At 41.6% G+C, this 53,507-nt stretch overlaps 4 protein-coding genes and 1 long non-coding RNA gene across 6 annotated transcripts; 4 read left to right on the top strand and 1 right to left on the bottom strand.

Moving 5' to 3' along the window:
- Nucleotides 1-2,655: 2,655 nt before the first annotated feature.
- On the top strand, nucleotides 2,656-14,497 carry grap2a (GRB2 related adaptor protein 2a). 2 transcript variants are annotated; one of them, XM_078284921.1, is made up of 8 exons: nucleotides 2,656-2,921; nucleotides 8,816-8,956; nucleotides 9,070-9,161; nucleotides 9,276-9,395; nucleotides 10,294-10,483; nucleotides 11,980-12,078; nucleotides 12,661-12,777; nucleotides 13,655-14,497. In XM_078284921.1, exons 2-8 carry the CDS (start codon nucleotides 8,879-8,881, stop codon nucleotides 13,832-13,834), a joined length of 876 nt encoding a protein of 291 aa, XP_078141047.1. In that variant the 5' UTR covers nucleotides 2,656-2,921; nucleotides 8,816-8,878; the 3' UTR covers nucleotides 13,835-14,497. The 2 variants fall into 2 exon arrangements, with proteins under 2 accessions (XP_078141047.1, XP_071752228.2); XM_071896127.2 differs by having other exon boundaries at nucleotides 8,812-8,956.
- Nucleotides 14,498-15,993: 1,496 nt separating this feature from the next.
- Nucleotides 15,994-27,149, top strand: fam83fa (family with sequence similarity 83 member Fa). The gene is made up of 5 exons (XM_071896135.2): nucleotides 15,994-16,511; nucleotides 21,111-21,278; nucleotides 22,406-22,527; nucleotides 24,719-25,497; nucleotides 25,624-27,149. Exons 1-5 carry the CDS (start codon nucleotides 16,038-16,040, stop codon nucleotides 25,671-25,673), a joined length of 1,593 nt encoding a protein of 530 aa, XP_071752236.2. The 5' UTR covers nucleotides 15,994-16,037; the 3' UTR covers nucleotides 25,674-27,149.
- A 91-nt stretch (nucleotides 27,150-27,240) lies between these two features.
- On the bottom strand, nucleotides 27,241-36,081 carry cyth4a (cytohesin 4a). Its single transcript, XM_071896115.2, has 13 exons — nucleotides 35,952-36,081; nucleotides 34,991-35,073; nucleotides 34,640-34,704; nucleotides 33,679-33,745; nucleotides 31,012-31,130; nucleotides 30,838-30,918; nucleotides 30,546-30,658; nucleotides 30,100-30,248; nucleotides 29,835-29,946; nucleotides 29,608-29,684; nucleotides 29,425-29,493; nucleotides 29,022-29,170; nucleotides 27,241-28,283 (listed from the first exon to the last, which is right to left on the bottom strand). Exons 1-13 carry the CDS (start codon nucleotides 35,989-35,991, stop codon nucleotides 28,205-28,207), a joined length of 1,203 nt encoding a protein of 400 aa, XP_071752216.1. The 5' UTR covers nucleotides 35,992-36,081; the 3' UTR covers nucleotides 27,241-28,204.
- LOC144539483 (uncharacterized) lies at nucleotides 33,469-53,226 on the top strand. Its single transcript, XR_013504983.1, has 2 exons — nucleotides 33,469-33,525; nucleotides 52,570-53,226. It is a non-coding gene; the product is annotated as an uncharacterized LOC144539483 (long non-coding RNA).
- rac2 (Rac family small GTPase 2) lies at nucleotides 37,584-52,166 on the top strand. Its single transcript, XM_071896119.2, has 6 exons — nucleotides 37,584-37,778; nucleotides 43,189-43,260; nucleotides 44,425-44,542; nucleotides 44,659-44,721; nucleotides 50,480-50,639; nucleotides 51,955-52,166. The coding sequence occupies exons 1-6, from the start codon at nucleotides 37,744-37,746 to the stop codon at nucleotides 52,083-52,085; spliced, it is 579 nt and encodes a 192-aa protein (XP_071752220.1). The 5' UTR covers nucleotides 37,584-37,743; the 3' UTR covers nucleotides 52,086-52,166.
- Nucleotides 53,227-53,507: the final 281 nt, after the last annotated feature.

The following is a 53,507-nucleotide window of genomic DNA, read 5'->3' as shown; positions in this document are numbered from 1 at the left end:
TGAATTTGATCATATAAAAGCCATGTTATAATTTAGTTGTTTAGTAGTTTAGCTGTATGTTCTATGCATTGCCTCTATGCGCTGCCTCGTAGCTCCTGACTAGATCCTTGCTTGTGTTGTATTAAAATCTCATGTGTACTCGTTTGGATAAAAGCGTCTGCCAAATGGGAAACTGTAATTGTAATTGTTCACAGTGTGTTTGTAGCTTTACATCTACAGTGTGGGGTCAAAATAAAGAAAAACAGCAGCTCAAACACTTCCCTAACAGTGATGATGTTATGGTGCTCGTGCAGCAGAGCGCTCGTCTCCTGGGCCGACAGCCGCTGCCGTGACGACGCCACACAGTCCAGCTGCTTTATGATGGAGGGAAGTGTCATTTCAGAGCAGCCTAAATGTTCATAGAGGAAGTTTTGGCATACGACTAACACCAGTTCCACCCATGGGTGACCACAGGTAAATAAAGAGGTGGGTAAACTTTGACCTCCAGTCAATGATCATTATAAACAACCACGGAAATGAACATTCATCAATTAGACTTTTCAAAAGCAAGTTCTTTTTCATTAGAGACCCCATCCTCTTATAACTTACATCAGTTTAATGTTACTTACTATGATATTTACTATGAATTTAGGTCATGAAGATTTCTGTCAGCCTGGACAGGAGGATAAACTCTTTTTCTGCAGATAAAAACAGTGGATGAACTAATTTTGCATCCTTAGTAACCTGTTGTGTCTTGTTGGGTATCAGCCAGCTCCCATGAAAAAAGAGATGGATCACAGCGTGAAGCTGATCAATCACAGTGATTGTGTTTGTAGTGAGCCCAGTTTGATCGGCCCTCTTGGGAATTATTAGACTGATTGCATGTTAGGAAACAGCAGAGACACAAGGCTTCACTGTGACACATCTCACCTTGTATTGCAAACAAACTGACATGTAGGAGTAGATTAGAGGTTTTAGATGGATGTTTTGTGCTGAAATTCATTCATTTGACTTGATTTTCATGCCAAAAAAAATTGCAAACATAAGTATTCAGTGTTTGTCTCAGGATTTTATTCTCGACAGGGAGGAAAAGCCTCTGAAACATTTTAAACATTTGAACATCTGAAGCATTTAGACCATGGGACACTAAAACTCTCCATTAAAACCCAGGATAATAATAACAATAATAATAATAATAATAATAATAATAATAATCATAATAATAATCATAATCATAATCATAATCATAATCATACATATTAGTGCAAAACTCTGTGGAATCACATCAAAATGTCTCATTATTAATTCAGGTTAAGGTCTTCCCATAGACAACCAGTGTAATATTGATCAATTCTACAATGAAATGCAATCAATATCAATCAATATATCGGTCTAAGCGTAGTGGATCATTTGTGTTTTCGCTGACACAACATATGTTTCATCCTTTCATTTTAATTGTTTCATAGACATAAAAGTGACATAGAAGAAGAAGAAGAAGAAGAAGACATATTTCTTCTTTGTGTTGCCTGTGTGTGGCGCGTGCAGAGCGGCACGTGCACGAGGGTTTGATAAGTGATATCTGACCTTACATGCCTCTCTTCCGCTGATAAGACTTTCACAGTGAGCGGGTCAGAAGAGAATGTGCGAGAAAAGGGACGAGGAAGCTCAGCTGCGTCAAGTCAGACAGAGTTACACAGGATGAGACAGGAAGCTGGCGATTTTGTCTTCAAAATAAAGACACACAATTTATCACTACCAGTAAAATTAAAATAATTAAGTATTGGGGTGTACAGCAGCACAACAAAACTCCCACATAAATCCCCAGTAGAATCATTATATTAAATAATTTATATTAATTGGAATGAAACTGAAGGAGGAAAATAGATGCAACAATGCTATTAAAGTACATGGTATAAAAGTACTAAAAGGCATTTCAGTGTTTTCTGGCTGACTTGTCACTATGGAGCTCCTATTCTATATCAGCGTGTTGAGAACAAAATCAAGTAGAAAAGAATGAATGAAAGGTGGGCCATGTAAAAAGTGAGTTGCAGCATTATGGGGGTGTGCGAAGTAACAGCAGAACATGCTGAGATGAAGAAAAAGTGGATGTAAATGTGTACAATATGGAAATATACCAACAAATATGTGCAGTTTGAAATAAGAGAAAAATTCAAGATATATGAAATGTATAACAAATGAGAAAGAATATGAGAATATGAAGACAACAAATCTGTGAATTTATATTTAGAAAGAAAAAAAAATTAGCTTACCAAATATATTCAATTTACATGCAGATAACATGTATTGAGTACGCAGATTTGGATATGTGCATTACTAGCTGATGACTATCAAATATTCCTAGTGGAGGTAGGCCTACCATAATATGAAGCCTAGAAAAGAAGTGACTTTATTTTTATAAGGCTTTGAATAGGCTCTCATTCTGAGAAAAGGAGTATGCATACATACATTTGTATTTTCATTTAGTACAGATTCCTCCTTTTAAATACAGTCTTTACTTTCACTTTGTCACTAATTTAAAAACGCTGCAGCACATTTGACGATGAGGGTTTTATTTTGAAAATAAGGCCCGGAAGTGGTATATTTTTATGCTCGCTGACTTGACACTCGTAGTTTGAACAGAGGCGGTCTGGCGAAGCCGCATCACAGAGCAGAGGAGCGGCGTCCACAGCAGATCTGTGTGTTTTGCAAGAGGAACACGGAGCTCATCTTCCTCTGCAGGGTTTCAGGGACTTTCAGAAATTAATAATCCGCCGAGGGACAATCCTTTTTTTTCACTACGTCACCGCCAGGACTGTTATTTATTGTTGTAAACTTGTATGACTTACAAATATGCCGTTCACGCTCTGGAGGGAGAAGAGGCCAGCCTTAGAATAAACTTCCCAGAAATTACACTCAGCTCCGGTACTTGGAAAGGAGGCAAGGTAAGCTTAAGGAAGTCGTTTTATTAAATCTCAGGAAACTTCATTTAAGGTCTTTTTTTTTTACTCTCTTGCAAGTGCAACTCACTTCTCTTTCCCTTTCTCTCTATTTGTCACGCCTCTATCGTCCACATCCATATGAAATCACTGAAGTTCAACTCTTTATTACTTCTATTCATGTCGTTTTCACTGTATGAATTACTGCTGCCTTTTTTGAGAGAAATCTCTGCTGTATCTGCAGTAGCCAGCACCACATTAAAGAGATAATTAGGCATTTTGAATTGTTTATAACTGGTCATATGCCTACTGTCCACGCTGTGCATGTACTGCAGCCCCCAACTATTCTTGAACACAGACAAAGACAGGTGTACACATCTAATTTCTGGTCTAATTGACCAGATCCTCTTGTTTCGAAATAGCTAGTTTGTTCCTCAGTGCTGCCAGTTACACATTTTAACCCTGGCAGAGGGGAAGTGCTTTCAAAGGCTATTGTTGGAGTGAGGATCCACCAAGGTAATAACTCAATAAACCAGTCAGAAGTGAGTTAATTCAAGCAACGAAATACATCAATGCGAGTAGTATTGGAAAGATGTTTTGTGTTTAGGTTTTTTGAGAAGAGTCTCAAGCAGTCTGTAGAGTCTCCGAGTTGGAAATATATCATAACTTAGCAAAACTCTATTCTATTTTTTTCATAATTTTTAGGATCAGCTTGTTTTCTTAGCGTTTTCCCCCCGAGACCTCCTTGTGTGTCTGTCACCAGAGAGGTCAGGCATGAGGGTCAGAGGTCAGCGCCCTGATCCTCCTCTGATGCCAAAGCTGTGAGCGACCCGCATTCAGTCCCTGGGTGTGAAATATCTTCCCCAGCACCTCACCGTCTGTATCCGTATGTGTGAATAAGACGGTAACAGCCTTGGCTAACTGGTCGATGCTGAGAGGGAGGCAGGACAGGGCGGATGGTTTCGAGAGCCTGTCCCGTAAACCACAAGGTCCCAGGTTTGATCCTTTACCTGCTCCCTTACCTGCAGGTTGCTCTGGATAACAGCGTCAGCAAAACACCTGAAATCTAAATGCTGTGAGAGAAGGGGACTGCCCGCGCTCCGATGGGTGACCTGGTTTTATTTGCATCTCTGTTGACATGCTTTGCCTTGCTTTCTCTGCCGTTTCACCTGACCTGCAACTGTGGCGATGAGCTGTACCTGCAGTGGTTTTGTGTCTTCTTCAGCAAAAACCTCTAAGCTGCAAAAGGGTCAAAAGCCGCTGATGCAACCGCTGAAGTAGATTTTACACAGGCAATGACAGAGTCCAGTGTCCAGGCAGAGGTTTGATTCACAGTTTGGGCGGTTCGTTGCAGAAAAGAAGTCAAACGTGCAAAAGTTTCATCTGCCTGCCTCTGCTCTAATCTGGTAAAAAAAAAATGGAAATCTGCACACCAGACCAGTTGGTTGTGCGGGTGCAAAAGGAGAAAAAAAAAACCTGTAGATAAGGCAATGAAACCCCATGCAACACTGTTTGCTTGCAGTGTTGCATGGGGTTTCATTCCCTTATCTACAGTTTAAGTAAAAAGGCCCCTCCCTGGTATTAAAACACCTGCCTGCCTACAAAGTGCTTCAAAGTGCTTCAGTTGAACCGTTCAACTGAAACACTTTAAAGACTGTAAAAGTATGAGACTGTGTAATATCTGTGCAAATGTTGTGTTTTTTTTTGTTTTTGCCAGTAGTTTAGTAAAGCAGCCAGCCTTTGATTTTGTGACTGAGGATCCCCCTTGTAATTCTTTGATATTTTCGGGGTTAGCCTCAGTGATAATTATCCGTTATCACTGGTATATGAGAAGAAAAAGAAAATATATTCCAAACGAATCAAATACCCCCAAAAAGACACGACCTCTCACGTCCCCTCTCACCGGTGTGCAGTGATCCTCCAGCCAGGAAGGCTCATGGGATATCGGCCTGAGAGAGAGTGAGAGAGAGAGAGAGAGAGAGAGAGAGAGAGAGAGAGAGAGAGAGAGAGCCTGCACAACATTATTTTCTCCCAGGTTCATCTTCTTGTATGGCATCCAAATGCTCTCTGGCTCATTTTCAGCGCTCTTCTTCAGCTGTTTTACACTCACCGCCGTCCTACAGCATCACAAAAAAAGGAATTTCTGTCTGAAGGTGTTTATCTTGGCGTGTTCAACAACACACTCGGTCTGAGAGCAGAAAGCTGTGGAGGTTTTATGGTATTACTTTGGCCAATGCCTTTGAATTCATGCCAGCATTTTCCAATCTCTCAATCTCTCTCTTTGTAGGCCTAAATAACGCGTGCTGGCTCGACACATCTGTGTAGACTGTTGATGCTTAAGGTCCTCTGTCAGTGTAATTTTGCAGTGCAAAAAACATCCATATTAACAAGTCATTTAGTCTCATATTCAGCCTTCAAATCTTATTTTTGTAGACTCAGTGAGGTGAGATAACTCCACTTGTTTCCAATGCAGCTTGTTTCAAAACTTTTGAAACAAGTTGATTTGCATTGGAAACAAGTGAAATTATCTAATGCCAATAGCAGATGTTTTCATGTATTTTAAGAGAATGCCAATTTTACAACTCAATAACAGACTAAATGACTTGTTAAGATGGCGATATGTTGCCAGGGAGTTATTGCATTGATTTGCATGCTGCATGCCGGTTTACTGCCTGATACGCTGTTTATTATCGGGGGACTTGAATTGCTCCGCTCAGATGCGCCTGAGTGCAAACTTTACACAGCTGAATGCAAACTGTATACAACTGAAGTGCTCAGCTGGTGGACTGGACAGCCTGGCTGATGGAATGTGTGATGGCGTCACTTCCCGCTGCTGACCTCCTGCATGCTTCTCCAAAGGGTCCTCTTGTTGTTGTTATCATGCGGAAGCTGACATGAGACCTTTTTCCACCAATAAGTAACTATATTATGTTGACTTTAGAGAGAGAGATGGCCTAGATGTCCCCGATTTAGGAAGGTGAAGAGAAAAAAAAACCCTAATGTGCATGAATGAAAGGACTTTGTATGTTAAGCGAGAACTTTGTACATGTAATTGAATTAGATTTCCCTTATTTGTGCATCCAGGAACATAATCAGAGGTCTTTGAGTTACTGCGTTATCGTTTTCCACATCCATATCTGCCATGAATGAGACTGGCTCTCATAGGCAGAGGGAATACAGCGGGCATTTCACTGCAGCAGCTTCAGCTCCACTACAGTACATCAGGATCAGGAAGGAGATAACACTGTTGTAGTGCAGCAGATTAAATGAAGCTTTATGAGATAATTAGAGTATGGGTTTTTCATGATCCTCACCACATCCCCCCTTTATCACAAACAGAGCAAACGGTTTATTCAAGTCTGTGGGAAAATAACCGACTGAAATATCAAAAATAATTGCTATCATGGGATTGGAACCCTGACAGGAGGAGAGGCAGCTCATGTTCTCGAAATTCGACCAGTGTTTCAGAGGTTTCGCTTTGCTCTTTTAATTGGAGAATTGCATTTTCCCTAATGATGTGTTGACCTCCACATACACCCCCCCACCTCCCCTCTCACACACACACACACACACACACGCACACACACACGCACACATCCCGCTCCTCATGTCAGTTTGTGTATCTGTACGTAAACAGTAACAAATAGGGAAGTCGCTTGTGTGACTCTACCTATTTTAAAATGATTTTCCAGTTCCTTTATTTCATTCATATCTGGAGTGTGTAACCTGCAGGCTGAGTTTGACAAGTAATTCACTCCAACTCAACTCCCAGTTTGCTGCTACAGATGGGCCAGAAACCACTATCATGACCAACACCAGCCAGAAATAACATGTTGCTATAATGAAAGCAAACATGAATCTATAATGGAAGCCAAATACAAACCATAGTCTATTTGTTTGTTTTGTAGTTTTGTGCAAGTGCAGTGTGATTTTGGCTCACAGAAAAGAGTTTTTCAAAACACGATATTGATTTGAAACCAAGAAAAGAAAAGTTTAATGGACTCTATTAGAAGTGTATTGCTGATGCACTGATGTAACACTTCTCAGATTCGCTGCAAACAAGATGGTTAAATCTGAATTTTGGTGTTTTCAAACTCAACATCCACACAGTATTCCTCCTAAAATTCGAATTCCTAATGTAAATTGTTTGAATTTTATTGTTATATTACTGTATATTACTGTATAACTGTATGCAAATGGAGTAAAGTTCTCATCAGGCTAAAACGGATTTGGAGTGGATTAATGCACACTGCTGGCATACTGTGTATACTGTGTTTGCATGCCAGGTGTGAATTTAGCTCATCATACCGTATGCTGTTACATCTCTCTTGTTTCTTTCCTGCCTTTCCATTGTGTTCACCTGAAAACCGAATCAAATGCTGAAGGATTAAAACTATTGTGTAAAAAAGAAAGAATAGTTGTTTTAAAATGAACTGTATATCGTGAAGAATGCCGCTTTTGTCTCTGTTCTGCCCCATGTGCAGATGTACTGTTGTTAACTCATGTTCAGATATAAATAATTCAAGCAGCTCATTGGCATCATGGAGAACAAACTGTATTTACCCCGAGGTGGAGAGTTTGTCAGTTGAATTCCCGTTTTGGGCAGAACTTGGCACTCGCTGTCACGAAATTATTGTTTGGGCAAGGCAAGTTTATTTATAAAGCACATTTCGTACACAAAGGCAATTCACAGTGCTTTATACAAGATATATAAGACAAAGATATATAAGATAAATAAAAAAAGAGATAATAAAGTGGATATGAAGAGAGAATAAAGCATTAAATTGCATAAAAAGAGAATAAAGATCAAGTTGCATAGGCAGTGCAGAACAAAAAAATGTTTTAAGCCTAGTTTTAAAAGTCTAAACGCTGCCTCACCATGCTTTCGTTTTAACTCTGGGAATAGTTATCAGACCGGTCCCAGATGACCTGAGGGGTTTAGAGGTTTCATCATATGGTAAGAGCAAGTCAGAGGTGCATTGCGGTCTAGACCATTGAGCGATTTGTAGACGACCAACAGTAATTTGAAATCAATTCTTCGACAAACTGGGAACAAGTGCAGAGCGCTGAGAACTGGTGCAATATGTGCAACTTTCTTAGTTTTAGTCAGAACTCCAGCAGCAGAGATCTGAATGAGCTGTTTTTTTGGGGTAAAACCCGACAAAAGACCATTACAGTTGCCCAACCTACTAGAGATAAAGGCGTGGATGAGCTTTTCTCAGTCTCGTTTGGGCATGAATCCTCTAATTCTTGCTATATATTAGGGTAAGGCAATCTTAAACAGTGGGTCTCAATCTTCCAAACTTTTTTTTTTTTTTACCCAGTTTGCAGGTTTAAATGCATAGAGTGTTATTTTTTTCTATTTTCCCGTAACTGGCTATTTCACTTTATTGACTATTCTAAGAAGCGTAGAAGCTGCACACACGCACCTTTCACAAGTTAAAGGTGTTTCTCACAAAGATTAGAAACACGATAATACATCTAGAAATGTATTTCTTATCTGTAAATCATCTTGCGCGACCCCTCCCAATCCCCCCCCCCCCCAAGTTGATAAACCGCTGCTCTAAAAGACTGGCGCTATCTTTGGAGGATGTATCTGTATTCTGCAGTGCACCAGCAGATAAAGAGTAATACCATGATGACACCTCAGAGGGAGAAGCGCCTCCGATGTTATAGATTCGATTTCACACGCCTTTTGAAGTTAGTTCGTGTACTTGCTGCTGCTTGATCTGTTAACATCAGAAAACACTTTTGATTCCCTGCAGCTCCATCACTTTCTTTTTGACAGCGTTGATGAAGCCTGTAGATTTCGACCCTTTACTGAACAGCCGACGTTTACGTTTTTTTTTACACTTGACCCCCTTCAACCCTCTTCTTCCCCTTTCTCTCTCCTTAGAAAGACTCGGCGCGGACCCTCTGGCGATCCCCTTTTCTCCGTCCACTAAACCTTTCAGTCTGTCGCAATGGAGGCCAGAGGAAAGTACGACTTCAGTGCAACGGCGGAGGACGAGCTCAGCTTCAGAAAGGGAGATATACTTAAGGTGAGTGCGTGTTCATCGACGTTGAACTGTATCAGTGAGGCTTGAAAGTGTTTTGTCACCCCTGTCTCTTGACTCCATGTTGTTGATGGGTTTTTTCCCCCCTCTCTTATTAGATTTTAGGCTCACAAGATGAGTGGTATAAGGCAGAGATGCACGGACAGGAAGGATACGTACCGCAGAACTACATCGAAATGCAAATTCCAAGGTGAAAACCAGTTGCGTTAACCCACGAGAAATGACGTAACCCTCGTGTCTGCCTGTGGAGGAAGGCTGGCGTCGGAGATGCATGAGTGTTATTATGGTCTGTCTGTGTCTCCAGGTGGTTCCAGGAGAACGCCAGTCGAAGCTCTGCAGAGGAACTCCTGAGGACCAAAGACGTGGGAGGCTTTCTGATCCGAGGGTCCCAGAGCTCCCCGGGAGACTTCTCCATCTCTGTCAAGTGTGTGTGTGTGTGTGTGCGTGTGTGTGTGTGTGTTTAGGGTTCCCACAGGTCTTGAAAATCCTTGAAAGCTTGAGGATTTGAGGATTTGAGGAAAAACTAAATAAGGCCTTGTACGTTATTGAAGATCAAGATCATGAGTAAAAACGTCGGTCTCTTTTGACCAATTACCCCAAAACATGCCAATTTTGAGTCCTTGAATTTCACCAAACAATTAAAAGTCAGTGAAAATTCCCTGAATTTGTGAGTGTGGAAACCCTGTGTGTATAGTGTGTATAGTGCGCAGTCAATGCTGTAAATTACTGGTATAACTGATTTTATAGAGGCGTTGCAGTTGTTTCACATATCTAGTAACCAGGCCGGCCACATCATGAGGTCCATTGAAGAATTGGCCGTGTAGAAATAATGACTAAATATATAACAACCAGGCTAGAAAAAGACAGACGAGAAAGAGATAGTTGTGGTGTGGCTACAAGTCTGTTCAGCACCACCCTAGTCTCTCTACTCCAAAACACTGTGAGTTGTAGTTTCAGAAGAGTCGGCTCAGTTAACCTGAACAAACAGCTGTTGTTTGGTTAGCTAGTCAAAAACAGGACAGAAATTAACCGTGTCTGTTCCGGTTTGGTGAGACGGCCAAGTTGGACGTTCACCTATTCTCAGCTGTTGTTGCTCAAGAGTTGAGGGCCTCCAATATGGCCACCAGCGGGGGACTTGATTCACCTGAAAGCCCTCTACAGGTTAACCTTGCCGCTGTAGTTTTGTACATTGACCAGCAGAGGACAATCCAGCTCAGGAAATCTAAAACTCTGGGATGAAGGGAGGTGAAAACATCATATTCACAGTTACAGCTAATAAAACACTTTTCTTTTTCCACACGCTTCACTCAATCTCCTCTCAGACACGAGTGTGACGTACAGCACTTCAAAGTGATGAAGGACACCAAAGGCCAATACTTCCTGTGGTCGGAGAAGTTCCCTTCCCTAAACAAGCTGGTGGACTTCTACAAGACCACCTCCATCTCGAAGCAAAGGGAGATCTTCCTCGACGACGGCAGCCTGGACGCCAAAAGCCCCTCCACAGCCCCACCGGTACATTTCACTTCTCTTTTCACCTGTTGCTTGAATAAGGGAAGGCTAGATAGGCTCAAACATTGTATCAGGTGTTATGAAGATGATTGGAATTCCCTCAAAACACTGAAACCGACTTATTTCAGCTTGTTTCAAAGTAAGATTAAGATGAGATTAACTTGCACTTTATTGATCCCCCCCCAGGGGAAATTCGGAATGCATCGAATGCATCAAAGTCAACCAACCACAAGTAATATTCCAGTGTTATATATTATTCATAAATTGCAACATTTCATGGCTCTCTATCCAAGCTGCTAAAGGTTTTTGAATGCAATGAGAACATTTTCTTGGCTCAGATTATAATCGATTAATTTGAAATTAAACCAATGTCTTTTGGAAGTTTATTTTAAACTCTCAACTAGTCCTGGCATAGTTTGATCTTTCTCTGTAAATTCAAATTTGTTAAATCCAGACAACTACTTAAAGACATGTCTACAAAATCCAATTTGAGTTAATTGTTATATTTGACACTTTAGGCATTTAGGCGGTGCTTTTATAGAGAGCAACTTGCATTGAGTGCAATAGTAGAATAAGCTTCAACTGCTAGATCAACACTAGGAATGAAATGAAAATAAGAGCTAAGGAGAGAGATATAAGGGATTTTTTGATGAGAGCAAATCAGAGTGTGTAGACGAGGAAGATGTTGGAGAGGAGATATGATGCGATGAGGAAATAAGCATCGGAAAAGGACATTAGTTCAGTTTAAAAGGCCATAGTCTAGGCTCAATCCAAGTATAAAATCCTATACTATAAAATCACTGAAGATGTTAAATCCAGTCTAATAATAATAAATAAATAAATACATTTCATTATTTGTGCAAGACTGTTGGAATATCCTTGTTGATTTATACCGTCAGAAGCATATATTCACAAACTGCACAAGGCCCTTTTGAAATGCATTTACAAGTTTTATATTTGGAATGAGCTGCATCATGACACCACTAAATAATAATTCAGCAATCTAAATATTTCACAGTTATCATCACTAAGAGCCACAGATATCACATTTCTATACTTACTATATATTACATACTACTATAGATTACTGGATGATAGTTCCTGATGTGCCTGGTTTGATGTTATAGTAACTAGTGATAATACTACTACTACTACTGCTACTACTACTATTACTACTACTACTCCTATTACTACTAGTACTACTGCTACCGGACTTGGAACATATTCCTTCAGGCATTCTGATAAGTATGCAGGTGTAAACCATGTAGTGCCTTAAAAACAAGTAAAAGAACCTTAAAATCAATTCTTAAAGAGAGAAAAGCCAGTATAAGGTGGCCAGTACAGGTGTGCTATGATAACTCTTTTTTTTGTCTTGGTTAAGCACTCTTTGCAGCAGCATTTTGCACAAGCCGAACTCTGTCTATCGTCTTTTTAGGCAGACCAGTAAGTAGTGCACTGCAATAATCAATAAGCAATAATCGTCATGGTTTTCTCCCCAGCTGAAGCGAGGCAGTCTGCCTGAACAACGCAGCTATACCAACGCTGCCGCAGCCGTAGCCGCGCCGCGCAGAGCGTCAGACCAGCCGCACAGCCAGCTGGTACATCTACTCTACTGTATCTTTATTATGACTCATATAATGTGAGGATGTCAGTCGCTCATTCAAAGCAGTACTGTATGACTTTCATCTGATGTCAGCGTGCAGCGGCTCTGTATCAGCCGCTCACAGCCTTGAATGAGACATAAACTCAGGGTTCCCACAGGCCTGGAAAATCCTTGAAAGTTGGTGGATTTGAGAAAAAAAATAAACGAAATAAGGCCTTGAAAGTTTTGGAAAATGAATGGATGGCCTTGAAAGTACTTGATTTGTTTTTAAAATGTAATATAGCACCCAAATTCATCAATATGCCTTAAGTCTCTGGTCTCTCCATCCTTGGATTAGCACTTCACATGATTCACAGATTGAATTATTTTTTAAAATGAAGGATTTCACCAGGATTTCTTGACTTGACAAGATCAGGAGTAAAAAAAAACAATGCTTCTGTAATGTCTAATTTTGACCGAAGTCATGTCTTACTCCAATTTTGAGTCTTTAAATATCACCAAACACAAAATTGAATTGATTGTAATGTGCGAGTGAGTGTGGGGACCCTGAGCTGGAAGTGTTCATTTCTTCCTGCAGACGAAGAGAGCGGGTCTGGAGGAGCGAGCCCACACTATCGGACACACAGGAAGAAGCAGCCCGGTTAGCTCCGCCCCTGTTCCCCGTCGGACATCAGACACCATGCCGCTCCCTCAGGTGGGCCGGCTGAACTTTTCCTCTCTACACAGCCTGAAAAAGTGCAGACTGTTCTTGAAATTTGGCTGAAATGGCGTGTGACTTCTGTGTGTGTGTGTTTGTGTCCCAAATTACCAAAGCAGAGGTGGGAGCAAGTCAACTTTGCTCGAGGCACAAGTCAGTCTCAAGTCCCAAGTCTAAATGTAGATTACTAGGTCAGGTCCAAATCAGGTCCATGTCATTAATGTCAAGTCTCAAGTCTAAATGTAGAACAAGTCAAGTCAGAACAAATCAAGAGTCCATTATCAATTTAATATCTTAAAGAAAACTAAATATCTAGGACTTTTCAATGCAATATGGTTTTAATAGGATAAAAACTTGGAAAGAGCATCATGAGTTTGATTTCTATAATCAGTTTCAACTTCAATAAATTCAATCATTCCATACAAATTCAGAAAACAGAATTTAAATTCAGTTGTCCGGTGGGACAAATCTCATCATTTTCAATCTGAGGCATTTACACAAACACAAGATCTCAAGTCAAGACTTTAGAAACCTTTTCAAGTCATCAAAGTACAAGTCAGAGTCAAGTCCCAAGTCACCAGAACCCAAGTCAAGTCTCAAGTCTTCTCTTCATGCATCAAGTCAAGTCTCAAGCACTTAAAACTCTGACTCAAGTCTGACTCGAGTCCAAGTGCTGCAAGAATGTATTGAAAACCAAAGAGAGAGTATTGCACCCACACTCCTAAAGAAAGTCAAATTCTTCACAAGATTGTAATCCTGTAATAACGTGTTTATTGTGCAAAAAAGAAAGTGCAAAATGCAGTGCGGTGATTTTCGGCCTCCTATCAGGCCTCCATCATCAGCGCATGATTCCCCCCTTGCTCCTGTCCCACAGAGAGCGGCGGCCGTGCAGGTGAAGGCGCTGTACGACTTCACGGCAGAGGAGGACGACGAGCTGGGCTTCTGCGCCGGCGAAGTCATCGAGGTGCTGGATCGCTCAGACGTGTCGTGGTGGAAAGGGAGGCTGCGGGGCAAGACCGGCCTGTTCCCTGCCAACTACACGTCACCGCTGTGAGAAACCCCCTCCGGGCGGCGCGCTGACAACACCCACACCGATTTTTTTAGACTCGCTCACCAGGTGCGTATACAGGCCATGAGCGTGCGTTTCTGAGCAGCTCGAGCGGGATGAACACGAAAGATAAGAGCAATTAGTGACTCATCTTCTGTGACGCACCATAACTTCATCAAGACACTGGCACCCAATGGACTGCGAGACAATTAGTGTTTTAGTTTAACGTTCACATTTGTGTTGTGATTCAGCGTGGTGTTTTTGTTCACGTTTTATAGAATATTTAGTACTTTTTGTGTCCAGGAGCGGAGAAAACACCAACAGGAATCTCCTCTGACCTGGTGCATGTTTACCCAGCACACAAAAACTATCTAATAACAGCAAAATGGTACGGTTGACTGTTTTATATTTTGTATTATTTGGTGTCTGTCACTAGGTATTTATTTGCAAAAACGCTCCTTTGCCATTCTGCTGCAATCACTGATTGATGAATTGATTGTAATTCAGTACAGTAGCCTACAGCCTACTTTTTTCTGCTCTTGGTTTCTCAGTCATGCTGTAATTTGTATTCACAGTTTTGTGTGATAACTTTAATAGATTTCTCATTAAATTTCCATGCTTCACATAGACATGTAACTTTCTCGCATTACTTTCACATGGAAATAAAATTATTTTCGTCAGTGATTTCATGGTGAATATGTACAGTATGTTATATGCTACAATACTAAGTCTGAATGAGGTGGGCCTTCTGGGGAAATGCAACCTAACAAAAAACAATAATATTCCTATAATATTTCCTATAGGGGCTCATTGTGTCTGTGGTAATCAATAATGAGATTATAGTGATCATATTGTAGCCTACTTGGTATTTTTTATCTCCTATGGTGTCACTCCAATATTCTTATATAGATATTTTATAGCTTTGCTGTGATATTTGTAGGCCTATAGTATCCTTCTGAAATAGCTATAGTTATTATAGGATTACTAATTATTTTTCCCAAGTTCAAGCACGACCTCTCACCACTGATGTTGTCAAGTTGCGTCAAGCGAGCCAGAGATAACCAGAATAAGACCGGAAGTACGGCGAGTTGGCCTTCAAAATAAAAGCCTCATAGAGTCTGCTCTTGATGACTTGGCATTAATGGAAAAGTTATGGCCTTCTGCTGCAGATGTCTTACATTAATATATCTAAGGTTTATTTAGACCAAAGACCAGCTCCTTGGCATACCTGCCAACACTCCCAATTTTCGCGGGAGTCTCCCTATTTTTAACCCTTTCTCCCGCTGTGCTCCCGATTGGTAATTTCTCCCGTTAATCTCTCGATTTCATAGTGATACAAATCAAATGGGTGTTTCTCAGTTTCTGTGTGGGATATGTGTCATGGTACCTGGCAACCCAACCCAGAGGCAGAGGTGAGCAGGCGCAAACGACCCTGCCTGACGTGCGTCACTCGTCACTGCGCTCGCTCAAGCCCTCCGCTCCGCTCAGTTTGCTGCTGAAAGTGGATGAAACGGGTCCCAAGAAGAAGAAATACGCTTCCAAATTTCAGTCCACTTGGTGCGAGACCTTCCCCTTTCTAACCGCTAGCCACATCAGCAAACTTGTAGATGTACTAGCTATTTACTAGCTATTTTGTATAAACCAAGTAACATAATCTAGAAATATCGACACTGACTGAATGCTTGCTTATCTGGTATAGAAACAGATTTTTTCTTAGTTACTGTAAAATGGAAATGGAAACTACCATGGTAAACAAACAAATGACTTTGGTAGGGTCCTATTTGATATTTTAAGTGCTTTTTTTTTTACATTTCATACTGCATTTCATTCTGTTATTTCTAGATTGGATTACATAGGCTATTAATCTCTGTGAGAGGTCACAATGTACAATAAATGTACAAAACGCACCAGGAAATAGTTGTTAGCAAGACAGTGTGAACACGGCCAGTTTTGGCTACTCCAAAAACAATAGACTTCCAATCCAATGACAATAGGGCCTACGGATTTTATTTTGAAAGTGGTGACCGGAAGTTGTGTGTGTAGATTCTGTCTGGCTTGATTTGTTACATTCACTCCCAGCAGCCGTTAGCCCCGCCCCCAGCCTCCTTCTGGGAGGCTGAACGTCACCTGCGCACCTACCGTACCTGCACACAGGTAAAGGTGTTTCGGAGCAGCGGGGTTCGGGCTCACCGGAGGAAACCTAGCTGCTATGGCCGACTCTCAGCTCATGTGCATGGACGACGAGCACGTCAACGAGAAGATCCCGGAGTCCAGACCGGAGTTTTACTACAGCGAGGAGCAGCGCGCGGCCCTGGAGCAGCTGCTGAGGAACGGCGACGGCGCCTTCAAGATGCGGCTCCGGGAGGACAACGTTAAGGACTTTCTGTCCGCCCGGGAAATTAAATGGATACGGAAAACTTTTAACGAGTACGACACGGATAGCGACTCCGAGTCCGGCGAGCACGAGAAGTCCAAGGAGTCCAGCAGCGCGGACTCCGGGGTCCACTCCACCTACTGGCCCCAGATGTCCGACACCGAGGTCCCGTCTCTGGACATCGGCTGGCCGGGCAGCAGCGGCTTCTACAAGGGGGTGACCCGGGTGTCGGTGTACACCCATCCACCCAAGGAGAGCGGCCCGCACATCAAGCAGGTGGTGAGGAGACTCATACAGGAATCACACAAGGTAAGATACTTCTTTAATGTGAAGAGAGGTGATGTATTGTAGCCTAGATAAAACTAGAGGGGAAACTATGACCTGTCGGTGCATCATAAGGCAGTAATAACCACCAGTATGAGCAAAAAGCAAGTATACTACTTTACTAGACCTATAGTTATATATAGGCCTAATATCTAAAATAATAAATAATATCTAAAAAAAAAATAAATAAATAAAAACGGAAAAGAAAGAAAGAAAGAAAAAAACGGAATATCCTCATATCAAACTCGAGAGGAAACCAAGCAATGGTTCCTCACATAAAGTCATTCTAACTCTAAGTAGTCTGTATTTTTGTAAAGACAAGAACGCTGAGAGACCATCATAAGGCAATAACAACGGCCAATTTGAACAAAAAGCAATTTTCGTTTTTATGCTTTACTCCCTATACAAAACCCCATCCTCAAACAACTCACATCAGTTTAATAGCCTACTATATACTATGAAATAGTGTCAGAAAGGCGGTGAACCTGGTGGGTAACCTGAGTTTAGGTGGGTTTTCCCTCAACTGCATCCATGGAAAAGACTAATTTCTAAGACAAGTTTGGTCTAGTGTTCAGTCCTACATCCTACTTTAGTTAGATAAATTCTGCTGGGACGGTTTTGAACATGAAGTTTACAGGTTGCCCTTATAAAGAGAAGTTTATTACACCGATAAACGCAAATAATATGCAATAAAACTTATCTCTGGCACTTCATCGACAGCGACCTACTTGTCTAGGCTTTCTAATTGTTCTAGAAAGTTCAAAGTGATTGGCTACCGGTTATCACGTGACTGTCTACCAATGAGAGACAGAGACCCCCAGGCTAAATGCAATTATTGTCTCTCTCTCCATGATGTGGATCTGAGGTTTTAAAGCCACAGTATTAGTTCATAAGTGGCCCAGTTTCATTTGAATCAGTTATGGATACTAAAAGAGAAACAAACACTTTATGAACTGCTAATGACTTAATTCCCTCATTCTAACCAAATTATCTTATTCAAGTAGGCTAGAAGTGTTTTGCTGACATTTTAATTTAACGGGAGTAGAAGTCCAATGACGGGTGTAAAAATCTACTTGGGTAAAAGTAAAACATAACTCATTTAAAATGTACTCAAAGTAAAAGTTACTGAGTTTATTGAAAATAACATGTTATATACTGTATGATGTATGTGACAAAATAAACTGCATAAACAAGTGAATAAGTGAATTAGCGCAAAAAATATTGTGTGATCGATTATAATAAATGCCCATCCTACTTATTCAATTACATTGCTACATTGAGGATCATTTAATGTTGTAGTTAGTTAAAGCTGCTATGTGTAACATTTTAACGTCAATAAATCGTTATCATATTAATTTTGAGACGTTAGTATAATTACTGTAAACAAACCAGACCATCGCCGAGAAGATTGTCGGCCTCTACCAGCCTTTACTCTGCATTTTACATTTATTGCGATACACCAGGTCGGATTTGGCGGGAAATCTGCTGGATTGCTTTATGGCACGAAACAGGAAGAAGGCGCTGTTCTTCCAGAGCAAACTGAGCTAAAGCTTTCAGAGTTTTTAGCAGATGCAGATGGTGGAAGGAGTGAAAGGCCGATGGAAAATCACTTCACGCATGTTTATCCTTAAGTAAATTAATTTATCCTTCAGTAAAGCCAAAGAAAACAAACGCACCCCTAGTGACGCCGGGGAGGGGGAGGGGGAGGGGGGAGAAGTAGCAACATCCTCTTTGTGCCAGGGAGTAATTTAGAGAAACATTAGCTCTAACAATGCCACTGGTGTGAGATAGAAGCTACCAATCGTCTAAACCATGGTCTCATTTGTTTACGGTAATTATGCCAAGGTGTCACAATTAATGATGTAGCCTATTAATGTTACCTCTATTTGCTTGCAATGCAAAATTGTCCAGTTTGTGATGTAATGTTTATGGTAAGGGTTATTATCCGTAAGTGATTTAAAATGTAGACTACAATACCTCTGTCAAAGCATACCTTAAGTAAAAGTAAAATTGAAATTTTGAAAAATATTGTATTTGAAAAATACTCAAAAAAGTTGAAGTACACAAAAAAGCTACACAGTTACAGTAAATGTAAATAATTGTAATTCGTTACTTCCACCCTTAATTATAATCCTTCATAAAGTTGTTTTGTATGAAGTTAAAGAGTAAATAAGGATGGAATTGACTTTATTACTATTGTTATTATTATTTTCTTTATCATTATTATTGTTATAACCTTCCTTTATAATTTCTTTATTCTTTTCATTTACTTTCTTTAACACCTAAATAAGTAGAGAATTACATATCGCCCTCACAGAGCATTACAGAAAGACGTGGAAACAGGGAAAGGGTTAACTAAGCCGACGCCATCAATAATCACGTTACAAAGTCTGCATGAATGACAGAGTCATATGCGAGTTTTAACAAGCTAAAGTCACATGCGGCGGAGGCAGAAACAGCCACGCAGCCGCGGCTTTAAATGTCAGTTTCACATCAGGACTTGCAGCAGAAGGATAAAGACTTGTTCAGCCTCGCCGCTCATTAACCCCCCCCCCCCCCCCCTCCGCTCTGCAGGCCGGGTTAGGGTTAGTACAGTACAAGCCTCCTGTTTCTCGCCCACTCAGGCTCCCACTGCACTCTCTGGTTGGTTGACCTCCCAGGTATGCAGTCTTCAGCTAAAAAGCCGGATGCTCAGCTGTGATTGGTTTGACGCATAGCACCAGAGGGGAAAGAGATAGGGTTCGTCCTAACTGGCACAAGAACACTGTCTCTCTTTTTGAGGTGTGGAGGATAGTAACCCAATCCAGACCAGATAGTGTGACTGTGTGGGACCGGTCAGGCCAGGAATCGGAAGAACTCCGACTTTTGAAAGTAGCCGCAAATAGTTTGACACAGAAGTTAATCCTCTTTAATTTCTGTTTACAGTAGTCTGCTCAGTGCTTTGACAGCGTAATTAGCTGATCGCTTGCTCAGATTGCTCCTTTAGAGCTGAAGCAAATCATCGACTCCACAAAGCCTGTAAAGAGTTGAGAGATCACTCTTCTAACACACACACACGCACACACACACATAGTAATTGTGCAAGTAGAAAATTACTCTATAGCAAATCTCTAACCAAGAGAAACCACCAAGCTTCCTACTGCATGTTTGAATGAGCTGTGAGTTGGTTTTCAGGCCTCTACATGAGAGGGGGGCTAGTATGTTTTTGCTAAAGTGGGCCATCTTTTTTCCTAAAATGAAAATTCTGAGGGGTGAGGTAATATCACTTGTTTCCAATTTAGTCTCACTTGTTTTAGGAATTTTCTAAAAATCATCGTCAATATCAAAACAACATAGAACAACAACATAAAACAAGGTAGAATAAGGCAGATTACTCCACTAGTATCAGGAAAATGACAGTTGACTCCAACACAAACAAATTGATCTACATTGGAAAGATGGAAATGATCTCAGACCCCTTGGCAGGTTTTTTCCACTTGTGTTAAGAAAAGTAAGATTTAAGACTCAATACATGACTAAGATGGGTATTTTCTGCATATAAGTGCACTTCATTTGGAGCCTTGGTTTAAATGATTTATCTTGTTATGATTGATCTCATTTTAAATGCCACCTAACAGCCTATAACACTGCAGGCTATGCCATGGAAACTTGTTTGTAGGGTGTTGGATCAGGCCCAAACATGTACCCGAGACTAGCAATAAGGAAATGGAAAAAGTCTCAAATGAAACAGTCATTATGTTTGTATCATAAAACCTATTACATCTTGTACATGTACATACTGTAAATGTACATACTGTACATTTACCTCTGTGTATCAAGTGGCTGGGTGACTTATCCCTTTTCCCAGATCCTGTGCTGCTATTGCACATAGCCAGTGTGTAATGATCGTGAATGTTAATACTGGTTTTGAAGTCATTAGAGGAGGAGATTAGTGGTAGCAGTTGTTGGAAGGAGTCCAGAGTGTTTTGAGTAACCCCTCTAATCACCTGGAAGAACGAGTTCCACTCAAACATCAACTGTTGTTTCCTTGTAAACTAACGTGCTTCAATTCTGTACCACAACAACAACAAGATCGTGTCTGGGTTAATTGTACTTAGTGACAGCAGGAGTGGTAACAAAGTTAAAGCTGTCTAGGCAGCTGTCACTCGTTGGCAGCTGCAAATGTCAGGGAGAGGTAACTGTTTGAAAAATTACAACTTTAATACCTAGAAATCCTGTAAGGTGACTTCAGCAAACTGAACACAGCGCGCACATGTCTACCAACCCGGCCGGTCTGTGAACCCTAACCCTAACCCTAACCCTGCTTCATACCAAGGGAAACCAAAGAGATGAGAGAGGAAAAGAGCAAACGTTGGTGAATCCAGTTTAGATATCACTCTGAAGTTTAGATTTGTCACTTCTTGTGGGCGGAGAAGTGACAAACCGACACCAGAATTTAATTTGGGTAAACAGGGCAAATATATGGAGTCTCAATTTGTGAGGATGTGACTCCTCCACTTCGTGATTTTAGGCTGATAAGAAGGGTTTTTTGCTCTGCTGTCTCACTTTGCTGTGTTTTAAACGTTTCCCTCGCTGGTTTTCCAGGTGGTGGCGATAGTCATGGACCTCCTGACAGACCTGCAGATCCTCCAGGACCTGCTGGATGCGTCGTCACGGCGAGGGGTGGCTGTGTACACTGTGCTGGAGGCCAGGGGCGTGCCCCACTTCCTGGATATGTGCACTCGGCTGCAAATTAATGCGATGCATCTACGGGTGAGAAACCAGCAGGGTAAACACAGGGGAGCGTTACGGAGCGCAGGCAGAGGGAGGAGGCCGGCTTGAACAATGCACAAAGAAATACTGAATATGGAAAAGTTGAAGTCAGGGCCTCGGTGGGTCACTGGATCAGCTCCAACAGCAGACAATGGTGATGTCTGCGATGGTTATCTTGGATTAAAATATCTTGTGTATCATGTGTCAAGCTCATTGAGGAATTTGTACTCATAATAAGCTCAGTAAAGAGGCAGTTGTAACTCATAAGCATTCATTCTAGTACAATATCAAACCTGTGGTTGTTAGCACTTGATAATACCTTTTAAGATAACTAATGTATTAGAGTAGTTTCATTTCTCAAGCATTTAGCACTACTGTAGTCCAGGCCTCTTAGGTCTGATTATTTTAATCGTATGAATCGGCATTTTAACACAAGCTTTATTGTATTAATATTGTCCTGCGAGTTACAGCAGCTGAGAAATTACAGTAAGTGCCCATCTAGATACTGTATGTGTGAGGAGCAACTCTGTCATCCTATCTCCATAGAGACACACTACCTAGCCTTATCTGGTGCATGCAAAGTCTGTCGCTGTAGTCCAGTTTAAATGGAGCGCTGGACTCGCTGGCCATAGTGGTGTCAGTTGATAAGGCCGTGAAAGGCCTTTTCACAGATCTGGGCTCTGTTACTCTTACTTCTTTGAAATGATCATTCATAGATCCTGAGAACAAATCCAAGGAGTGTAACCCAATGCCTCACCTCACACAGGGTTGACAGCGTGGGGCGGCCTCCTCCCGATGTGTCTTCACTCTCTCTCTCTCTCTCTCTCTCTCTCTCTCTCTCTCTCTCTCTCTGTCTCTCTCTGTCTCTTTCTGTCTCTTCCTTCCCCCTTGGTAAACAAGCTTGTATGCTAAAGGGGTTTGCTTTCACCCTTTTGTTTTTGCTGAAAGTTGACTTTGGTTGCGAGTGGTGACGCTACAGTTTGACTTGGCGTCTCATAAAATCAGCCGGTCATGCATGATGGAGCGAGGTGATGTTTGATGGCTGCGGCCGCCTCAGTTGACTCAGGCTTATGTGTGTGATGCTCAGCCAGGTCCAATGTGTAACTTAGCGGGTGTTTTCTTTACAGAATCTTCGTGTGCGGACGGTGAAAGGGGCGGGGCTGGCCTTGTCCTTTGGTAAACTCCCCGGCTCCCTGTGCTCCAAATACATGCTGGTGGACGGAGAGAAAGTCATGTTTGGGTCTTACAGGTGAGCGAGTCTCTATGAACATCCATCCACCGCCTCTGTCTGTGCAGTGGGGATTCAATACCAAAACTGACCACATAAGCATTCAGAGCTAAGACTTGTGCATGAGTTATTTTTTAAAATGTCCATTATCTGCTTTTGTGAGGAGGTGGAACAAGTCTAGTGAAGAAAAGCACAATTTTCTGTGTAATAATAACCCCTAATATAAAAAAAACTGTGAACATGAAGAAGCCAGTTTGTTTGGCTCATAATAGAATTAATAGAATTTCATTTTTATGTAGTTGATAAGTATTTCCAAATGCCGCATGTGACAGCCTATCAAACGCCATAAATTATGTTGATCCTCCACTCTTCAGTTCAGATGACATTGCATTTCAGTCCAGACTAGATCTGTCTTTACATAAATTAAATTCAGTGAAAACTGATAGAAGCCAAAGGCGATCCAGACAAGAGCTAACAAGAAGCAGATCACTGAAGATCTGCCATCTGACGGTGAGAAATACATAAATAAAACTCATTAAGACATTAATCTCATTGTTGTTCTGATAACAATAATAATATGATGATAATAATTCATAGCATTTTAAATTCATTATTTGTTCAAAACGTTATGAATTGCTCTTTTTTAGTATCATCTTAAATTGTAATTCACTTCCAAAGTAGCCTATTATTTCCAAGTTAAATTCATTGTTTGTTCCAAAAGTTATAACTTAACCCTGATGATGACAGTCAGGTCCCTTCTGGCACAAAAGAGATGTGAGACAGGCAGGTGTGTGTCAGTAGATTACCTTAGCCCTGACTACAAGGTACTCTGAAGCACAAACTCCTTATCTCCTCTTATTCTCCAAATAAGGCTGTTAATGTGGGAAAGTCTCGCACACAGATCTGTTGTTGCAGGTCAAACTGTTGTCAGTGCACTTCCTGACAATATTATGTGGAGGCAGTAAGCTTTATGTGCATCACCGGCCTGTTCAGTCCAAACGATTAACCGGTTTTACTGAAATAATCACAACACCTACAATTATTAATCCCTGCAATCCCATGGAGAGGGAGAGACAGCCATGCCTCCTAACACCAGATGTCCCAATAAAAATATCTGTGAAGGCATGAAATACAGGAAGGTAAGACTTGGGACATTGTGGCCCGACTTAAGGTGATTTTGTCAAACTGTTCCAGAGACATTCACACTTTCAGGCACCAGTTGACACGAATGGGGGTGAAATGATGAGTTAAAGATGAAAAGTTAAGTGGGGTCTGCTCAGGAAGGCTTGGTGGATGAGTGTCATCACTGTAGACCATTACAAGCTGCTGATTACAAGAATGTACAAGGAATCCTCTCATAGCTTTACTCAAAACACTGAACTGATCATTGAAGTATTATTCAGGCTACGGCAAATCACCTAAATCCATCCCGTTTCACAGAATTAAAGGCAAGCGTGTTTTTAAAGAGCTCATGCGAGAGGCGATTGGAACGGATACACCCACAGTTAAGCGTCCAAATGCAAATATGATACGTATATTGTCTGAATGCAAATATGATACGTTTTCCCTCAAATCTTAGTCTTAACTGAAAACCTGCCGCCTGTGACTTAAGTCAGCCAACTCTCAATCTGAATAAACCACAGCAACCACACTAATAACAATTACACCTGCTGTAAACCTCATTTTCGTTGGAACATTATGAATCACTTTTTCAGAACATCTAAATGTCAAGATAATATCCATACATTACTGTTATGTTAAAAAACTTATGGGGCCAGTCACACAAAAGTGTATTCATTTGTGTGTGTCTAGCACTAATGCAGAAATTTTCTATGTAATTATGTTACTTTTTTCTGTTGTTTTTGTTTTTTTATTTTCTTGCATGATAATGTTACCACAACCCCAGAAACTATAATGCTTTCAAATGCACCTTTCAGAAGTATTGTGAATATTTTAGAATATTTACATTTTAGTTACATTACATGATTTCTGGGTAATGTCTTTCAAAACGTTCAAAAATTGAAACAGTTATCTCCCACTGCCACTTAGGGCCGCCAAAGTGCAAAGTTGCCTAGTGCATTAAATTGAGCGCTGTGAAACCCCACTGATGGTTTCAGCTATGTGGATTTGACACACTTTCTTTTAACACAGTGTTCAGCCTTAAAATCCACATTGTCCTAAAACAGCTGAGCCCCTCTGTTTTCTTCTCCAGCTTCACCTGGAGCTCCTCTCGGATGGACAGGAACATGATCACCGTGATGTCGGGACAAATCGTGGACTTCTTCGACAACGACTTCAGGGAGACGTACGCCGTGTCCGAGCAGGTGGATCTCTACAGGGAGTTCAACATCACCAAGCCACCCATTCCTGCGCCGGTCAGGAAGCCGCCGGTGGAGCAAGTCCAGCCTCTGCCGGTCTCCATCTCCCGCTTCCAGGTGTCTCTCGGGGAGTCCAGACAGGTCGACCTGAAGGTGCCTGCGCATAAGTACCACAACCCTAAGTACTCTCTGGTTGTGGGGAACAGCCTGGGCCGCACAAGTTCCCTACAAGACCTGTCCACTCCGAGAGACTCGCTGGTCGGCGGGCTGAGCGGCCAGAGGAACGGCTTGCCGAAAAAGTCCCTCCACGCCAACGGGGGCAGCGGCGAGAAGTCCCCCGGTTCCCCCGCGGAGGAGGAGGAGGAGGGAAAGGGAGGCTTGAAGAAGGTCCAGGGTCTCGGCGGACGGAAGCAACGCAGCTCCTTCAGGCTCTTCCTGAAAGGCAGAGGAACCAACCAGAGCACAGAGACTATAGAGGAGGGCACGGTCTCGCCGCAGAGCCCCTCCCCCACCCGCAAGGTCCCAGAGACCAATAGCGTCGCAGCAAACGACTTGGAGGACTCGTTTGAGATGGTGGAGAAACCGTCCCTGCTGAAATTCAAGAACAAGAAACCCCCGAAGCTCGCTCAGAGAAGTATGTCTCTGCAGACCATCAACACAGGAGACGAAGATGGTATGTGTTGAAATATTCTGTATTATCTCATTGTTTTTCCCCTGCCATTATGCTAGTAATTGCCCCACTCTATTGACGTTGCTATTTCTTCATTAATCCACCTTTTTACTCTTCTTCTACCTACAGGATTAAAAAGCCGTAGGCGGCATCAAAAGAAGAATTGTATCCAATCATGAATATCAAAGACAGCAGACGGTGTTTCATCAGCGATACAGAGTGAGGAGAAGGCGCTGAGAGAGACGGCCAGAGGATCTCATGGTTAATCATGCCGCAGCAACTGAGTCACAGTATCACATTACTGTATCTAGGTGACATTCCTTACAAGAAATGAGCACAGCGTCAGTGCCAGCAACCATCCTACGGTGTTGGTCTGTTACACTGTTGTAGTTTCTGTTATAGTCCTCGCTGTGCCTTATGGGGCCGATGAGCCTGTATTATTGTTTACCTGGACTGAACCCATCCACATGAGAAAATGTCCTCCAACCATCTCAATGCTGTAGCCAATGCCAACAGACACCAATCACAAAGTGCTGTATAATAGGTGGCCATGCAGTGCCATCGCAGAAGTGATTCTTCCATTGATGGAGAAAGACTTAGCGGCGTGGCGTCCCACTTAAAGCAAATGGAAAACATCGCCGTTATTTTGTTTTTCTGTTGTCTTTTGTATTAAATTATTCCACAGTTAGCTGTGGTTTTTATATAAATACCACCGTAGCAGCCAAGATCTGACCCAGGTACTGCAGTCGGTTTGCATCATGCCTGTGTGTTATTCAGGTTGCTATGGAGAAAGGAAAAGTGATCAGTTGCGCTCTCACCCAGCAGGAGTGTCCCCTTACCAAGGACCCTTCGGTAACAGAGTGTTCATCAGAGTGTTGTATAGGCTGTGAATAATGTACGCTGTGTTGAGCGGCTAGGAGTCCGTACTGTCAGCATAGAGATATACATCCTTATTGTATACTATGCAGCCCTGCTTTATGTACTTTATGTTATTTCTAAGGTCTACGCATGCTGTATTTTTCTAACTAAGAACATGAGGACATGTCGTATTTTGCACTTTGGACTTTTTTATTCAGTTGTCATTGAAAGTTTGAGAAGTGATGACGGAAATTAAAATGTGAAGCCTTGAGGATGACTTGAGACCACAAGAAAATGTAAACTTTAGCGCAAAAATGTAATAAAACACAGGAAAATGGCAGTTAGCAGATTTGTCTGGGTAATTTAAATACTCTCAGATGTAATGCAAGGTAAACACAGTATGACGTCTTCACCAGCAGGCTCTTATCAAAAGTTTTGTCTCAGTGTTTAAGTTTTCAATTCAAGCACATCTAAGAGGTTTGAGTGTACAGTACATTCAATCTAAAGTTTGCTTTTCACAAGCGAGTCAATATGCTCAAGCCCTCCCATGTTTGAAGAATACATTGTGGGAAATTCTATTTTGCAAAAAGCAACAATATGTGCTCGGTTTATTTTCAATCTATACCGGCTCCAAGGAAACAGTAACCTCAGAGTAGAACCGCAGCCCTGTATCGCATCACACACACACACACACACACACACACACACGACAGGAACTGCTGTGCACAGGAAAAGACCTCGCTGCTTTACACGTCAGATATCTTCTTAATCTGACAATTAAAATACAGAAAATGCTAAAAAAATAACCTCAGGATTCCTTTAACATAAGTTGTTACCCTAGAAGGTATTTACAGTGTTTTAAGAAAAAAAGGATTGATGAGATTAATAATGAGATTTGTCTTATACTTGAACATGAACTCCCTGATGAAAGAGGTGCTTGGTTTGTAGCTTGCAAAAGATGATGATCTAGCACCATCTGCTGGAGAAACAACCACACAGGCTTTGATCATAAACTAATTTATTGTATCATAACAAATAATGCACCCATCAATATAAAGTCATTTAATTAAATTAAGCATGAAATATTTAATGAAAGCACTGTGTAATATTTACAAAACATATGTACATTCAAAAGAACTCATAAAAGCTAAAGGAAACTATTTCAACCAACTATTCACAGGGACTAACTTTAGGATTTTACATGACTTTGTAGCCCTTTTTGTACTCACTATGACACCAATTAATAGGTAATTAACCGCTGTACTGAAAGGCTAAACAGTCATTTATGAAGAGGAAATGAACTGGTTTTACATGAACTGATGAGGAAGTGAAAATACTTTATCTGAAAAATTGGACGGTTCCTCTTTAAAGTAAATGCCCTCCACCCCAGATGTGAAACTGCTATTTTAAGATTCACATTTTCTCCATTCAAATCACCTGAAGCATGCTGAACAAAGTGCTGCAGACTTTTCTCCTCCTGATCCATTCAGCAAAACCCAAAGAGAACTTTACAGTCTGTATAGTATTTGAACAGACTTGATTTGCGTCAACTGAAGTCGTCACCATGGTTGTTGCATTCTCCCTGAAGTTTGAAGCTTGCACAATCGAAGTGAAGTTGGACACTGGGCAGCTTTTTACTGTAAGCTACAAATAGCTCCCACATCTCATTTTACACTGAACAGCTTCATTAAGTGTCAGTTCCCACATTGCACATTTCTGTAAAACACTGTACTGTGGTTCCCAAGCTTTGGTTTTAGGTTTCCTGGAAAGTCTCTCATCAAAGCGCAGGGCGAATCCACCAGCAAACACATCTAAAGATCCCAAATTTCTACTGATGCCTTGTGTTTCGGTCCTATGAGGAAGCGTTGCTGATGACTTTCCTCTTGCGTAGAGCCACCAAGTCGTAAAAAGGGTCTTTTGTGATGCTCGCCCTGCAGTGGAAGATTACAGTAAGTTTCAGTTTGATGTTGAGATCATCAAGAGTAAAGATCAACGAGAAGAGACGCTTTTATCCATGAGTGCATATATTTTTATCATGGGAATCAAACCCTTTACCCTGATAAACTGGAGCCTTCAATTTTACACTGCAAAAAAATAAAAGTTGTCAAGTGATTTTCTCTTGTTTCCAGACCTATCAATCTTATTTCATGATATTTTTAGTCAAATTATCTCACTGCACTGGCAGATAATCTTGCTGGTTTCAATAAATTTCACTTGACACATGCCAAAATGACTTCTTTCAAGAAATCATCATGAAACAATGAAGAAAATGTTGAAGCAAGAAACTTTCTCCAAGACAATTTCACTTTTACCAAGTAAAAAGTTACATTATCCTGTAAAAAAGTCAAAATTGTTGATAGTACAGTAAGATGATTTAAAAAAAATCCCAAAATAAGCTTGATGAGTCTGGATACAAGATGAAATAACTTAACAAGCTTGTCAGTTTTTGCAGTGTAATACTGGATTTGAGATGAATTGTGTGAAGTTTCAGAGAAAAAGCTGATTCCAGGGGGGGTCAGGTTAATGATCCTGGTCATCTCAAGTGATTCTCTTCCTCTTTATTAACTCTTTGGGTGACTTTGTGAACGGGTTTTAAGGTTTATCCCGGACAAACATGACTCAGCGAAGGCACGTGACCTCCCGTGTGCTGTCCCATGTGCGGCTCTCACCTGATTGCGCCTATCCAGTCGTCCCGTTCGTCTGCGCTGGCTGCACTGAGCTTATAGGACTGGTGTTTCCCCTCCACCACCTTGCCTTTGTTCTCCGTCTTACATGCCTTGATCTTCTGCCCTTTAGCGTTATATAACTCCAGACAATACTGTTCAAACACACACACACACACACACACATACACACAGATAACCATTAGAGCGTGCTTATGCTTCATGTTTATTTTAATAGTCTTATGATAGCCTCATTACTCTCTAAATGGGCTGTATTGAGTGCTTGCATTAGAAGCGAATTTAAAAGCCGCTGTATGAATCATTAAGTGCTGTGCTAGATGATAATGTGTTTGAGGAAGCTGGGCCACTCCTGCCACAGACCGTGACACCAAACTTAATGATGCTCTACCTGTTTGCTTGCTGTGTCCTCTCTGACACACAGGTTCTCCAGAGGAATAATCCCGATTGGGTCCTTATCCTGCGGGAGACAGAAATCATAGTGAGACATTAGCTTTGGACAAGATGTTGTGTCTTCAAGGTTTTCTTAATCGTGTCCGCTTCAGTTTGCCCAAAAAGGAAGACCGCTACTTACTGTGGTGTATTGAAAGTAGTAGAGGCAGCTGTCTGTCAAAATAAACCACCTCCTCTTCCAGGTTTTAACCCTGCCACCTGCAGAGAAGAGACAACTGTATTTTAGGGAAAAGAGGACCACTTTTTTATCATTATAATTGCCTCTAAGCATGAAAAAAAGTCAACTCCAGCTTGTGTGTGTTGGAAACATTGCCACGAAACAATTCCCATAGGCTCTGATCTTCTCACCCATTTTGAGCAGCCAGCCTTCTCTGTCTGGATTAAAAAACGTGTGCGTCAGGTCGTTCCCGTCATCCTCAGGGATTTTGAACGGCTCGTTACGAATGCTCTCATACAGTTTCTGGGGGACATTTCAAGAGAAGAGTTAGTTTCAACCTGAAACTATACTCGTTTTTCAAGTTTTGAGAAAAAAAAAAAAAAGGTCTAATCAGATGTGGCTTGCTAAATGTGCTGATAAACAGTTTGTGCAGCAGACGGGGGAGGAAGCGCTGACCGTGAGCAGCTCAGTGGGCAGATCTTTGCCGTTGTTGATGCCTCTGTTCATGGAAAAAAAACGCTGCAGGCTGGGCTTGTCCTTCACGTTAGGGTTGTGGAGACTGGTGTTGAGCATGATGATGGCGAAAGACAGGATGTAGCAGGTGTCTGTCACAAAACCCCCATTAGACACACACACAAACACACACACACACGCACAAAAACACAAAAGCAAGTTTCTTGAGTTCTGCAGTAAAACTTGCACCCATTAAAAATAATAGGTTTTTCTGTGAATACATCCACTAAGCAAAATGTATTTTAAGCAGCACTTTTCTTAACAGCATATAACTAGCCTTGTGGGAGTGTCTCCAATCCATAAAATTGGAGATGGGGTAAATGAGGAGCCACAGTGATGAGGAAACTTTTTAACGGTGGTAATGTCCTCTAAATGAGGCAGGCTTGTACCTGTTGATTGGAAGACCCCGGCGTTACAGTCGCAGTAGCGCGTTGCAAATGCCTCCATCATCCTGTCAATCTTCTGCGCCTCTCCTGGGAGACGAAAGCTCCACAGGAACTGCCTGCAAGATGACAGAGACACAAAGAAAGAAAACACGATGTCAAGCAAATACCGGGGAGAAGGAGGATTTCACATCATCAAAAATCACAAGATGAAAAGCAACAGTGTTGCAATATTTCACGTTGCGTTTCAAAGGTCTTTACATGCAAAGGTCACGGGCAAAATTGATGTGAAACAAACCTCAACGCCTGCACCAGATTCAGGTCTGAGAACTCATGCAGGCCGACGAAGGCTTTCAGTATCTTGAGGTGCATTTCCTCCCTGTATGGGGCAAAAAATACATCATATAAGGGTCTGCAATTCAGTTGCTATCCAAATTAAGATAATTGCCACATCGTTGTGTGTGTACCGCACCTCTCTCCCAGGAAGTTCCCGATGGCAGTCTTGTTTAGTCCCTCTTCTTTGTAAAGAAACTCGGCCACCGTCTCCGCTGTCCACTCCAGCAGGTCGTTTTCAACCAGGTAATGGATTCCCTGAAGACAAAGAGGATGGTGAGTCGCAATGAGATTTATATGTGCAGTTTTGGAGACCATATGCATGCAAATTACAAACAAAATGATGATGAATGATGACAAAATGATGAACTACATGACAAAATGATGATGAAAAAGAGTGCAACTTTCTTAAGAATTTTGAGAGAACCCTTTTTTTTATCAGATGTTTCACATGCATGTTTCTACCAACAGGTCCTATGTGCCACTGACACGTCAGGCTTTTATGTATATTTTTGGGCAAAAATTGTGGTTAACTTTGTATAAGCCCTGCTAATTGTGTGTGTTTCTGAGCTAATCACACCGCACATCTTGCTAGAAGGCTTTCTGAGGCTTTTCAGAACGGTTTTGTATCACTAAAATAAATACTGCTTAGTGTTTAAATACTGCAGGCTGTCACCACTTGCTCTCATAGGGTTTTCAGAGCCAGCTAAATAAAACCCCTTATATCGAGTGTGCACTGCAGGCGAGTACAGCATCTTGTGTCAAATCAACTCAATTCCACCCAACGACACCCTGACCCCCAAGAAGTCTTAAAACTTCTCGAACACGCGCTCGTCCGTCTCCGGGCACCGTGTTTTAAGGAGGTCCTGTCTCTTATGAGGGGCTCAGAGTTGGGGGAAATGAAGATGGAGGTCGCCGTGGTTAAGTGGCATCCTGCGCTTCAGCCCCACTTCAGGGAACAGGATGTAGGTTTTCTCGCTATAGCTCATCCTCTGCCTCTGCCTCTGCTTTCGGTCGCTCTGCCTCTGCACGGTTTGCAGTTCTGCAGATCAGACGCGTCACTCGGTTCCGCATCCGCATCCGCATCCGCTCACAGATCAGATTATCTTCTCTGTCACCTCGCGGTCGACTCTTCCAGTTCCAGAGCAGAGATGATAAGTGAGTGAAATCAGAAATTCACATCTCTTTATTGTGACGCTGTCATTACACAGGACACGACCCACGGTGCGTTTCCATGTGAACCCGGTGACTCTAATGATGTGCGGCATGTCGGGGTGTGTGCGGGATATTTCTGTGATGTCACATGCTCTGTGATGTCTCCAGGCATTGATCATGCTACTATGGCTGCATGTACTGTGCACTAGCAGGCACAAGTGACCAAATTCAGTTTTTTTTTTATTATATCTGATGGTGTGGCGATGATGCACACACACCGTTCTACATATGGCATGGGTCAGATTTCAGCTACGTTCAAATCCACTTTGGACTGTTTAAAGGGAAATAAGTATGGTTTTTACTGCCCCATAGCACAAACAGACCATAATATATCTGCAGCTGGTTGATAGGATTGTTGAGCAATACCAATGACTGAACGACTACTTGGTAAGCTGCTGAGATTTTTGGCTTTCAAAACTCATTTTCTGGCCCATTGAACAAAAACTCCCCACCCACTGGAGTTTCAAGACTCTCCCAGTCCGCCCCACATACTGGCATTTTCAACTTCTCAACAATGGAGGACGGAGCTACGAGCGAGCGACCGCCATCTAAAGACATTTCAGCTATAAAGACTAAAAAGCCTCATCCTTAAGCCAAAAAAGCAAATGACAAAGCAGCATTGTGATTCCAGTGGTTAGCATTGGTGATATATTACCTCTTCACTAGATGTTTCTATTGGATCTCTGCTCTAATTAGCTAGTTTACTCCTCTACAATGTGAAAATGTGACTTTATTGTTTGTGTCAAAAACCACCGTAGGCCACCGTAATTCAAGGCAACAGGAGGGGTGGGGGGGCTGTACCAGAGACTTCGTGTAGGAGGAGATAAGCGCTATCAATGTTGTATTTTTTGTATTTTTTGTATACTTTATTATCCCTGTGGGGAAATTTGTCCTCTGCATTTGACCCATCCTACACACACACTAGGAGCAGTGGGCAGCCGCAGTACAGGGGGCCCGGGGACCAACTCCAGTTCTTTTTGCCAGTGCCTTGGTCAGGGGCACCGACAGGAGTATTAACCCTAACATACATGTCTTTGATGGTGGGAGGAAACCGGAGCACCCGGCGGAAACCCACACAAACACGGGGAGAACATGCAAACTCCACACAGAAAGGACCTGGGAGCCACCGTGCCGTTGTCAATGTTGTTGCAGTTCCTACTGGTCGTCAATAGAGGTCATCGATTACTTAATACCCCTTTAAAGACCCAATGAAATGGCATCTTTACTTCCTTGATTTGATGTATTTCCTGTTGTTACAGGATGTTGGGGTGGGACATAACGCAGGGAGGGATCAATCAAACGTCTAAACCAATGGAATAGCAGTCAGGGAGAGAAAGGCAGTTTGATTTGATGGGAGGGGTGGAGGGGCGGGACTGTTCAAAAATCTGATGGTTTTATTGGTTGGAATTTATATTTACACCTACTAGTGCAGCATGAGGTCACCATGAAAGATACTCTGTTAAAGTAAAAGTAATGGGAGTTCATTTCATGGGGACTTTAAAGAGTAAAGAATCAACTGGATCTGAGCCTCCTATGATCAGAAAATCAATTATTGTAATTATTGTAACTCCAGTCTGCAGTATGAGCTCACCTTTTTGGGATCCATGTTGAACTTCTTTTTCCCACACAGGAATCTCTTGTTCCTCATGACATTTTTGCTGCAAAGAGACAAGTATGAGACAGATGAGCTATAGTCACAACACTTTTTCCATGATTGGTAAGAGTGCACTTTAGCAAGCGGAGGGTCTGACATGTAAGAGCTGACACACACACAAGCGGTGTTGGGACACTGCGTGGTTGTCATGCCAGTAACAGCCACACAGTGTTGTTGTTACTGGCCGCTTAGATATATTATCACCATACAGCGGTGACAACAGGAAACCCAGACGCGTACTGACGCAGCCGCACGCACCGACTTCCAGAATGTCACAAGACCCTTTTCCTGTTCGATTTCTTTAACAATGGAACATAGGGTAAGATGGGGGAAGACCTGTAAATCCATTTCTGAACAGCAGATAGTACCAAATTTGATCTTATCTTGTTTCTGTCATTTAGCAAGTCCCTCTCTTTCTTAACTGTCATCATACTTGTCCTTGTTGAGGAGTTATTCAAAGCCAACTGTTGGTGGTGGAGACAAGCTGATGTCATTTTTATCCACTGGGAAATAAGTGTTTGTGAATTCTGACAAAGGTATACACCAAAATCATTTTAGAGATCTAAAAAGGGGATTCATGAGAAGACTTCATTCATTCATTAACAAAAATGTCCTGTCATACATATGGGAGGCTTTTTCATGCGAACAGGTGAGAAGATGCTTTAAGTTGCAGAAGCCCAGATTGTGGCTGCATCTCTGGAAACTGTTTTGTAGTCTGACTCAGGCAGACTAAAATGGCAATAAAGCTGACTATAATAATAACAAATGGGTGTTCATTGTCAAAGTAAGCATCACTTTTCTGGCGTGGGAGTATAAACTGAGTCAAAGAGTCACTCAGTAAGGGGAAGAGGCCCCGCTGACTCAGAGATGAGTTGCTCTGTAATTCGCTCAAACTTACTTCTGCTCGTCCAGCTCGGTGCTCTGGATCTCTGTCATGACGCTCTCGATCTCCAACCTCAGCTTCTGCAAGAGGGAGTTGAGAAAAAATAAAAGGGGGGGGGGGGGGGGGGGTGACGTCAACATGGGATGAAATGAAGGCCGCAGCGATTACTCCAGCTGCCTGTTGCCATGCAGCTCATGGCCAGGCTATTCACAAAGTTATAATAACCTGAGCTTTGTGTTTGAGGGAATATTTGGTGAATGAAATGTGTGCGCTGTGAATGGGACTCTGCTCAGTTTGCCAGCAGTGGGAGATGAACAGGCACGATGTGGCTGACAGAGGACCTTGGGAGGAAAGTCAACACAGTACCTGGATGTCATCTAATAGGTCACTCTTATGAATCTTGATGGTTTTGGTCTGCCTCCTCTCCGCTGGGATGATCTTCGGTGGAGCTGTGGGGTGACAACAGCGTTAAGTTTACTCCAGGAATCATCTGCATATTCGATGAAGCGGCCAAACCCGGCCGCTGAGTCAATACACGGCCCTTTATATCGCCTTGACAACCGCTTTCACACCGACGCATCGGCCTGCACGCATGCTTCACCCTTCACTGGTTAGAGAAGTGGTTAATGAATGAGAAACATTGAGAAAGAGTTAAAAATAACCACTTCTCTTTCTGCAGAATCAGCCTGATGTTGCAGCTACAGCACGGCCAGAATAATTACAGCACAACTTCCCCACATGTAGAATGGGCTTACCTAGATACATTTTTAACCACACTGTTGCCCAGTAGGCTAATATGAGACGCAGTAGTTTAGATTCACTTTTTAAGTTTCAGTATTCAGTAAGCATGATCTAACCAGCATCACAGCTCCCATTTGATACAATTTGGTGACATTACAAACATGATAATGAGGTAACAGTACCACCAAATGGGTATTAAGTTATCGATTGTGAATGCATTTCAGTATCATAGAAAGGAAAAATGAGGATGAGGCAAAATAAGAAAAATAAAACACTTTTGAAGTCTGAGTTCAGTTTTTTTGGTCTCAAAGCTGCTTACAATCGTAACCCTAACCCTAACCCTAACATCATCACTGGATCTATTAATTCTACTGAAAAATTCATAACTCATTACATTTCAATTCACTATGTACTATGTAATTCACAAATGACAATGGCATCCTGAGCGAGCCCTCCAGACCAAATGACTCCTGTGACTCTATCTGTATACAACTATCATCTCACAACAGGTTTAGGTGTTTGGTGTTGAGTACACAGCTGTTTGTAATACTTAAAGTTGTGATAAACTGTTGGATTAAAAGCCTACCTTTCCCCCAGAGGAAGCTGTCTTTTCTCCGGCATGCCATGTTGTTGATGCTGGAGAGCAACTGAGGCTGCACAGGAAGCAGACGGTGTGTCAGAGTGAGAGTCGGGCCGGCGCTGCCATGCTGCAGGGACTCACAGAGTTTTTAACCCATCGGCTCAGATGACAGATAACAGATTACAACATTACAACATGACGTGCTGGGCAAAATGTTGAAACGCAGCCTCTGGGGGCGGGGGGGGGGGGGGGTTCATTCATTAAATCATTCAACCTATGACAACAGTGATCAAAACCCTAATAAAAAGAAGAAGAAGAAAAAGAAGAAGAAGAATTTTAGCACTTTTCCAAACAATCTTTACAAAATGCTTTGCAAAAGATAAAAAACATAAATTAACAAATACAATAAAAGTGCAGCTAAAAAAGGAAACAAATTGAGACAATTGAGGGTAAAAAACTAAAAGAGGACACATACAAAATTACAAAAAGAAGGACATACAAATGAACCTTATGAAAAAGAAGGTGAAGTATAGAAGCATGAGTATACAAGTGTGCTTTGAGAAGTGATGTTAAAGATGATGCTGATCTAATGTACTGAAAATCTTAGTCCAAAGAATTAATTTAATTTAAACTTCAGCCAAACTGGGTTTCTTTCATTTCTAAATATTTGGCCCCACCTAGTGTGCAGGTACAACATGATGTGCGAACAACTGGCTTTGTCTTACCATTTTATAACAACCTCAAAGAAAGCTGGAATAAACCCTTTAACTACAAATTATCATATTTTATTACATTTCAATCATTGTTCATATCATGCTTTGTTAGACTGAAAAACAAACGTTATTTAGGCTGCAGGCTCTTTCTGCAGGCTGCCATCCAACATCTGGCCTGAGCCAAATGCTGCCTTCAAGTGCTCCTCGTAAACTCCTACTTCTGACTTCTCCCAGGTTGTAATGCCGACTTGTGGCACATTCAAGTGCTTATTTGGTCTGAAATAACAACGAAATGGACCCTGTACCAAAAGTACTTTCTTCTTAGTTGTTTTATTTTAAGTCTGCAGAAGAAATCACTGCGCTCAGCCTTACTTTGGTGCATAAAAACCAGTAGAATATCTTCAGTAGAAAAAAGATGGTAGATTTTCTAAACCTTTTATGTTCTCATTCAATTTTTGAAACATTTTTATAGATGCAGAAGTAACATCATGGCCGTCTTCAGTGTGCAGGCAGAATTACATTTACATATTTGTCATTTAGCTGCTGACAATCTTATCCAAGAGCCAATTATAGTGAGTGAGCAGGTAGAGGGTTCAGTGCCTTGCTCAAGAGCACTTTGACACACGGCTGCTGCTGGGATCGAACCTGACACCTTCCAGTCTCTCTAATCACTAGGCTGAACCCACATCAGGCATGAAATTGATGTTTTGATACAACGAATCAAGTAATGAGCTGTTTACTGTTTACCAGCTGTATAATACATCACTTTTACCACCAACTGTTGACAATCCAGACTTTCCCAGCCGTATTTACCATTTCATTGGGTGGCTCATGTGCGCTCAACTGAGAATCGTGGTATTTCCAACGGCACTTGAAGGCAGCAAAAGTTACTTCCTGCTGCCTGTCAAAATTGAAATTGGTCGCAACAAGCAACAGCAAGAAGAGACAGACGCTCAGCAGCAGACAGACGAGACAGAGAGGAAGACGCTCACCTCCAGCCGCATTCATTTCAGTTTATTTATCATCATTATCATTATTGGTTAGAAAAATAACTTTGCATAAAAAGTTTCCTTAGAGTTTGGACAATGCAAGCCATCAAATGCGTGGTGGTGGGAGATGGGTAAGTTTTGTGCAATGCTCTAGAGCTGTTTCTGGTTTTATGAGTCAAGATCAGACTTGTCTGTTTTACTGCAGTTCTGCACTGTGAGCAGGTTGTGTGCATGTTGCCTGAACGAATCACGTATGAGTTTGACCTGCCAGTTTAAGTCTGTTAATGTAGCCTGTGTGTCTGTGTCTGCCAGTCAAGTCATATAAATGGTGATATAAACTGATTGGTCAAACATGCCTCAGGCTCATTTCCCTCAGGTTCTTTACAGAGGCAGACTCTCACCAGGGCGATCCATGTGTTGCCTTCCAGACTAAGCTTGTAAAACAGAGACATCTTTGCCATAAAAAAAAAAAGGATATAAAACACTTTGCCCAGCATTTTGCCTGGGAAAAGTTGTCAATCTGAGGCGTTTGCGTCAGCTTAGTTCAAGGAGAGTTTCTGACTTGATTCACCAACTCTCTTCGCCATGAAATCAGGCAGGAAATGGTTTGGTAAAGTTGGGGGCAAACTGAAAATGACAAAATGGATGCAGATCAGTCAGCAGATTGGAAGTAGTGTGTGAGGAGGAGGAGAGGAGGTGTTGATAATATACAGAAGTGGATTAAATAACTTTTTTTTCCCATGCTTGCTGTAAACCGAGTGCTGATCTAGGAAGAAAAAATGATTTATCTGCCTCTTCTCCTTCACTCTTCCTCAATGCTGGTGACAGATAAATTCCTGCTGTGCTTATTTTTACACTCGGGCTCAGTTCCTCTTTGGTCGGTGCGGTTCGCTGGGTCTTAAGTCTCAGAGTCTCGCTGTCTGGGGCTCAAGTGTCTCGCTCAGCTTTTATAACCGCTGCGCGACTTCCCTCACACTTACCAAATATTAGTTACCGGCTTTTCCAGGCGCTTTGAAGATAAGGTTAAAGATGTTTTGCACTGATGTTATTTTGCTGATTCCGCTGGTGTCGAGTGCCTCGGCGCTGTAGACGGGCTTTAGAAATCTATTCAGTGACCAGCCGCTTCACTCAGGACAGCGATACTATCCCACTTCACGACTTCAACTTGAGGTTAAGAGTGAATAGAGGTGAAAGCGCTCCAGTATAATACGTGCCAACCCATCATTACAGCTGGCTGAGGCAGCTGTCAACACGGCTGCCATGACACTCGACGGGATAACCTCCCCATTCTCCGGCCAATATCTACTTTGCCCTCCCTCTTTAGGGTGATTAAAGTGAACAAGCTTTTCACCTGAAGTGTTTTCAGAAAGTAGAGCAGTCCCTCTGGATCTGCTGCATGTCAGGTTGGCAGTGGGGGGAGGAGGAGGGGGTTGACAGTCAGAGTAAAACTCAAGCACACGCAACCTTAGAGTTCACTGTGTGTGTGTGTGTGTGTGTGTGTGTGTGGGCAGGCCAGGAGACAGCCAGCAGAGACGGAGAGAGCAAGGCATAAAACAGAAAATGACTAATTAGGTTCAAACTGACAGATACTTTGTCGTCTCATCTGCCTGCTGTGAGGACCTACCACCATCTCACACACACACACACACACACACACACACACACACACACACACACACCGTCACCACCACCACCACCGTTGCAGTCATACCTCCTCATAGTTCCTCATAGCTTCTCCTCGCTTTGTTTCACCTCATTTTGCTGCTATTTGGAATAAACGCAGGATTAAAGAGATAGAAGAGATGATACATGTATTTTTCTGAAAACAATCAGTGTCATTCATAACTAGACAGCTGATGGGTGTCGCCTTGTGTGTGTGTGTGTGTGTGTGTGTGTGCTGGCTATAGGGATTGACTGAAAATGAAAATGAAAAAGAAACTGAAATTGCTAATCTCCAAAGAGGTTTTTATTATTAAAAATTAATAATGAGATTGTCCCTGTTTTAACTCAGCATGGCATGTGCAGCCCCATGCAGGACTGGAGATGATGGAGAAACAGAGTCGTGCTTAAAGATTTAGATCGATATGAGGGTTTCAGGAATAGATTAAAAACGTTTTTGTCAGCGCGCGACAAGGGTGTTAACATTTGACGGGCGCATCGCTCGATCGAACAGCCCTTACTGAGTTTAGGCTTTATCTGGGTTTCCTTTGAATATTTATTTCTCTTACCGTCAGAGTCAGATCAATCAGGATTTATTTTAGGTGCAAGCGGCTGACATGGAAGAGAGAGAGAGAGAGAGACGAGGAGAGGAGAGGAGAGGGAGAACAAGGCCCGAGCAGCAGGTTGGGAGTAGGAGGTAAAGGAGCGGCGGGGGGTCGCTGTGCTTTGACTCAGAGCAACAAAGTCAACAGCATGTGTGTGTGAGTCACAGCGGCGAGGACGTATACTGTACATACCCTGACACACACACACACACACACACACACACACTGCCAACAAACTTTGTCTTTACTTTGCCTTGATTTAACTGTAAAAAAAATAGCATCTGCATTCTCATTTTTCACTGCAGAGAGCTTCTTAAAGGAGAATACAGTAAAGGAGAATGTCATTTAGAGTTACGGCCTATTCTGTCTACGTCTAGTTTACATTTCCAATCATTTTGCCAAAAAAAAAATACAGACTTTAAGGTGTCAAACCTAGCTTGAAATGAACTGCTGTCCCAGCTAACGAAGGAAGGAAAACAAGCCCTAATATCTCCAACTATACTGACAGTGTGCAGACAAACCAGGAATAATGTAAAGGAGAGCGGCAACCTAGACGATTGGCACAAACGTAAAAAATAACACCGGTCCTATATCCTTATCCTTTAAAGCTGCACTAGGCCACTCTGCACGGTGGCGCCCCAAGTGGCAGCGAGAGGGAACTGTTTGAATTTTTTTTAAAGTTTTGAAAGTCATGTAACGTGACGTCAGCAAAACTTAACAACCATTGTTAGTGAGTCCAACTGTCTCTCTGGATGGAGCGCTCGCTTGCTGCTGTTTCGGAGGAAGTTTTGGATGTTGCTCGCTTGCTGTGGGCGGAGAAGGTTTCACACCAGTGTCCCACCAGTGTCCACACCCCGCACCAGAATTTAATTTGGGCAAATACGGTGAAACTACAGCATCTCCATTGTGATTTAGATTGATAAAACTGGTGTATGTTAGCATAAAAATCTTGCCTAGTGCAGCTTTAAAAGACATTTCTCCATCATACAAACTATCAATATTTCTATCAATCATAGCATGACCATTAATAGTCTTATTTTGTAATTATTATGTCCTATTTAGATTCCAGCTTGAATGTATGCGCTGTAAGTGTATTTTTCTTGTACATATCTTTAAAATAAGATGTATTCCTGGAGTCCTTTTTGAAGAAATCGATACATAACACGTCTAGCCTCGGGTGCCACTTTCCAACCTTGCACAAAACAATCCCTTCAGCAGCGCAGGACTCCTCGGCCCGACATTCCTCGCCTCGTGTCTGTACACGCAGGCTGTTTTCTCCTGTGGAATGTGACTCTCAGCTCCAGGTCTATTCACCGCCCTCTGAGGTGTTTTATAACTGTGGCACAAAGTTTCATAATCTGGCTTCCCTAGACAGCTCTAAAATCGGAGGAACGCACATAACTTTGAATCAATCAGCAGCCCTTTTGAGGGAGTTTTAACAATCCAAGTTGTCTGTGAAAGTGTTACGATCAATAACCTTTCGCCGTAGCACTTTCAAATGACCATGAAGGATTCAGAAGGCATCTTAACAACAGCGAGGGAATTTAAACACAATGACAACTATAGCCGCAAGCGGCGATTGCGGGGTCCAAGCACAATTTGATAAGACAGACAGATAGACAAAACATTACATAAGGTAGAAAGACACACACAACAACTGACATGTTGTGAAGATCGAACATGCAGTCTAACACCGGCTTTTGTGTTGGCCCGTGACTTCTGTCAAGTTAATCTTTTCATTGCAACCACATTGCTAGAGTTGTTCACAACAGCCGAACTTTCTATTATTTGTCCTTGATGACTAATGACTTTGGAAAGGACAAGTCTGGATTTGAACCCACAACCTTCCACATGAAAGGCTGATGCTTTACCTACTGAGCCAAACTCCTGTTATAGGTTTAGTGAGGAGAAACTAACTAAAGGGAGAAGTAGTGTGATACTGCAGCCTATGATCGACAGACTGACAGTGCTAATCACTTTATAGAACATTGTAGTGCTCTCCATTAACGAATAAAACAATAATAAGTCACATGGGGCAGAAAACTGCTGCTGCACTGCTCTCTGTGGGTTGAAAGGTCCGGCCACACCCCAGTCAGTGATGACATTCAGGTATTTTGCCATTGACAGATGGCACTCAGTTTTCAAGATATCATTATAATTTTTGGGCTGTTTACTAATTAAGGTATGGCGATTTCAAAAATCATGTTGTTTTTTTCCTGTAACGTACGCTTTAGGAGGACAACACTGTGGGATCACAGTCAGTTTTTGCTATAAACAGAGGGGGGCGACGTCAGAATCGGGGGTAGGTACCGGTGTACGAAAGATTTATCTCACTTCAGCCGACATGTCCTGAAAATGTCAGCTCTCTAGGACATACGGCTGATTTTTAATGAATTTTTGAAGTTGGGACTTTAATACCAATGAAGATTTGGTTATTATGCAATAAGCCACGCCCACTTTCATCAATAATGACCAAATTTCATGGATCGACTGGCAGTCAATTATGAGATATGAACTTTATGCTTTTGTAGCGCCCACTAGTGGTACAGCTCAAAATGCTTTTCTGGGTGTGTTCACACAACACTTCTCAATATGTGTTTCAAATTTTGGCTTGATTAGATGAATGGTTAATGAGTTATGGCCAATTTAGTGTTATGGCGTGTTTTGTTAAAAGTTTATTGGTCGATAAAAGCCAAACCATTTGACCTATCAATAACCTTTATATAATTTTGAAAGAGGACGGTCCCAAGATTCTCCACACCAAGTTTCATGTGAATTGGATGCCGGCCTAGGAGGAGTTGTGAAAAATATATATGGGCTGGACTCTAGGAACACAAGAATTTTCAGTCTACGACATACGGTTCAGAAGTTATTGGCCAAAACGTAAAGTTGCTTGTTATAGCGCCACCATCTGGCCAATGTGCATGGGCTGCCTTGCCTGAGTAGTGGTGGGCCATAGGAGCCCACCTGCCAAATATGGTTGCTGTAGGACTCCTTTTCTGAGCTGCAGATACTTTTAGCGGAGAAAAAGAAAGAAAGAAAGAAAGAAAGAAAGAAAGAAAGAAAGAAAGAAAGAAAGAAGAATAATTCCAGCAAATACAATAGGGTTCCAGCACTTCGTGCTTGGACCCCTAACTATGGTGTGATGGAGAACTCGATACATTCATGTGCTTTTGCTGTGTGTAACTCTGTGTACTCTTGCATCAAGAAACCTGTATGTGTGTGTGTGTGTGTGTGTGTATTGGCACACAACTGATTGCTCAATATGTGTTTCCAGTGCTGTGGGGAAGACATGTCTGCTCATCAGCTACACAACCAACGCCTTCCCAGGAGAGTACATCCCTACAGTGTGAGTGTTGATCTGCTGCTTACCAACACACACCAACACACACCAACACACACCAACACACACCAACACACACTACGCAACACAGCCAGCATGACGTGGCACCTATCACGCCAGGGTGGGAAAAACAATGAAGCTTGCACTAAAAAATTGGAAGAAAAAACTTACACCAACATCTTCAAGGTGCTACTTGTAGCATTTTGAAACATACATACACAATACATCTCTGTCAAATTAATTGTGATACCTTGGTATAATTACCGTAAACCAATGAGACCATGGTGGAGACGACTGGGAGCCTCTTGTAGTTTACAGTAATTATACCAAGGTATCACAATTAATTTGACAGAAATCTACTGATGTTTCAAAATGCTACTTAGTAACACCTTGAAAATGTCGGTGCTATCTCATGCCACTGGTATTGTTAGTGCTAGTGTGTCTCTAAATTAAGACTACATTTCCCATAAACCCTGTTGCTTCCTGTCCCCCTTCCCCCTACCTGGCAGTTCTGTCTTCACTGAAGAGGATTAACATGTTGGAAGTGATTTTTTCCATCTGCTTTTCACTCAACTATCTTCCTTCACCAGAAACTCCAAAAGCTTTAGCTCCATTTGTGCTGGAAGAACAGCGCCCATTTCCTGTTTTGTGCCATAAAGCGATCTCCCTTTGTGCTGTAAACTAATCCAGCAGATTTCCTGCCAGATCTGGCCTGGTTGCACACAATGTAAAATGCAGTGTGGCAGCTGGTAGAGGCTGACAATCTTCTCGGCCATGGTCTTTACAGTAATTACATTACAGTAATTATATTAATGTTGCAAACTTTATTTTAGAGATTAAGATTTATTGACATTAAAATGCTACACCTTCAGAATGCAAAGTTACCATTTTTATGCTACATCTGACCAATAAAATGGCATGTCTTCCACTTTTTTTTTCGAGTTACCCATTATCAGTACAAAAGATCCATTAAAAAGAGTTAGAAAAAAACAACCTTCATAATTAAGTTAGTACTGAATCATTCAGCCACTCCTAAAATAAAACTTTTGTCCTCTATCAGGTCATGGTCAGTGTTTTTCTTTTCTTTTACATTCTGACTCAACTCTTTCTTGACTCAACTCCTTTCTGACTCAACTCTTTTCATCTGTATTGTTTTTGTGTTTCTTGCAGTTTTGATAACTATTCAGCCAATGTAATGGTCGACAGCAAGCCAGTTAACCTGGGATTATGGGATACAGCAGGACAGGAGGACTATGACAGGCTCAGGCCGCTGTCATATCCTCAGACGGTAACACACACACACACACACACACACAAACCTACATCAGCAGACTATATTCATTCCCATTTTTTAAAATCAATTTATCTTTCTTTGTATTCATTTCTGTTTTTTTCCGTCTTTAGGATGTGTTCCTCATCTGTTTTTCTCTGGTGAGCCCTGCTTCCTTTGAGAACGTCAGAGCCAAGGTCAGTCAGTGTGTTGTGGCATCTGTCTTTCAGAGAACAACACATACACATGCACAATGATGCGCACACTCATGCACACACACTGCCTGCTTCTTTTTAATTTAACCTAGTGTTATTAAGAGTATGCTGCAAATTAAATGGCAATATATTCATTAAAGGTGCTATGTGTTGCATTTTTAAACTTCAATATATCAAATTAATTATGATACCTTGGTATAGTGACTGTAAACAAGTGAGACCATAGTGAGAGACAATTGATAGCCTCTGCCTCACTCCAGTGGTGTTGCTACTGCTATTGTTTCACAAAATTAAAACTACATTTCCCATAAATCCTTTTGCAAAGATAATCTTTGCTTCGTTGGTCACAGGTTTTGTCTTTGGCTTTACTGAACAGGCTAAACATGTTGGAAGTGATTTTTCCATCGGCCTTTCACTCCATCTATTACCAGAAACTCTGAAAGTTTCAGTTCCATTTGTAGAACAGCGCCCTCTTCCTGTTTTGTGCCTTAAAGCACAAAATGTATAATGAAGATGTTACAAATGCCGATTGTTCGTTCATGAATGTGTCGTGAAACATGACTTGAGGCTTTCACATGCACAGCGATATACAAGGTGTTACCCCACCTAGAGTGAATATACTATCTATATTAGCTCATCATTTCAGCAGCATTTCATGGCGCATTCAAATATGAGCATTTATCTTGTACACATAGCAGTATATGTATTTGTATATGATTTTTAATAATTGCATGTTTTTAGACCTAGTTTCAACAGTTGAGAACAATACTGCCCGTCACTGCAAGGGACTGGAATTAGGAGAAAAAAGCTCATCTTGAATTGTGGCATCCTCAGCTTGCTTTTAGGTTGTTGCAGCACAATCGCAGAATGTGACTTTTACAATAATTATAATTAGCGTCAGGAAAATTGCCGGACTATTTTAACACAGACATAAATGAGCCGAGCAGCATGAATAAGCCCGACAATCCATTCTCCATTGGATTGTTCCTAGTTGACCCTTGTCAAATCAGGCCCATTTCTTACACCGTCAATCATGTTTTTTTTTTTTCATAATACAAGGTAATCTACCAGCAGCAGCTTTACTTGTTCTCTCTGTAGTTTTTCAGTCCTCCTGAAATGAACGTGCACCATTGTATTCTCTTGAGCATAGTGCGGAAGCCATTGTTCCCACAATTCCCCATTCAGTAGGATAATATGTGATAAGACAGGCTAGCTAGACTACAAAAACCCTCAAAACAGATAAAGCTTTTTTTTTAAAAATGTAAACAGAACACTTTTGAGTCCTGTACAATGTCTAATTGAGTTTTGGGAGCATTTGAAGGGAAGGCTAAGGGTCATAAGACAATTAGATTGATTAATACGCTGCTCTTTTCTCTTTGTACCGTGCATCAGTCAAAGCAAATGTAATTGCTTCCAAAGTGGGCCGGAGGGTCTGCTGTGGTGGCAGATCTGCACAGCGGCAAGCCACGAGAAGAAAGCATTAATGCATGAACCGCTGCAGAAATTGCAGGTGCACAAAGTAAGATGGAAGAGAGAGAAAATTGTTCTTGATATCGGTAATTATTGAGGCCCCGGCGTTAATCCATCCCAATTTGTGCTGTTTAGACTCTCCCCGCTCGCACAAACAAGTGTACTGAGCGTTTTGATTTGTAATTACCTTCCAACAATAGCAATCTCCCTTCCCCAGTCCTTTATGCAAACGCCTGACACATTTCCTCGTGTGTAACTTCGGTCCATTCTCCTAACGCTCTTTTTTTCAAACTCTTGTCAAGGTCCCAGTGCTTTATATCTATTCAGTCACCATAGTAACATGATATCCATCATTTAAATGCTGCTTTGATAGATGAGAGAGGTTCAGGTGACAAATGGAGTTCTATTTAAAGCGGGGAAAGGTAAGCAGTAAGCAGAATGTGTAGGAAGCTTGTTTCCTTTTCTCCGCTTATTTGTTATTTTTGAAAATGATCATTACAGATACAGTTTTTATGGGTCAAGAGGCCGTATAACAGACCGTGATTTCACATTAAGAAACGCATCCTTATCAAAATGGAGAAAAAGTAAGATGTAAAAGCAAAAAGAAAGGCTAATAAATAGACAAAAACAAAACAGATTGAGATTTGAGACAGTCCACAAAAGGAAAAGAAAAGAAAACACACACACACACACGCAATATTGGTGAGATTAAGAGGCATATACAGTGGAAGCCATTGTATCAAATATAAGGTCTTTCAGTGGGTCTATGGACCGTTGCTGCCATCTTCTAATGACATGCACACACCAACTCATCCATGTCACTTTGATGATTGCCTGTCAAAAGAAGCAGCAATTTGTTCTGTGCTCTCTCTGCTTATTGCCTCTGTAGCCTCCCTGCTGTATTACCATTTTGTTTTGGCTGAGGATTAAAACGTTAATATCTAAAAGCACTGTGTGTTTATGGAGTGGGAATCTCTTTCAGTGTTCAGTGCTGCGATTACTGCACACAGGGTAGACAGTTCATATTCATATTTGTCTTCAGAGAAACACTTAAAGGTCCTCACTTTATAGAGATAACCATGTATTGCTCAACAAGTGAAAACTAGCTTAAAGCTGCAATACGCAAAATTTTCTGACCACTGGAGGGTAACAGAAACCACAACATACTTGTAAAGAACACACAGCAAAGCTACTGCACTACGGAGGCCCCTAAGGTCAAACCTAGCAAAGCACCGTGCATACAGGCTAATAGTTAAGCTAAACATACCTATGGAGAAGTGTCACCGGTTATCAGTCTCACTTTGCCAGATCTTTCTCCCACTGAAGGTTACATTTTTTTTTTTTTTTATTTAACCTTTATTTAACCAGGTGAGTCCCATTGAGATTACAAGATCTCTTTTTCGAGGGAGCCCTGGCCAAGATAGCAGCAATACAGATTTTCAAACAACATACAAGCAAGGATTAAAAGCACATAAAACAAAACATACAGTAGTAACTCACAGAGTCATATGCCTAAAAGACAGACAGGAGGAAACGGGTCTAGCTAAGGAAGCAATTACAAATTCCAATTGAATTTGCCTCCAAACCCTTCACTACATTTTTGAATGCCCTAATCGGGATCAGCTCATCTAGCTGCAAATCTGTCTGCAAGTGGTTCCAGGCTGCAGGGGCGGAGAACATAAAGGCCCGTTTGCCAAATTCAGTGCGAACCTTAGGGACGGACAGTAAGAGGGTGTCATTTGAGCGCAAACAATAATTACTAGTTTTGAGTGAGATATACCCACAGAGGTAAGAGGGGAGCAGACCAAGGATGGACTTATAAATAAATATGTACCAATGAGTAAGTCTGCGCAAGGCCAATGAAGGCCACTGAACTCTGGCATATAGAGTGCAATGGTGAGTGAGAGCTTTGCAGCCTGTGACAAACCATGTCCATGTCCAAACCATGTACATGTCCACAATGACAAGTGAAGAGGAAGGTAGCAAGTTTACTAGTTTAACAAGTTTACTCACTCGCTTCTCATCGATTCCGCCATTATGAGTATTTTCAGGAATGGGAGGGGGAGAGCGCCGCTTTTAAACAGCGAGGGAGGAGACAAGCTAGTTTTACAAAAAGGAGCTTCGAGTCGGTCCGAGTTTTGGCAACAAGCTTTAGAAAAGAGGTGAAGCTGCTGCTGTGTGGATATTGGTTTATATCATTATGTCTCAAGGAAATCTCCATATAGCACACGTTAGTTTCAGGATTGGTTACAGGGTCTGAAATGGCTTATTGCAGGTTTAAGTGTTAGTTTCAAGCTCGTCACCTGTTTTGTCCAGAAGCTGACCAATATAACAGCTTCAAGTATCAAACCCAGGTGTCAACACGATGACATCATCACACGTTCGACAAAAAACAATAAGAGCCGAGGCAACCCGCGATAGGCATATAAGTGATTTTAGAGATTTTATATATAGCGAAGATTTTATATTTCACATCTTCAGAGGGGGTGAAACTTGAAGTGCATGGCATCCCCCGACCCCCACAAAAAAAAGCATTAACAAACGCTCTCTCTCTCTCTCTCTTCCTCTCTCTCTCTTCACACAAACACACAAAAACCAAGTGCCACATCAGAGGACATACACACTTGTCAACCCTAGCTCATTATGATCTTTACATAAATAGGTACATAAAACCATTATTTTCCATTGTCCTTGGTCTTCAGTGCGCATTTACCGCCATAAATATATGGCAATTTTTGTTCCTTTGATGTTTCTCTGGCCGCTACGACTGTCATGCTGTGACACAAGTCCTCTAAGGTTATTTCTGCCTCCAGAGCAATTCTGCCTGCGAAAAACATTTGCATAACTAAAACTCCAATCTGCTCATTGAGCGCTCAAGGTTTGATGATGACGGAAAGAGCGTGTCAAACTTTCAATGAACATTTGTGATAAACACACAAAAAAGACGTTTTCAAAATCGATGTGGGGGCATTAGCTGTTCTCATTACGTTTTATTCAGACACTAAAAATGACAAGCCCTGAACCTGGAGGTGAATGCTGTTTAGTAGCCTGAGTAATTCACTGATTAAAGGCTTCAAAGCACACAGAGGCAGACAAAAAAAAAATTTGACACCTTAGTGCTCTGTGTTTTCATGGACTCATTTAACGATCGCTAATCAGCTTCTGCTCTGTTACAGGTGCTAGAAAAACTAATTTCCACTGGTGACTGTTGAATGCTCCTCAACAGCTTGCCAATTATTGTAGTTTGCTGTATCATCCTATTGAATTTTATTTCTGCAATGTGTTAGTAGCAGTATTGCTATAGAGGTATTGCACGATGTGTTAGTACTATATGGTATGTCAAAAAAAAAAAAAGCCTCTATTAAAGCTGGAAAAAGGTCGATTCACCTTTGAAAAATCATAGAAAACCCCAGAAAATCATTTAAGTTGAACCATGGGAAAAGAAAAAATGAATAACAACGCATGGAAGCTTTGCATAGTCCTTGAAAAACGATTACATCACTAACTGTTTTTGTCTGAATTGATGAGAAATTGATTGCGATCAATTATGTCTATGGCCTTCCACAGTTTGATAGATAATGTGCCAGAAAAGTGCTGGAAAATGATTTCCTAAACAGAGTGGCAACAGTAATGAAACTATTTTTATATAGATAGACTTATTCAAATATAGATGACTCAGCCTGTTATTTCTTTTAACACTGAACGGATATCAGGACCATATGTTTTGACCCCTGGAGAACAGTCACTTCCTCAACTTAGAGCGAATGGTATGGAGGTTTATTTACCCAAAAACAAATCGTACATAAACTCTACATTATGAAATGGTTCAATCGTAAAAATAAAAAAAAGTAATTTGAAAACCCAACCCATGTTTTTCAAATGAAATCCTTATGTGACAACTACGAATCCTTCAGTTTTCATTTCTCATCTCCATTTATAGGTTTGTAGAATTTTTTTTTTTGCATTCAGACTTTTGGCTGTTTGTATTCTCACTCGTAAGAAATGATTTGTACGTAGACAGCGTTCTCCTGATTCTGGACCGGATTTTATGTGGTTTCCGTCTTCACATTTTCAAAATAAATCACCATTACTACACCATTACTGCACTACATCTTGGTTTTACGTACAATTTGTTTTGAGGGAAATATCGCTCCATAGGAATTGATTCCATCTCTGAATTTGTGCTTAATGGCTGTTGCTTTGTTCCCTCTGTCTCTCTCTGTGTGTGTGTGTGTGTGTGTGTGCGTGTTAAAACTGCTGCTCCCCCCAGTGGTACCCAGAGGTGCGGCACCACTGCCCCTCCACCCCCATCATCCTGGTGGGCACCAAGCTGGATCTGAGGGATGAGAAGGAGACGGTGGAGAAGCTGAAGGAAAAGAAGCTGGCTCCCATCACCTATCCTCAGGGCCTGGCGCTGGCCAAGGAGATCGGTAAGCTGTGGCCGCCGCTCCGACCCCCGACCCCCGACCCCTGACCCCCGACCCTCACTGACGGCTGTAGGCTCCACTGAGCGCACACAGTGCATACAGTGAAGAAAAGGGAAAAAAGTGACCTTGCTCTTCAAAACGGAATGATTAATAGTTGAAAATCCTCTAAACCACCATTATTATTTCACCATTGTGTTATTTGCTTTTGTAATGGAAAATCCCACTGGCTCCTTCAGTCAATACCTCTACTGGCTATTTACTATTAGTAGTAACAGTAGTAGTAGCAGCAGTAGGAGTAGTAGTAATATAATAAGTAATAACAATGATTAAGAATGTATTACTATTGTTATTATTATTAGTAGTAGTAGTAAAAATAATAAGTAATAATGAATAATTATTAGAAATGCATTATTAGTGTTTTTATCATTATTATTATTATTATTAGCAGTAGTAGGATTATAAAAACCTCTAGAAAACATTTAGCATAGGTGTTGAACAGATTTCAGTAAATATTAATAATGGAAAAACTGCAGTGTGCCACTACAAATGACCAGCCGCCCTCTGTATAGTAGGAGTTACTGGAGGATTTATTTTTGTCTTGTTGCCAGATAAAACTGTCATAGCTCTGCTGGAATTCACAGACAAAGTCTGACAAAATACATCATTATTTCCACAGAATTAATATTTTTAATTGTTTTCACCCCAGGTTAGACAAAAAGTTTAACGTTGAAAGATGATTAAATATCCCTTTAACTGTGCTGGACTATAAAATACAGCCCGGGCTTCATCATGTTCCCAGTCGGTTGAGGTGTAACTCGTGCTGCGATGTCAGCCACATGTCCGCTCCCCTCCTTGCCAGTTCAGCTCTCGCTCATCATGTCGAACAGAGACGGAGTGTGAAGCAGTTCTGCTGCTTTGCTAATCTTCTAAGCCAGTGCAGCCGCTACTGTGTGTTCGGCCAAATCTGTGAGGGGTTTTGCACCGATGATTTTGGATCAACAATGGATTTAGCTTAGTTGGTGATCGAATGTGACAGTAAATATGTGATTGATCTGTTTACTGTGATTGACAAGCACTAATCCTTGTTTACCAATCAGACGCACGGCACGCTGAGAAACTGACAGATAAAGAACGTGAACGTCACTCTACTCAAACTTGTCGGCTTTGCAGTAAACACTGTTGGAGCTGCGAATGGCATTTGAGCCATAATTCATAATCTGTGTTGTCTGTTTACATGCCTGCCTGTGTGCATGTATGCGTGTGTGTGTATTTGCTGACATGTTTGCTTGTGTCTTCATACTGTGTCTCATCTGTTCAGACTCAGTAAAGTACCTGGAGTGCTCCGCTCTGACCCAGCGAGGGCTGAAGACGGTGTTCGACGAGGCCATCAGAGCGGTGTTGTGTCCACAGCCCACCAAGGTGAAGAAGCGAGGCTGTCAGCTGATCTGAGGTCTCCGCTGACCGACCGACCGCCACCGACACACAGCGAAGGGCTCAGGGATCACACACACACACACACACACACACACACACACACAAAACTCGCCACAACAATTTTTGCACCATTGGAATCTCATACAAATACGATGCAGTATGTTTTGCTGCTTTGCTTCGTCTTATCTCCTGCATTTTCTTTTTGTATATTAGACTTGAAACTGGCACTTAGTATTAATCAAGGTGTGTATTATGTACTGTAATTGCAGCAGGCCTTAAAGACCCCATGAAATGGCACCTTTACTTCCTTGATTTGATGTATTTCCAGGATGTGGGGGCGGGACATAACACAGAGAGGGATCATTCAAAAGTCTAAACCAATGGAATATGAGTCAGGAAGAGAAAGGCAGTTTTATTTGATGGGAGGGGTGCGGAGGGGCGGGATTGTTCAAAAATCTGATGGTTTTACTGGTTAGAAATTGATATTTACACCTGCTAGTGCAGCATGCAGACACTGTGTTTTCCAGGAAGTAAAAGTAATGGGAGTTCATTTCATGGGGACTTTAAATGTGCTACATGTAGCATTTTAAGATCAATAAATCACTACCACGAGGCATCGGTATGATTACCATAAATAAACTGCTGAGAAGATTATCAGCTTTTACCAGCCCCCACAATGCATTTTACTTTATGTGCCACCGGGTCGAATTTGGATGGAAAATCTGCTGGATTGCTTTACAGCACAAAACAGCAACCGTTTTACTTTACAACTTTATTCCAGTCCCACTGTTCTAACCGCATAGTTTCAACTTCACTGTCGGCTCTTAATTCTGAGAAACCTAAAATGCTACATATCGCACCTTTAAATATTTATGAATTCATCTCAAATTTTAAACAGAAATCATGGAGCTTTCTTTTGTTGTATGCTGTATTACTGCCCCTTTATTTTGTAAGTACCTATTTGAGGAAAAAAAACCTGTAATGTTCTCTTTTATGCATAAATACTTTATTGCGAAATGGAATAGAAATTCAAAATCCCAACTGATTCAGGGCTACAGAGTGGCACTGTGGTGTGACAGGCCTACAGTCTGTCTGAAACTGACATGTAATATCACTGACTTTGCTCCAATGTTATAGAATAAACAGATTTTTAGTAGTGGTGTGTTGATTTGCACCCAAAAAACAATATTTTTGCCTTATACAGAATATTGCCTGGTGGGTTGGATGGGATTGAGAGGTTTTGAGTGAACGCAGAATGAGATGAAGGGGATTATGTCTCTAAATCATCATGAGCTTCTCCCAGGAGCAGCTTGATCCTCCTTCTGGTGAGAGATCTAACAGCAAATAAGCATCTTTCCTTGAAACTGTCGAAAAATAGGAAATCACTTAAACGTGTCTTTTATTCTGTATTTTATTCACGACTGGAGGAGGCATTTA

Source organism: Centroberyx gerrardi, chromosome 7 (assembly GCF_048128805.1).
Source record: "Centroberyx gerrardi isolate f3 chromosome 7, fCenGer3.hap1.cur.20231027, whole genome shotgun sequence".
In the NCBI taxonomy this organism is placed as follows: Eukaryota; Metazoa; Chordata; class Actinopteri; order Beryciformes; family Berycidae; genus Centroberyx; species Centroberyx gerrardi.
Note: the sequence above shows the minus strand (reverse complement) of the source record. Positions and strands in the feature narration are given on the sequence as shown.

Excerpts from the sequence above, each read along its gene's own strand:
- grap2a (XM_078284921.1), top strand. The coding sequence starts at position 8,879 with ATGGAGGCCAGAGGAAAGTACGACTTCAGTGCAACGGCGGAGGACGAG. Across the intron at positions 8,957-9,069 it reads GAAAGGGAGATATACTTAAG|ATTTTAGGCTCACAAGATGA; the intron begins GTGAGTGCGTGT and ends CTCTCTTATTAG. Across the intron at positions 9,162-9,275 it reads ATCGAAATGCAAATTCCAAG|GTGGTTCCAGGAGAACGCCA; the intron begins GTGAAAACCAGT and ends CTGTGTCTCCAG.
- fam83fa (XM_071896135.2), top strand. The coding sequence starts at position 16,038 with ATGGCCGACTCTCAGCTCATGTGCATGGACGACGAGCACGTCAACGAG. Across the intron at positions 16,512-21,110 it reads TCATACAGGAATCACACAAG|GTGGTGGCGATAGTCATGGA; the intron begins GTAAGATACTTC and ends CTGGTTTTCCAG. Across the intron at positions 25,498-25,623 it reads CAACACAGGAGACGAAGATG|GATTAAAAAGCCGTAGGCGG; the intron begins GTATGTGTTGAA and ends TTCTACCTACAG.
- cyth4a (XM_071896115.2), bottom strand. The coding sequence starts at position 35,991 with ATGGCATGCCGGAGAAAAGACAGCTTCCTCTGGGGGAAAG. Across the intron at positions 31,131-33,678 it reads TCAACATGGATCCCAAAAAG|GGAATCCATTACCTGGTTGA; the intron begins GTGAGCTCATAC and ends CTTTGTCTTCAG. Across the intron at positions 30,249-30,545 it reads CGGGGTCTTCCAATCAACAG|ACACCTGCTACATCCTGTCT; the intron begins GTACAAGCCTGC and ends GTTTTGTGACAG.
- rac2 (XM_071896119.2), top strand. The coding sequence starts at position 37,744 with ATGCAAGCCATCAAATGCGTGGTGGTGGGAGATGG. Across the intron at positions 44,722-50,479 it reads TTGAGAACGTCAGAGCCAAG|TGGTACCCAGAGGTGCGGCA; the intron begins GTCAGTCAGTGT and ends TGCTCCCCCCAG. Across the intron at positions 50,640-51,954 it reads GGCGCTGGCCAAGGAGATCG|ACTCAGTAAAGTACCTGGAG; the intron begins GTAAGCTGTGGC and ends TCATCTGTTCAG.